The sequence below is a fragment of the Malus domestica genome, chromosome 07 (assembly GCF_042453785.1).
Source record: "Malus domestica chromosome 07, GDT2T_hap1".
NCBI classification, from domain to species: Eukaryota; Viridiplantae; Streptophyta; class Magnoliopsida; order Rosales; family Rosaceae; genus Malus; species Malus domestica.
This window is the reverse complement of record NC_091667.1, coordinates 33,569,524-33,641,612: the sequence shown is the minus strand read 5'-3', so window position 1 is coordinate 33,641,612 and position 72,089 is coordinate 33,569,524. Positions and strand designations below refer to the sequence as shown.

Genomic DNA, 72,089 nt, shown 5'->3' with positions numbered 1-72,089 from the left:
CCTACTTGGATCCAAGGCGAGCATGCGGTGTTGATGTGAACGACACGTGAAAGACTAGCCTGGCCTAGGCCGAGCATTAACACCTGGGTGTAGCAATGATGAGCCACTATATGAATATGAGCATGCCATAATGATGCAATAATTCCAATCAACATAATAAACTTACCTGAACTTACCTGCGCATCCCGTAGGATCATCTTGGTATTTCACAGCAATGCAACATTTCTTATAACATAATTTAATCATGGCATGAAGTTCATAAATCAATTCAAAAGCATTTGTGGAAACTATCAATCACACAAACACACACACACACACACACACACTACAAAAAGGAAAAGACCTACACACACACACACACACACACACACACACACATACACTACAAAAAGGAAAAGACCTACTCACCTGAGGTCTGCGCTACAACTCCATAGCACGAATATCGAGACATCACGAACGATCGGCGCCTAGAACAATTATCAAATCACGTCTCAGAATTCTTATCGATAAAACACGTAACTTACATTAAACACATCCCCAAGGACGTTCTAAAATGATTTGAAACCCATTGACCAAAAGTCAACCGTCGGTCAAAAGTCGACGGTAGGGTCCACAACCCTACGTAACTCCCCAAAAGTTTCACTAAGCTCCTAGAACAACATCCTAAAGTTTTGGAACGATCCAACAGTCGGATCTCCACCAATCACAATTTAAGTGGCGATCCACGTTTATTTTATGAACTTACAAATCCAATTCGGGAAGATCCGTAGGTCAGATTCCCGATCCGTAAGTTCCTATGGTCCTTAAATATTACGTACTATAATGTAGTAAAGTTTAGTGACGATCAAACGGTCGGATCATCAATTGCTATAATATTCGAGTGGCGGACCTTAACGAAATTATACTCAAACAATGGAATTCCATCAATCAGGTGTCAAATATTGAATCAAGGCATCCAAACTAACCTAAGATGGGCAAGTCGAGTCTCGACCCATGCGCCACTACACGTGGCGGTTTTCGGCGACCAGAAACTCATTTTTTCGACTAACTCCAAATTCTACCAAAATTTACAGGAAGATAGAGCTTAACAAGAGCAACAAGTTTTATACCTGCCACGAAATCCAAAGTGGACGGAAGATGGCCAATTTCGCCGACAAAGTCAGCGGATGCCTAAAGCTTCCCGGAGTCGATTTGTCGCCTACGATGGTCCAACGGGATCAAGGTTAGTCGGGATTTACTCCTGGGATGATGGGCTACAAAACCCAAGTGGTGGTGTCAGCCATCGCCTTTGCCGATTCACCGGAAAAATGAAATGGGTGGCCGGAGCACCATTGGTTTTGATTGGGTTTTGTGGCCTTGCACCACCATGTATAGAGGTTAATCAATGTGGTTCTTGGTTGGGTTTTGTAGAGGGGAGTGGAGCTTCAAGAGGGTGGTGGTGGCATCGAAAAATTCCACCGGAGTTGGCTAGAATCAACGACGAAAAATGGGAGGTCGCGAGGATAGGTAGACGGGAAGAATAAGGGTACACTTTCTCTTCTCCTGATTGGGTTTCTCTCTCTCCTTCTATTTTCTGATTGGTCCTCTCTTTCTTTAACTGATTGGTCCCTTATTTTCTTGCTTAAATCTGATTGGTTTTTTTCCCACAAGATGGGAGTTCAATTTATTTATAATTAAACTTTAAATAACCAATTTCAAACATCTGTAACTATACCGTTATAATCCGGACTCGCAAATGGCTTTTGCCTATGCGTTAATATCATCTAGTACTACACAAATACACTAAAAGAATCATTTGTACGTCTCACTACACACTAGTCAATGAAAGTCAACGTCCTCCCTCTAAAGGCATTTTTGTCCATTCACTCTTTTTAAAAGTATTAAAATCGTAAAATTGATGACAGGTTGTTACATTTAATGTCTCCCATTAAATATTTAAATTTATTAATATACACATTTTAATTTATTTTTTGACCAAAAAATGTTTAATTTTTTAATTTTTTAATATTATTTAAACATTCTTCATACTTGAAAGACTCAATTAATGTATCTAAATGTTAGTACCAAAATGTATTATATTGAACTAATGTATTTAAAAGTTAGAATCGAAATATATGTAATGAAATATATGCACCGAAATGTATTATATTAAATTAATGTACCTAAATGTGTGTACTGAAATGTATGCACCGAAATGTGTGTACCTAAATGTATGCATTGAAACGTATTATAATGAATTTAATGTACCTAAATGAAGAAGACAAAGTACATTGAAATATATTGTATAACAAAAATTAGTTTATCTAAATGTTTACAACAAAATATATTACAACAAATGAAATGAAATTTATAATTATAATGAAATAAAATTAATACATTAAAATTAGGAAGAAAAAGAGAAATAATTAAAAAATCAAAATGTAATTAATAAATAAGGTTATTAATGTATCAAGAGACTAAAATTATATTTTGATCTTACTCATGGTTTTTGACACACCCCAACCCAGAATGTCCATCATGACTCTGAATTGAGCTGTGCTGGCCGACACCTAGAAGGTGACGAAACCATAAAGTGTAGTGATGTGGAAAATGTGAATAAATTTAAACCTAAAAGTGCCTAAATATGAGAATGCGCCATGAGCGGGAATGAACCCATTTCACACGTGATGTCAGAGCATAAGTAAAGTACAGTAGAGGGGATTGAAAAAAAAGCTCCGCTAATAAAACATGGGGGGTGAAAACAAAACAAAGGTGAGTGGCCCTGAAAATAAAATTTTAATAAAAACCTTCTAAACGTTATAACTCCTCGCTGTAACACCTGTTTAGCTTCCAGAAAATCATACTACGTATAAGTACGAAATCAATTGTATACTAACAGTAAATCCAGAAGTATACCACGACACAGTGTCTCATCAGCAATATAAATAATCAGGTGCTTAATAATCTATACTAGCACGCAAGTCGGAGTCACCTAATGTGACCTGTATTACTACACCCATATCTCATCAATCAATGCTAGCACATAAGTCGGAGTCACCTATAGTGACTTGTACGACTCACCCACATCTCATCAATCGATGCTAGCACATAAGTCGGAGTCATCTATAGTGACTTGTACGACTCATCCATAACTCATCACATATCCCTGCACATAAGTCGGAACCACCTCTAGTGGTCTGTACGATAGGCTGAGTGTAAATGATTATGCTCAAGTGCTACGATCACGTGAAGGCTGTGTGAAGTACCGTAAGTCACCTACAAGTCGGAACCACCTAATGTGGTCTGTACGACAGGCTGGCACCTACCTTGAATCCAAGGTGAGCTTGTGGTGTGAGAGGTGAACGATCACGTGAAGTCTAGGCCCTATCCTCGGGCGAAAGCACTAACACCGGGGTGCAGGTTTATGAGCTCTAAATGCATCTAATATAGCATGTACGACTTATAGGCCACATGTACGACAATGTCGGAGTTGCATCTATTGCAACCTATATGACAGTGTCAGAGTTGCTTAAAACATAAATATAGTCATGCCATCACTCAATCGTTCCAAATAAAATGTAATCATAACCATGCATCCCACATTTCACAACATATACTCACTTGAACTTATCTGTGCATCCTGCATTCACCTTCGTACTTTAAATCATTCACAATAATTATGCGTAATAATATACTTATGGACATGCCCTGATGCAATCCAAAACTTAACCATATCGTAGTGCTTCCAAATATATATATATATATATATATATATATAGATAATGTGGCGTAAAATGCATAAACTATAACGCCCTACTCGTGAACTATTTATTTTCGGGAAATAATTATCGGTAATAAGCTCAACTAAACACTAGTTTAACTAACTATCAATACTTACGATTCTTTGCTTCAATTTCTCGATCTTTCACACAATGATTTATGATCAACATCCAATCACTAAATCATAAGGTTAAATCTCATATTTTCACCAATTTCCTTCACATTACTCAATTTCCCAAACAAAGCTTTTGTCTCAAATATTGTATGGCTGCATCTAACGTCTTGTTAGACTGCCTACATACCCTAAACAGGGATCAAGCCATTCGTAGTTCACATTTCCAAAGTTCAAACCAAATTCAAATCGATTCATTTAATCCAACATATACTACAATCGTACTAATACTCAAACCACAACAATTAGGTCTCAAAAGCATAATTAGAATAACGAATTTCATAAAATAAAACCATGTCAGCTCACTGGCCGTGCGCTGCCGCACCAATCGCTGCGGGTGGCGGTCGGCCGTCCCGACTCGCCGGAAAACTCAACTATTTCTAAAAATTCTCAAAAATTACAGAAATGAAGATCTCAAAGAGTAGAATAAACTTTATACCTGCGGCCAAGACCAATTTAGCCGGAAAACACCTCAAACTGGCCACGAACCGGCGGAAACCCTAGAAAATGGTGCTTCAATTCGACCTTCATACTCACTCCGACGCCTCGACCATTGCTTGGGGATTTGCTCCTGAGGTTGAAGGGAGCCTATGGGTGGTGGTAATTGGTTACGTTAGCTTCAATATTTATGGATTTTCGCCATACACCCACATGGACCACCGTTGGTTTTTCCTCCAAAATACCACCAAATTCTTCTAATTTTGGATGGAAATGGAAGAGAGAGGGTTAGGGTGGTATTTCTAGGTAGTGGTTCAATACAATTCACTGGAAATTGGCCGGAAAATGCACGGATTTGGCCTTGATACTCGACCGGGTCACACGGGTCAAGGAGGAGACCCGATTTTCCCCTCCTTTTCACCTTCCCTCATTTCCCTCCTTTCTCTTATCTCTGGTTGGTCAGTTTCCTCTCTTCCTCTCCTTCGATCGGGTAGCAGCCCCCTTCTCTATTTTTTCCTTGTTTCCTTTCCTTTTTTTTTTCTTCTTGTTTTTCCTTTCCCCCCGCCACACACACACACACACACACCCATGGCATATAAATCATTTAATAATAATAAAAAAAACATAGTGTAAAATAATCAAAATAGTATTTCATTCCAAATACCTTCGGGTTCGTAACTCAATAAAACTTTAATCGTAACTCCAAAATCACTTTTACATGCGGCTACGCATTCGTAAGATCGAGCTCTATCCGAATATGTCAAGAAACATGACGAAATATACGAGAATCACATACGTCCTCGAAAATCACGCTTTGCCCACATGGCATTTCCGTAAATTCATGTATTAAAAATGATAAAAACCATAATTTTTAGGGATGGGCTGTCACAGTTTTAGTCTAAAAATCATATTTGTCAAGGATTAGTGCCACATCCCAAACCGACTCCGCCGTAGCACGATATTGTCCACTTTGGGCCCTGGCCGCACCCTCACGGTTTTGTTTCTGGGAACTCATATGAGAACTTCTCAATAGGTCACCCATCCTGGGAATGCTCTCGCCGGAACTCCCTTAACTTCGGAGTTCCAATGGAACCCGAAGCCAGTGAATTTCCAAAAGGCCTCGTGCTATAGGGAGTGAAGCATGTATATATAAGGCATATCATCCCCTCTCCGTTGGTCGATGTGGGATGTTACATTTAGAATGAAGTTTTCTATTTAAATAATCAGGTAAAATAGATTTGTCTTTGTTAACATATTAAAAAAATAAAAATAAAAAAACCTGCCCTGCCCTTGGTTTGCACTTCATGATTATTATATAGGTTTATCTCTGAGATAAAGTCTTCCGTGAGTAATGGTAGCGAGGCCACACTACTACATTGATGTAACATTGTTCAATGTGCATGCCCGCTCTCTTAGGAGAGACATCATAGATTCATAGGGATTATAGAGAAAATGGCTTAGGTAACATTAATCATTCTTCAATAAAAGAGAATCATAGTCTTTTAATTTTCTGATATATATTCATTTTAAATATGGAACCAATAAATAGGGATTTACATAGAGTGATATACAAAGAATTCAAATTACAATATATGGGAACTAAACCCTAATTACAATAGGACTACAAAAGCTTATAGTAAAAATAATTTCCTAAAACCATTCAACCAGATGTGAAACACTAAGACCTTGCAATGAGGCTGACCGATGTAGACTCGAGCAATTATTTTTTAGGGGAAGAAATTTTGTTAAAAATAAAAAATTGTATACGATAAACATAAATGTGCCTCTTAAAACAACTAAAGAGACTAAACATGTCAAGAGAATATCACAAACCTACATGAATTACAATCACATCAAAACTCAATACTATTGTTCAATCATGGATGACCCTTAGTCCTAAATACTAAATCCTAGTAACAATGACTTAAACATTGCAACCCCGAGAACTATCGTAGAGGCTCCACATGGAAAAGACTACACCAACTTATGATTTTGCAAATGTTAGTAAAGAAGATAGCCCTGTTATGAGCCCCCTCCAACAAACGTCGAGTTCTCTTCTCATAGTCCTTTGCAAGTGCACAAACCACAAACACCGCCACCTTAATTTTGAACAACAATTGCCACCCTAGAATCCGAGATTGAACAAACCACGACCATGACCACAACCACAAAATTTCTTCTCGACAAAGTAAAAGAAGTGTGCCAGGAACATAGCTTGGTACACCAGTGTTTAATACAATTGGTTAATTTTTTTTACAAATTTCTATCTAATTGTATTATTATACATAACGTACTGGACCGTGTTTTTGATACATTATAAACCTTCCACAAAAACGCACTAAAGGCTTTCCTCAACAGAGAGAGACAACGACTGCGACTAGAAACAAAGAGGGAACCAAAGAAGAATTGCCGTCAATCTCAACGCCAAAGATAGAGGTCGGAGGCTAGGGTTTTTTCTTACTTTTTTCTGGCCGCCACTCGAACAATCTTGAAACGAGTACAAATGTCACAATATCAATGAACGGAAGATTCTATCGTATAAAAATATCAAGTATCGTTACTCAAGTAGGTGTTTAGGTACAATATATAATCCTAGCCTCTGTGTTTATCTTCTCTATAGAAAGTTACATAATAACAATAATAATGTAGAATAAAGAAATTAAAACAAGGTCAACCATCTTGGTGTCTTATGCATTTGGTTGCATCTTCCAAGCACAATTATCTGCATGGAGATCTCTATTATTCTATGACCAACCTGCAGGCACTAAAATATTTGGCGGACTCAATTAACCTCAAGAATTAGTTCAACACTTCAGTCAACTACGTATTTCCAGCAGTTTTGTCCTTGTTACTTTAATTTAATTTCCGGAAGTAAAGGGTACTCCAGTAATTCAAATTTCTAAGTGAAAAATTGTTTAAGCGCTGAATTACTATATGTCTCTAGTAAGGTAAGTAGCTTGTCAGGTACATGCCGGCATGGTACCTAACTACGTACCTATCTCGAAGCGAAATTGCATTCCATCTGCAACTAGGGCAAGAAATATTCATCATCTAATTTGATGCATGCATCCTAATTCCTACATTATATATGTGTGTGTGTGTGTGTGTGTTACATTATATTTAATATAGTATGATGCTTGAAAATATTTTAAAAAATCAAAATCACAATAATACGTGTTCTCAACTAATTATATATTATATTTAATATCATATGATGCCATTGTAGTTTTTTTTTTGTGGTTTCTGTCAATGGATTGGTCATCACAACTCTTTTTTTGTAGAATTATTTGCAATTATTATTGGTGTAAAGTTTGCATGTCAGTCGGGTTGACATTATCTTTGGTTGGAAAGTGACATTTCTAGTGTTATTTTTGCTTTTCAATTATCTGATTTTGATCATCTTTGGCCTTTTTGTACACAATGGTCTATTTGTTGGGACCACATTCAGAAAATGACTTTCTATGCATCTCACAAATATTGCGAAGGAAATTTTGTTGTAGACAATTTTGCTAACATGGGTTTGACTTCTCCAACTTTAACTTGGCTTGATTCTCCTCCGCCGACAGCTCGTGCTGCTTTGTTTTTAAACTATGTTGGCTTGCCCGACTACTGCTTCTCAAATTAATGTGTATCTCGACATCCAGAACCTCCATCTAGATTTGAGGTTGGAACGCCAGCAATTGGTGAAGCAACTGGGTTAGGAGCAGCTATTGATTATTTGTCAGGACTTGGTATGCAAAGGATACATGATTATATGTTTCTTGCTAAATATATATACGAGAGCCTTCAATCTGTCCCCAATGTTCGTATTTATGGTCCATCCCCCTCAGAGCAAGTCTTTCGGGCGGCTCCTTTATTCTATATTCAAGTTATTTCTTATGTGATATGCCATTTTGTAAACCAATGTAAAGTCAAACTTAGTTGTCGTTATTTGCTCTTCTCCATATAGAATAAGTTCTTCTGTTGTGGGCTTACGTATAGAATAACTTGAATATGTACCTAAATAAATTTATTAAAAAAAAAAAGAAGGCAAGAATAAAAAGTCCTATGATAATTTTTTGTGAGGTGTGTGGGGGATTGGAGGTAATTAATTTAAAAAACATTAACCTTTGCTTGTTACTCATTCCTTAGCATGTGACAAAGTAATCGCGGATATATTAAGCTAATTAATGTATAAGGAATAATGGCATATGATTCCCTGCAGTTCCTAAATTCAGTTCCTCCAATATTCTGAAAAGTGATTATTTGTGATAAAAAAGGGAGAGATTTTTTTTTTTTAATTTATCAAGAACACGAAGCAGTACGTCATATGTTATTATACAAGTGGAAGAATTTTTTTTTCAAGTGTTCATTCATTTGTATTATGACGTATGATTATGTGTTCGTATTATGGTCACACTGAAAATTTTCGCCAAAAAAAGGCACCAACGTGCAGTTGGAAAAGAAATTATTAGGTCACGTTAGACTCTGTGTCTTGAAATTGATTCTGAAATGAGTGGTGGTCAAATAAATTAATGATTGTGATTTAGGAGAAGGTCTTGGGTGTGACACCCGTAGATGGTGGGCAATGGGAGTGGTCTAATGGGAGTGGCGTCATTACATGAGGTAGTGGTGGGTCTCATGCAGGAGGTGGTGTGCCATGAGGAGGAGAACAAATCATCTCCCGATCTTTGCCTCCGGACCCATTAATCCTGTCCTGACCATTAAATTTAATCGTGCGACCATGAAGCTAGAGGGGAAAGGGTGCAGACCTATGATGCACGGATACTTCTCTTTGGTCCCGTATCCCGTATCCGATACTTGATCGGATACGATACTTGTCCGATACTCTCGGATACTTGTTCGACATGTATCTTGGTTGATGGACACGAATTTGACATGATGGATACGTGTATCCTATCCGGCTTTTAGGATACATTTACACTTTCAAAAAAGGTAATGAGGAGGAGAAAATTAATAGGAGACATATATAATTAAAAGTTGTTGAATACAAAGAGTTCCCTCTAATTAAAACCATGAATATGACTCTCACACTTCTTCTACTGTATAAAGAGGATTAGATTTCAAAATTTTCTTCTCTAATAACTCCTATGTACTTGAATTTGAATATGAATTATGTTTTAAAATGTATATTTTGTTGCTATATATATTTTTATTTGCCGTATCCATAGCGTATCGTATCTTAATTTTTAGAGATTTTCCGTATCGCCGTGTCGTGTCGTATCGTACCGCCGTATCCGTATCCTTATCCTTATCCATGCTTCATAGGTGCAGACTATGGGAGAGGAAGGAGGAGGGGATGAGGGTGGGATGACAGCATTCATGGCAGTGGGTGACTGGTGAGTGGTAAGTTTGCTATAATATAGAGTTTTTTTGGTGAGTAAAAGGTTGAGGAAGAGCCCAGCTTGGCCTTCAAACTCCTTATCCTTGTGTACTTGGTCAGTGGTGGCAATTTGCTAGAAACCACCTCAGGCGAGAATGGGAGAGAATTCGGGGATGTGTGAAAGAATGGTTAGCGTCTTTGTCTTACGTGAAAAGTAGAGAAATTTCATGTTTGTAAGATCTATTCTCAAACAACTACAGTTTGATGATCCCTAGGATCCAGATGGAATTGGTCTGGAGAGGATCCTCTTCCGTATTGGGGAGGACCGGGGGGGGGTTTATTTGTGTCTAGGGTCCGTACCAAGACGTGATCCAGATGCAGGACCCCAGAAGTTCTCTTGATTTAGGGATCAGTTTTGCAAGTTGAGATGCCAGTTGTAGTTTTTTTGTGGTTGAGCATATGCCTATATATAAAGTCATTTTTTTCTTCGTAATTATCACTAACTCAACAGGATTAGTAAGATGCTCAAAACTGCCAGTTATAATTGCATGTGATTAACTCACAAATCAAATTATTAACACATCATCAAATTACGTGTGCGTGGGATTAGAAGGACCAGGTCTTGCATTTGCAGTCGGCTAACTAGTAATTTTGAGTCCAGCCAAATCAATTCACTCATTGAAATTTCTACTCCCATATACATTTGGTAAGATCATGACAAAATTGCAGCACTTTCAGTATTGATTGAGAATCTGAGACTGATAATCTGAATCAGATTCACTCGCCCCTTTTGTTAATTACTACTTTTTAATATAATCAAATGTCTCTTTAAATTTTTCTGGTTCTCAGAAATGTAGACTGCCGTGACGAGCTCATTAGCTGGTCCTTTAAAAAAAATTCTTTTTAAATATAATTGTTATTATTTGGTTTGGTATCCTTAAAGGTTAATACGTAACATGGATCTTTGAAACAATATTTAAATAGCCAACATTACCACAGATTAGTAGAATAAGGTTATTAGCGATTCTCTAGCAATTTAAACTAGAGAATATTTTTTGTTGTTAATTGTCAACATATACTTTATTGGGAGTAGTAGCTTACACTTTCGAAAAATTATTATGCACTTTTTTAACGTAAAAGATAAAGAAAGGGATGATTGTAGATGACTTTTTGTACTAATAATAATTTTTTATACTTTTAATGGTGCAATATGTAAATGTATAAAACCCCCCCTTCTCCCAACTAAGGCGTTCATGCAATCTAAAAATACATCTCAAGCTGAGACACTCCCCTTAATTCGTCGAGTAAAGTAAATAGGGAGGATATAGGTTTGCTATAAATGACTCTGTATCGAGTACAAGTAATAATATCAGCAAAAAATTGTTCTCCCGTGCTTTCAATATAAAAAGGTATAAGAAATTGTATTATGCAGTGTTTCAGCTCAGAATGTATAAGTAGGTCGTCATAGTAACACTTCTGTTTTGAATCAAACAATGAAAAATATGGATCTCTGGTAGAATAAATCTTCTTTCAATTACTTTGTATCCGATTACAAAATACAGAAATGGTCGGAAAATATTTAAAAGGGTGGGATGTTTGTTCCTGACCCTGCATTTTGCTACTTCCTATGAAATTCATCATCAGTTGTACATGTAAAATAGTACAGTTGAATTTCAGTGGGAGTGCAAAAAAAACACTCCTGGAGATCGTCCTCCTGCTAATAGAAATATTCTCAAAAAAGAAAAAAAAAAATTTAAACGCCATGAAATCTTGTGAACCCACTACTATACAGCTAAATTAGGTGACAAAAAATAATAAAAATGTAAAAAAAAAAACGAAAAGAAAAAAAAAGAGGGATTAAACTAAACTAACCTAAACATGTGAGCTATTATTATCATTATTATTTTCGTAATTTAACTCGCCTAATAAATTTAGACAATCTTCCTTGATTTCAGCTTTGCTTGGCTTGTCCTCCTCAACACCTTCGCTGTCACCAACTGCCACCTTAGCAGCAGCAGCACCGGTCAGCTCTTTGGCTTTCCGAGCTTCAAGCTCCCAATCAGTACGACCCAAAACCGCCAACATGGTCAAAGCGCAGCTGCCCTCCGCCGCCAAGAGGCCGAACCACAGCCCCTGAAAATCAAACCCAAGAAAGAATCCCAACCCCACGGCCACCGGCATTCCGACAAGATAAAAGCACCCCAAGTTTATATTTGCTCCAACTTTCGGCCTCGCAGTGCCTCTCAGAACTCCGCACCCCGTCGTCTGCGGGCAGTTTCCGAGCTCGCAGAGCCCGATTATCGGCAATACCATCGATGTCAACGCTATAATCTCTTTATCTTGTGTGAACATGCTTGCCCAAATATTCCTCACCATCGTTGCAAACACCAGAGCTGAAAGGCCTAGCACAAAGCTGCAGCAGAGCCCTACAATGGCTGCTAGTTTCGCCTTTTTCGGGTTGTTGGCGCCGATTTCATTGCCGACTCTCGTGGACACACTGAAGCTTAAGGAAGAAGGAAATATGTAGATTAAGGCGGTCGTTTGAATTAAAACTCCCATTGAAGCAACGGTGGCTCTCGGATTTATTAACAATCCACAGAGCAAGATCATGATCTCATACCACCACCATTCTAAACAAACAGAAATGCAGCTGGGCACTGCTAAATTTAGAAGAGTCCTCCATTCTTTGAAACACTCCATTGATATCCCTCCCCAGGTTTTTTTGTAGACCCCATAGACGATGATGTATGCGATCAGGGAAGCTACGAGGTTGAAGTTAGTCCAAACCCCACTAAGAGCAACACCTTTGATTCCCAAATCGAGGTGCGAAACGAGAAAATAGTTTATGGGAATGTGGAGGATGATCGCCAGAGTTGCACACAATGAGAGAGGCAGAGTGATGGACTGACTTCTGAGGTAAATTCTCAGAGGGTGGAGAAAAGATTGAGCGAGAAGATCAGGGAGAGAACAGAGGAGGTACAACTGAGCTTCGGCAGCGATCGCTTCGTCCTGGCCGCAGATGAGGAGGATTTTTTTCATGTTCAGCCAGAGAAGAGAAATGGGTAAGGATGTAAATAGTAAGAGGAGGACCGTCCTCTGCAAAGAGAGGCCGAGCAGAGCGTGTTTTCTGGCGCCAAAAGCTTGGCCACAGATGGGTTCCATTCCCATGGCGAGGCCGGAGAGTATGGAGTAACCGGTGATGTTGGCGAAGCCCACGGCAAGGGACCCGCCCGCTAAGGCAAGCTCGCCAAGGCGGCCGAGGAAGAGCATGGAGATGATTGACCTTGAATAAAGCAACAGGCCGGTAAGTATCATTGGGAAAGCTATGACAGCTATGGAATTGGCTTCTTTTAAAGCCAAAGAAAAATGGGATTCTTTGTGGGGATTGAACTGTAACTTCGGTACTTGTTCTGGTTGGGATGTTATGGTTTTGGAGATCAATGGGGAAGTTAGGATTTTGGGGTCCTCCGAGTCTTTGATGGAGACAAGGTAATGGTGGTCTGAGTTGCCATTGCAGCAGAGAGTAGACGTCACTTTGCACATTGTTACTATATGTTCCTACAGGATCAACTTTGTAAGTTATTTTCTAGAGAGAGAGAGAGAGAGATGGAGGGAGAGAGGAGAGAGAGGGAGAGAGCGAGAGAGTTGAGAGAGATTGTTGGGGATTTTGAGAGGGGGAGGTGCAGGGGTTTTTATAGGGGTTTAGAAGCTTAGAATTTAGTGGGGCACTCTGTTTTTTTTTTGGGAGGGACTAGAATGTCTTTGTGATGACCGGCCAGAAAAAACATAGTGAGCGATGGGTGTAAATCCACTTTCAAATTCTCAAGAACTAAGATTTGACATACATATTTTATTATATGTTTAAAATTTTGGTTACAAGGGGCTCAAAGCCGGAGCAAAACGCTAAACAAAGAAGTTGTCGGTATACTGTTGGTTAACTATCACAGGGTGACCAGTGATTCAGATGAATTCTATATTTGTATTTCACATAGCATGTTCTGGTTTCAATTCTTAGCACTGACACAATAATGGTCAAAAAGTGACATAGCAAAACCACCAGCTTGTCCTTTATTTAAATGAAAGAAAAGGAAAAAAAAAATTGTTGGTTTGTTTCTTTTTCTATATTTATCTTCAAACCTTGAATTAAAACTTTTTTGAAGGTTACGAAAGGGGTCAAAAAACAGAGACGGAGTTTTGCATATATAATTAGATTAGAACCATTTAGATAAAGATTAACAGTTGGATTAATATAATAAGAGTCAAAGTTCCTAAAGTTTTTTTTTCTTTCGGTTAAGAGGCCATTAGAGACACAGAGGTAGGACAACATTTGCTGTTGGATAGTCTTGGCCAGTTATACAGTGGATTTAATTTTTACTATAATTCCAAAAAGCCCATCAGTACGGGCCACCTTCCTATCCTGTCTTCTTTGATACAAGGAAATTGCAGAAGATTAATGGGATTAATCCAAATACTAATACCATTTGCCAGCCTAAAAATGGTTTGCTTCATAGATATTACAGAAACGGCTCAAACCTTGCACTTCTGGGTTTTAACTCTTTTGTTGTTAATCTTATGGATAGGTCCAAAGAAGCCTTTGCAACAACAAATGGAGAAACAAACTTGCCTATGTTTGGAATGTTGTGCAGAAACCGTTCAAATTAATCATGGACTGTCATGTACTTTTATTGTTTTTATATGACAATGCGTGATTAATTAGAAATACCGTCTTTGTGGCATTCCGATTGCATGGAAGTCATTCCGCAACATGAATTGTGAGCAATGAGCATGCATTAGTTTATTCAAGGATGTTTCAACTGCAGGCATGCACATTAGAATACCAGAGTGGTCTCCATACGGAGCCTTTTGATTCAACAGTTCCATATTTAGGGCATTTTTTTCGAAGGCATGAGACAATTGTTGTGTTTTCAACTTCAAGCAAGCACTGCACCCCATTTGGTTCAACTCTATCATAGGTCGCAACCCAGTGGGAAAAGTCAGCTATCGTTGAGATTTTATTCTTTGAATGTCGTTTTTTTTAACTGTGCTTCTCTTCTGGTAAGCCGTTGAAAGTACTTTTGCTAGAAGTCACTCCATGAAACTGAAGCTGCCAAGTGGATTGAGTCATGGTTCCACACGCTTGGCTTAGTGGGTTGGTCTATCCTCTCTCTCTTACTGTTTTACAAAATATTCAAGAGGTTCGAATCGAGTCTTTAGGAAAAGGGCAGAATCATGAAGCCCATTGTAAGCAGAAATTTTATAAATATCTAAAAATAAGTCAATTAATATACTATTTTATGTATTATAATAAAAATCAAAAAATTACGTGTAAAGTCTAAGTACCCTTTCTGTTTCGTCGGTCAAATTATATATAGACAATTTGTTTCATGGGTCCAATTATATAGACAACGACAGACAAAAGGGTTTTAGTCAAAAAAACGTGTAGAAAATTCCACACACAAACAAAAAGAAGTCTGCATGCTTTGATATTGGTTCGCTTCACAAATTATGTACTTTGACTCGATAAACCGAGTTCTTCTTTCTGTCTTTTGGACAATTCGTCTTTTTAACCTAACCAAATTGCTCATGTCCGACCTCCTTTGTGGTTATTAGGGTTTAGAATGGTTTTTTTTCTGTCATTTTCAGAGTCCAAATTTGGAGAAGGAAAATAAAGAAGACATACATGCCGACTAGATAATATATACATATGCCAAAAAAGAGTCACAATCATAGTAACCGCGTGAATACATATATGCCAAAAGAAGGAAAACACCATGTGTCCCTTTGCACTCTTAACATCTGTAAGAAAAACAATACTTTGAATAAAGGGGTTTAAGGGGTATATATCATTAATAAATAAATAAAAGTATGATATTCTACATTATGTTCGAAGATTTTCAACGACGACGTTTTCTTTTAACATCTAAATTATTAGATAAAAAATTACACTATAATCGTCAAAGTTTACAATTCAATATTAGATAATATGTAAAGCTTGTAGCTAGTAACACAATGACGTTATTATGTAATAAGGTAGGTGTATACATAGTGAATGTTTAATGACTGTCAAGTTAGGCTGTAAAGCGGGAAGATAATCCACATTACTATTAAGCGTGAACTAGATCACATTATAAAATCATCGATTAAACCCTTTTAAGCAAAACTAAAACCCTTTTAAGCAAAACTAACATACTTATTGACATACACACTAATAAAGATTATTTCCCGGAGTCCAACTAGAATTATTCAAAGTGTTTGTCTACTTTTTATTTATTTTTAGTTTTGTTGTCATACCATTCAGAAAAACATTTGAAAGACTGCTTTGTTCTTGACTGCAAATTAACCTACACGTGTTTTCTGTTTGAGCTTACTCTACACGAATGATCCGGATCCTCTTTTCGACGATTCTGAAGATTTTCTAATCACGTCAGTTCATCGTATACCGTATAATTAATTTTTGTCAAACATTGTTTATATTGAATTTTAAATTAAAAAATTATAATATTTCTAACTACACGATATACAATGAACAAACGTGATTGAAAGATCTTCAAAATCTTTACAAAAAGGATCTGAATCCTCATTCACTCTACGCGGATACATGCCTCCACGGTGGAACTCAATGAATCCAATTCATCAAAGCAAACCGTACGCCGTAATGATGACAGTGCATGACTGGCTAACTAAGTCCACAACCGACTAAATATCTTTGAGCTGAAAAATTGGATGCAAAGTTCTAGAACACAATGAACAAAAGTCATGAATGCCAAAATTTATTCGGCTTTGCAAAAGGAACTTGGACTATATGGTTAACATCAACATTTCTCATGAATAACAACAAAATGGAGAGTTCGATGAATGAGAATGTTTTGTAGGTTCTTTTTAAATTGAGGCTCTTTATAAAAATTTTGTCATCTCGTATTTTTAACATAATATTTTATAATATTGATAAGTGAATTGACATTAAATTGTGAGATGAGGGATCTATAAAAAGTCTCACCTCTCACTTTGAGAGTGTCTCTTTAGCATTTCTCTCGATCAATCGTCACAAAATTTCTAATTAGCTCCTCTATAATTTTGTTATGACTATGGAGCGACGATTTTTTGTTTTGTTTTGTTTAGATAGACGAATTAAGCGCATGCGTAAACACACACACACACACATATATATATGCGCATAAATATACATATCGATCTATGTATCTACATATATGGGTAAACTGTCATTTGACCGCTTGAACTATTACTCCAATTAAAATTGACCTCCTGAACTATTTGAAATCAGTCAATTGACCCCTTGACAGTAAATTTCATCCACTATGTGATCAAATTCAAAGAAAAATTAGTACTCTTTCCTTCATCAATTCTTATTTGTTAACTATAACCAACAATGAACTTATGACATTTGAAAATAAAATAATGTGTAATGACGATGTGAGATGGTCTGTTATGTAAATGTTTGGTTTTTTTTATGTTTTCTCATTATGCTATATGTTTTTTAATTATTATGTGTTCATGTATCAAAATTTTATTGGTGGTTATAGCTGATAAGTAACAATTGATGATGAAATAACTAATTTGCCCTTGAATTTGATCGAATTGATTCCGCAATATGACAGCAAGAGGTTAATTGACTGATTTTAAATAGTTCAAGAGGCTAATTTACCAAAAATAATAATTTAGAAGGTCAATTTCAACTAGAATGATAATCATAATTTACAATATATATCAACTGAGTCGTATTTCTTTTATTTTTTTACCATTAATTGTACCTCCAAATAGCTGCTAAGGTATCAATCAGAATCAAACAATTCGAAGACAATAACACGGATCCGTTATTGCGGAAAATAAAATTTGACAGCAACATGAAACCACCAACTTACAGAAGGCTGTAGCTCAGACCTTGATACTAATGAGTCAATGACCGACTTTGACACTAAAGAAAGCTGTAATAGTGAAGAACTCATTCCTATGCAATCTACCGTCAATCTTCTTGAGGAATGAAAGCATCTTATTTCGGCCTTCTCGACTCTTCTAATTTTTTTTTACGTTGCATAATAATTTAAACTGTTTATTTTCTAGATTAACTTTTAATAACCATTTATGCAGATTAATTTATAAAATTATTAAGTCATCTAACGGTTATTCAATAAATAAACGAATCATGTTTATAACTTTAACACTAAATTGAGACAAAATTAATTGAACAATTTTAACGATTTTCCGGTTTTGTTGGTTTTGCTTTTTTTTGTTTAGATTGAACTTAAATGGTAGTGTAGAGAGTAGACGGTTATGATTATCAAGCAACATTACATGATAAAAAGAAAAATCAAGAAGGTTGTTGCATCCCAGTCTTGTTTCTTGTAATTTCTTTTCAAAAAGGAAAAACAACTACAAAACATATTCAAACAAAAAAAGGAAAAACAACTACAAAACAAAGGAGAAGAAAGTTAAAGAAATTAATCTAGTTAATTTGGCTATTTTGGACCAATAGTGTGATGACAAATAAGCTCTCGTGTAAACCGCTGGCTTAACCAAAATGTCTTAGTCGAAAGGGATAAATATATGTCTTAGTCGATCCAAAATAGATGATAAGCTTAATGAGGGGCCATGAGTCGTATCATCACAATCCAAACATACGTTCATATTCTAGCAAAGTAATTAAGGATCCAAATCCTATGAGTTTTGTACACATCGAGATTTGTTAGGATCTAATTTTATGTGTTAGCATTGATTGGTCAATGAATTAGGGATGTTGTCTAGATATAAGTTTCTTAAAGTTTCAGTCTCAAATGTTCCCTATTCCCATCAGTTCAAACTAATCAACCTCTATAATATTTGGTTTGAACTAAGAAAAAGCACTTTGAAGAGAAGCATCTTAAAATTCCTTTTTTGACTTTGGCTTCTCCCTAAAATCCATTTTTGATGCCACTTTGTTGCATATTGTCTGTTTCACCGAAAGCAATTTTCCCATTTGGTTGGTAATGTGGGAAGAGACAGAGAATAGGGTGTGAAATATTGAGTCAGCGAGGGATTAATTTGCTTGATTGGTGTTCACACATAATATGCAAAGTGTTTAGAGTGGAAATTAATTTATACGTGTCAGCACTCCATGTATAAAATATTTTAACTTATCCGAATGTTTTCCGCGTCAGAAAATGGGAGAGTCATTTGCTTCGACGTGTTTGACTGATTGATTCGATGATTTGGACAAATCTTTATCTACAAGGATGAGAACAAATTTAACAAGATATGTAAGAATAAAACTAGAAAGTTAACTAATGAGATTCCAATTCCATTTCTTATTGCGATACAAGAATTGATTTTATGTTTTTTTAAGAACTTCGGAAATCAAATGAAGTTTGTGACTCGTGATGATGCGGATCCCACTTGAGCAACAATCGTTGTTCTAAAAATTTTCGCTAGCGTTGCCTAGATGTTAAGTGGATGACCATCGTTCCGATTATCTTTAGATGTTTGAAGCTTAGACCTGCTTAAATGCCCACTTAGCCAATCTAGGTGCTCTCCTATACTTGCCTTAGTTGCCTAGACACCCATTTAAGTCGCGACTCTCACTTAGACATAAAAAAATAAATAACTTTCATTTTGCATTTTTTTATAACTTGTAAGAGACTTGTTGAATGCTTGGATGAACACTCATTATATTTTGGTTCCCCATGCTTTCTATATGTTATAATATTTTCTAATCTATATGTCATTCTATTTTTCAATTTTTGTATCCTGATGCAATTATGTATTTTTAAGTATAAATACACTTATTTGTACGTTATATAATAAGTTTACTTAAATATGCCTAGTCCGCCGTTCGACTAGTGCCTAGCGTTTTTTAAAACCTTGGCAGCAATGGCACAAGTATGTTAAGATTATGAATCCTATATTTGGTTAAATGGGGAATCTTGCATGTGCTTATAAGTACTTGAGTTACTTCTCGTATTGCCAATTATTTTATAGAACCCCAATCTTCTTCATGGTATCAGATCATGTTGCCTCTCGTGTAAAGCTCAACGACCACACGTGCTCCACATCACCCAATTTGTGTTGTCCATATGCTAGGCTTGAATTTTTTTTGCACGTAGGGGGTGCTAGTCTTGTGCATGTGGTACCCATCTAGGGGGTTTACTTCTTGTTTGTTCATACAAATTCACTCCAGATCAATTTCTTGGTCATTGGAGCTATGAACCGGATTTGCACCTATGTATTTGTTTGTGATGATAAAGAAAATACCACTCAATTGTTTCTGGTAAAAAAAAAAAATAAATCTTTTGCGACAAAAAACATTACAAGACATTTTCAAGCAATCTTACCATTTATTGCGTCCTGTAGTTATTTTTTAATTGAATTTTTAAGCTGAAAAGTAGGAAAGTACAAGAAAAAAATACTAATGGAGTTAAAAACATAGTTATGCCCTCTCCGGTTAGATTTTTTGTATTGACAACAAAACTTAGTTAGAAATTAGAATAGAGTTCTACCGGCCGGAACATTTTTGGATCATCCTGCATTGCTTTTAAGAAGCCTATGGTGCTATAATAGGAAAAATTTAGGCCCGAAGCATTTTAGAGACGGAGTTTTATTGACACTAAAAAAAATCATCATGCACATCTCATCTTATGGTTCAAAGAAATATAAGGAGTGAATGATGACGTTCTTTTAAGTGTTAATTACTATCCCTTGTGTTGAAAAAAAAGAAGATTAAAGACATCCACGTCCAGTCTCCCAATAACTAACAAGTCTGATACGGCGTTTATGCCCGGAGGCCTAATTTAGGTTTTTTTTTTTTTTGTTTTAAAACAACCGATAGCGCGTGGATGAAATTGTTAAATGTTAACGGAAAGGAGATAGGTGAAAACAAATCCCCACCAAAGTGAGTAAACATTAATGCTTTATGTCACTGTAGTAAAGTGTCATCGGTACCTAATTTTGATTTGGAAAAATATACACACTTGTATAATTGGTTAATATATAATATTAAATCACTTAGACTTATCCATGAATGAAATTAATTTTCATATCTTCTTATATATAAAGCCAACACAAAAGGTGAATAGTGCTTTTGGTGTTACCAAACTTCAACAAAAATATTTGGATAAAAATGCCCCAAGACCAAAAACTTCAAAGGCATCTCAAAATAATGCATCAAATAAGGCAGGGGCATTTTCGTCATTTTAACAGTGCATTTTTTAATAATTATTTTTTTTGTGCTTTTTGTTTTTGTTTTAAATTAGTACCTCACAATAGGCTACCAATAATGTGATTCAATTTTTCTATTTTTAAACACATTCAAAACATCTTACGAAGCGTGTAATGCCGGTTATAAAAAATATCTTTCGCACGCGGATAATAATGTGATTAAATTAGTTGTCAAATGATTGTTTTTTTTAACAAACAATATTATCTACACTAAGAGAGAGGGGGTGGGCTTAGCCTCACAATGAGCTAACAATAATATGATTCAATCAGTTGTTTATTAAATATTATTTTCTCTATTTTTAAACACGTTAAAAACATCTTAAGTGACGTGTAATGCCGGTTATAAAAAAAAAGTCTTTCGCACACGGATAATAATGTGATTAAATTAGTTGTCGAACGATTTTTTTTTTTTGACAAACAATATTATCTACACTAAGGAAGAGAGGATGAGCTTAGCTTCACAATGAGCTAACAATAATGTGATTTAATCAATTGCTTATTAAATATTATTTTCTCTATTCTTGAAGTAAATTTTATAGAGACCGATTTTATTATGTGAATTCAACTGCTTTAATTATTTTATGAGAGGTTTCTTCTAGCATGATCTAAGATTATTCATTTACTTCAAATATTTGATTTTCCTTTTGTCAATTTACGCATATAAATACATTTAAAACGTGCATGAAGACTAGTTATATATAAGGAAAACTAATGAAAATGACTTGAAAACTTTGAGTTTTAACGATAAGGACAAAATAAAGGGTAAAGTGAATAGTACCATAATTGACTTTTTAGTGTAAAAATGTAGTTTTTCATTAAAGTGAACAGTACTAAAAGTTTTTCGTTAAAATTCCCTTATATATAAAGCCAATGGCCCAATGAATAGTGTTTTTTGGTGTCACAAGCTTCACCAAAAATGCCCCTCAAACAAAAAACTTCAAAAACAACTCAAAATAATGCATCAAATGTGCCAAGGGAATTTTCATCATTTTAACAGTATTTTTTAATAATTAAATTTTTTTGTACAACTTTTTTTTTTTTTAATAACTAGTACCTCACAATGGGATAGCAATAATGTGATTCAATCAGTTGTTTATTAAATATTATTTTCTCTATTCTTAATATAACTTCAATAGATACCGATTTTATTACGTGGATTCAGCTACTTTAATTGACTTATGAGAGGTTTCTTATGGCATAATCTAATATTACTCATTTATTTCAAATATTTAACTTTTCTTTTATCAATTTACGTATATAAATACATTTAAAACGTGTAAATCACACATAACACGTCGTGATTCAAAAAATGTTTGCTGCGAGCACGTGCATGAAGGCTAGTATGTGTGTATATGTGTGTGTGTATATATTAATAGAGAAGATATATGAAAGAGATGAAGGACATAGAAGAGTGACTAAGATATCTAGAGATATCAACAAAGAAAGTTATACAAAACGAAAGCTAAAAATCAAAACCTATCTCAAGTTGCTTTTACTTTCTTAATTTTGATTTGATTAATTCTTCTTCCTCCTTTCCCTTATACCTCATATCCCCACCATATCTAAAACACAAACAGTACAAACCCTAAAAACCAGGTTCCCACAAGGCTGGCCGAGAAGTAGACATAAATCAACCGTACCCAGTGCACAAGGCTCCCGCTTTACGCAGGGTCTGAGAGAGGTGAATGTCGGCTATCCTTACCCCCATTTATGGAGAGGCTGCTCCCAAGTCTCGAAATCAACCAAATCGACAAAAATATATACACAATAACCTGCTTCAAATACGGATCAATCAAGAAATTGAAAATAACACGAAATATCAAACGGCTAAATCTGTGTTACAACTCTCCTTCAATAACAAAATAATAAGTTCCATCATTACGTTTTGAGCAGAAAGAATCTAAAAGCTACAAATAAGAACAAGTCTACAAGAAACTACAAAGTTGCATTACGATTTGATTACGCGGTGGTTTTCAGGGGAACAACAAACTGAATAGCATCTCACGAGCAGACACCGATACAACCTACTGATCAAGTTTCAATATCATTCCTCCTCAGCTTGCGGTGAACGGCTGCAGTTAACAAAAGACCGTGTGTTAAACAACAGAAGTTAAGAGTAGATGGTTAACAAGGTTAATAATCCAGATTAGTGGGGTTGAAATTCAAACCTGCTATATCTCTCATTCATGGGGCTTTCAGGCCCGCCATAGTTGGGGCTATCCCTAGCTTCAGGCGCAGAATTTAGGCTTGCAACACGACCATTTTCCGGGCTGGCCCTCTCTGTTTCATAAGGACTACCGCTGGGGCCACCACCATTTTCAGGACTGACCCTCTCTCTCTTATATGGACTACTGCTTGGGAGACGGCCATTTTCAGGACTATCCCTTGGACTATCCCGTTCTCTCTTATATGGACTACGTCTGGGACCATTTTCAGGACTACCCCTATCTCTCTTATATGAGCTACGACTGGGACCATGGCCATTGTCATCCCCAGGCCTCTCTCTTCCATAAGGACTACGGGTACGATCATGAACACGGTCAGCACTCACCCTCTCTTTTCTAGGACTACGACTGGAGACGCGGCCATGATCAGACCTGTCCCTCCTATATGGACTTGGGCTGCGCCCACGGCCATAGTCAGAACTAACTCTCTCCCTTCTATAAGGACTTGCTGCACGTCCATAATCAGGACTACCCCTTTCTCTCCTGTAGGGACCAGGGCTAGGGCCTCGGCCATAATCAGGGCTACCTCTCTCTCTTTTGTAGGGGCTTGGGGACCTTCTTCTATCACGGCCTCTGTCTGGAGACCTATCACGACTTCTCCGGTCAGGGCTAAATCCATCTCCTCTTTCATCGTCATCACGAACTGCATATTCCACCGATATAACTCGATCCATCAGCTTGCTGCAAAAACACATATCATCAGCCAATAGATGGACAAATATACAGAAGAATGAACAACGATATAGTAGAGAGAGAGAGAGAGAGAGAGAGAGAGAGAACGACATATCCACCTCATGTTTGTAGCTTCCAATGCCCTGGTAGCATCCTCTTGTGACTCATACTGAACAAATGCAAAATTTCTTCTGATCCTTACGCTGACGATTTTCCCATATGAATCAAAATGCCTCTCCAAATCTTTGGTCCTTGTGTGATAAGGATCAAAATTTATAACAAACAAGGTCTTTGAAGGTCTTGTATTAGTCGAAGATCTTCTTGATGCACCAGGTCTTCTAGCACCACGTTCTTGCTACAATACAAAACATAAAAGTGCTAAAACCAGGACAAACTTGAAAAAACAACTGACAAACAGTGACAAAATTAAATAGTGATAAAAATGGCCTACATTTGCTACCTTCGTCCATTCAACACGAAGCCTGCGTCCTTTTCGACCAAATTCTTTTCGGTCAAGTCCCCTAATGGCATATTCAGCATCTCTCTCATCCTCCATATAGATGAAAGCAAACCCTGTAAAGAAGTAAGTACAACATTCTGAACTGACAACAAATGCCATGTATTTTTGCCAAACAAAGGTAAGAATTCCCCCGTACAAGGATTCTTCAATAAGAGACGGCATTGCTCCTTTCGACAATATACAAACCACCTAAATACTATCCTAATTAAACAGTGAGGCAACCTACGGGAAATCTATAAACTAAGGGACCAATAAAAATAGTAACAGACCTTGCAATATGAACTAAGTGATGTCAAGGGACAAGAATCCAAAAATGGATGTCTCATGGTGGGTCAATGTAAAGAGAGTGCCTTCTCCATCTAATCGGCTGCCCCTGCCATGGGATGGCAGTGTTTCAATTGTGATTGAGGGCTGGGCGAAGGTCATGAGGAATGAAAGGCAATTGTGACTGTGGAAAATGTGGGATGGCGGTAGTGCAATTGCCGATCAGAGTGACTCTTCTTGAAAACAAGAAGAGGAAGCTCATCACAAGTAAGAAACAGAATTCTGAAGAGCCCATCCACTAGCCTGGAGGATTATGGTTATCCCAAGATAATCCTGCGTCAAAGAAAATGTTGAGTATGGGGGTTTATGTGCCAAAAAATACATGCTCTTTCTTAAACGTATCCGGAACCCCCACAGTAACTCAACAAGGAAGACTGCTGCCACTGAGAAATGTAGCCAGATGATTATTCGGTCAAACTGCTGATGAAACAGCACATCCGAGGTGCCACAGTTACAGATGCAGACATGCCGTGGTTGAATTTCCTTTCCGCTGTAAGACCCAGTTTTGATTCTCGCAGGGGGATATATGATTGTTACTATAAGTTTATTTCACTGCAGATTACATGCATGCACAATTTTAATCCAGTGTTTTCTTGTCTTCAACAGACCCCTCACAGAGACAATAATTTGAACAAAGTAACAAATTATAGTGATGTCCATCCCTCAAACCTCCAAAATCAAATTAGTAAACCAAGAACCTCAATGCATGATAAATCTAGACAAAGTTGCCTTTAAATAACCAACTCAAAGCTGGATGAAATAGGAATGCAAGATTGCGGAATCTAGAACATGTAAATTGAAAATTTTGAAGATGCCATATTAGATTTTTTTTTTTTTTGGTCAATAATGCTGACTATAATTCATCCTTTAATTTTGATCCCAAAAGAATTAGAAATAATTTATTTACCAAAATCACTAAAATCACTTTCACACCTCAAATCTTACCACAAATCTAATCAGTAAGTGTGGTAAAATTTTGAAACAGATATATATTGTTCGCCCATGTGAGCTTAGAAATCAGTCCTAATTTTGGGTTTCAATTCATTAGTTCAAATGAAATAAAATGACTTATTACTCTTTCAGGATCAAAACTAGAGGATGAAATCTCATACAAGATCTGAGCTGACTATCCAGCTTCATAGTGATTTGCCATGTGAAGTAGAGGATGTTTTGAATATGTTTGAGGAGAACAGATGCATCACGTGAGGGAGAGGATTAAATGTCGGTGCCACAAGTGAAATAAGCACAATACAGAGACAGAGAACTAAAAGGTGAACTCACCAGACTTCATATCGACCCTATCAACTTTCCCATATCTACCAAACAGCCGCTCCAATTCATTCTGTCGAGCATCATATTCAAAATTCCCACAAAAAATCGGCTTCATTTCCTGGCATAAATGAAAATAAATTGTTATCAATCATGAAAACAATCTTTCACACCTTACGTGATGCAGTGGAGCAAAAGACCAGTCTATCAAAGAATATGCATATTCTGTTAAAAAAAAGAAAAGAAAAGAATATGCATATGATAATAATGAACAAGAAAACCCAACATTACTAAATTTCACATCACATAAACAAAGGGCACATAATTTCAAAGAACACCACTCAACACCAAACATTCTTTCAATTGTGAAAAAGAACGTGGTGCGTAAATGTAAGATATAAAAATGTTACGTTCATACGAAAAGATTACAAAGCACTGGTCATATCTTATACAAAAACCGCTAAATTCACAATTACATTCACCAAGTTCCAAATCACAAGAAATATCACAAATAATAAAAAAAAAAATTACAAAGCACTGGTCATATCTTATACAAGAACCGCTAAATTCACAATTACATTCACCAAGTTCCAAATCACAAGAAATATCACAAATAATTTTTAAAAAAAATTACAAAGCACTGGTCATATCTTATACAAAAACCGCTAAATTCACAATTACATTCACCAAGTTCCAAATCACAAGAAATATCACAAATAATAAATAAAATAAAAAAATTACAAAGCACTGGTCATATCTTATACAAGAACCGCTAAATTCACAATTACATTCACCAAGTTCCAAATCACAAGAAATATCACAAATAATTTTTAAAAAAAATTACAAAGCACTGGTTATATCTTATACAGGAACCGCTAAATACACAATTACATTCACCAAGTTCCAAATCACAAGAAATATCACAAATAATTTTTTTTTTTTAATTACAAAGCACTAGTCATATCTTATACAAGAACCGCTATACCAAATCACAAGAAATATCACAAATAATAATAAATAAATAAATAATCAATGCCTACAAACAAATTCACTGATATTCCCTGTGTACTTTAGCTATGCGTAACCTAATTTAGCTAAAGAAAAAAAAAATTCAGCTAAGAATTGCACTAAACAAGATCTCGGTCTCAAAATTAACCAAAGAAAATTATGTAAGAACACACAAATCCAAATTAATAACCAAAAAAAGATAACCAATTGGATAATTAACCCTAAAAAATCCACAAATTTCAATAAATTAAGCAAAGAAACAAAAAATACAAACACCTAAGTCGCAGAGCAATCAGATCTACAACTACAGAATCCCTATAAGTCAGATCTCCATTTATTTTCCAGAAACGGCACGAAAGATAACAAATTGAACTGCAGAAAAAAGATTTTGGTTTCTTTACGAATTTTCTCGGGAACCAAACGGAAAATTGAGACACGTACAATTATGATTCAGGTTTCAGAGAGCTTCGTACCTTCTCTTCGGAAGCAATGGAGCTTCAGACTCGAACCGTAGCAAGCGAGCGACGTGAAGGAAGTAGGTGATACTTTCTTCGATTTGACCGAACGGAGAGCCCTCGTGAGTGGAATAAATAAATAAAGAGTAGAGAAAAAGAAAACAACGTTTTTGATATTTGTGAAAAGGGCCCTGTACTTTATATTATTTGTAAACGTGGCCCTTTCACACTTACATGCACAACTATTTAATATCAGGGGCAAAAATGATATTTTACAATCCACTTGAGTTATATCGGGATTCCAAATTATCTCTGCAGATTCAAATTATCGCAAAAATGATATTATTTCACTTTTGGGCCTTTGGGCTTCGATTGATTAAGTTGGGAGGTTTCGATTTCGAAACTCCGAACTGATAAGTCTGTTTGAAATTTTTCCTAACTTTTTCGGACCCAAAATGAGTAAATAACCATACCAGTTATCCTTTTTTAAAAAAAAAAAAAAATTTGGTTGTGATTTGACTCATTGTAATTTAATTGTCGGGAGTAATATACATGAGGCTAAATTGGAGTATCTTAACAGCAGGCATATGCATATCGCGTGCTAATTAAATTGCGACAATTAATAAACTAATGTCGAATTGTAACAATTGATAACACTTTAACCAAAATGGAACTTCGGTCCGTTGGTATCAGCCAATTTTGACATCATATACTTTATGTTACTCTGTAATATATGCAAATGTAAGTTATATCAGTTCACTACAGCAATGTGTTCATCCTCTTTTAATCAACTTCGAATCCCTCTCCATCTAAATTAGAGTAATTCAAAGTATCCTCTTGTAATAAAAGTACGTTTCGAGGTAGTGAATTTGGTTATTCATGCATCCGAACTAATCTTACAACGTCCACTACACAAAATGGAAAACGATACAATGCAATTTGTAGCTAATTTGCATTGGACTTAATCGACATGAAGATCAATATTTTGGTAACCTTTTTATTCTTTTGCAAACAATAAGGAATCAAATAAACCAAGGACTGAACTTCTTGCATTTGATGCACTTGATTTACTTGTCCTCCTCCACCTTCTCCGCCAGAGTTGATGAAGGCGGCCTCAGCTCGTGTTTTAGTTAATAGGCAGTTTGCGTTGTGAATTTCTTGATGCAATTGGAAATTAATCTTAACACAAGCGTGCACGTAATCTTATATACTACGTTCAGCTTCATACCACAAAGTCTCTGTTGCGTCAGCTCTCATATGGTTTGCTGACGAATCATAAGAGGAAAAACCAAAGTTAAAACATCAGAGTTTTTACCATTTCGGATATGGTAAGTAAGTTTCTCCGTTTGGTGTTGCATACGCGGATGAACAATGACGTTTTCTTTGGAGCTATCCATTACATTAACTACTATCCAACATCAAATTTTGTCCTCTCCGCTGCAATGGCAGTTCAGACCATCATCGCCTTATCTCCATCAAAGACTCGGAGGACCCCAAAACCCTAACTTCCCCATTGATCTCCAAAACCATAACATCCCAACCAGAACAAGTACCGAAGTTACAGTTCAATCCCCACAAAGAATCCCATTTTTCATTGGCTTTGAAAGAAGCCAATTCCATAGCTGTCGTAGCTTTCCCAATGATACTTACCGGGCCTGTTGCTTTACTCAAGGTCAGTCATCTTCATGCTCTTCCTCGGCCGCCATGGCGAGCTCGCCTTAGCGGGCAGGTCCCTTGCCATTGGCTACGCCAACATAACCGGTTACTCCATACTCTCCGGCCTCGCCATGGGAATGCAACTCATCTGCGGCCAAGCTTTTGGCGCCAGAAAACACACTCTGCTCGGCCTCTCTTTGCAGAGGACAGTCCTCCTCTTACTATTTACATCCTTACCCATTTCTCTTCTCTGGCTGAACATGAAGAAAATCATCCTCATCTGCGGCCAGTATGAAACGATCGCTGCCGAAGCTCAGTTGTATTCTCTCCCTGATCTTCTCACTCAATCTTTTCTCCACCCTTTGAGAATTTACCTCAGAAGTCAATCCATCACTCTGCCTATCCCCTACATTCCCATAAACAATTTTCTCGTTTCGCACCTTGATTTGGCAATCAAAGGTGTTGTTTTTAGTGGGGTTTGATCTAACTTCAAACTCGTAGCTTTCCTGATCTTATACATCATCTTCTCTGGGGTCTACAGAAAAACCTGGGGAGGGATGTCAATGGAGTGTTTCAGAGAAAGGAGGACGCTTCTAAATTTAGTAGTGCCCAGCTACATTTCTGTGTGTTTAGAATGGTGGTGGTATGAGATCATGATCTTGCCTTGTGGATTGTTAATAAATCTGAGAGCCACCGTTGCTTCAATGGGAGTTTTAAATCAAACCGCCGCTTTAATCTGCATATTTCCTTCTTCCTTAAGCTTCAGTGTTTCCACGGGAGTCGGCAATGACATCGGCGCCAGCAACCCGAAAAGGGAGTGGTGTCTCAAGTAACAGGTTTTAGTCCTCTGATTCAAAGACGTTGCCTCTGAATTCGGGGTCGAGGAGGACAAGCCAAGCAAAGCTGAAATCAAGGAAGATTGTTTATGTTTATCCAGTTCAAGTGCCGGACGCAACTCCGAATCAAATAAACCCCACTGCTGCGGACCAAGGCCTGGACACTGCTGTAAACAAAGTTTCCGACCCTTCTGCGGACCAGGTTCCAAATTCTAACTCTTCTGGCCCATACCATGTTGAAGAAAACGCACCTCTTGAACAATCTTGGAGCCAGGCATGCATACTCATTTCATATTTTAAGCACACACATGCGTGCGCATGAACACACAAAGGATTCGATCATGATACTAATTATATTGTAGCTTTGTGCAGCAGCAGGGAGGTGATCAACAAGCCCTCAACCCCGAATTCAGTGGCAACATCTTTGAATCATAGGATTAAAACCTGTTATTTGAGACACCACTCCCTTTTCGGGTTGTTCCCGCCGATTTCATTGCAGACTCTCGTGGACACACTGAAGCTTAAGGAAGAATGAAATATGTAGATTAAAGCGGTGGTTTGAATTAAAACTCCCATTGAATCAACGGTAGCTCTCAGATTTATTAACAATCCACAAAGCAAGATCATGATCTCATGCTACCACAATTCTCAGAAACACTTCACTGAAATCCCTCCCCAGGTTTTTTTGTGGACCCCAGAGACGATGATGTTATGATCAGGGAAGCCACGAGGTTGTAATTAGACCACACCTCACTAAGAGCAACACCTTTGATTCCCATATCGAAGTACGAAACGAGAAAATAGTTGATGGGAATGTAGAGGATATGATCGCAAGAGCTGCACACAAGGTGAGAGGCAGAGTGATGGATTGACTTCTGAGGTAAATTCTCAGAGGGTGGAGAAAAGATTGAGCGAGAAGATCAGGGAGAGAACAGAGGGAGCTTAGCCATCGCTTCGTCCTGGCCACAGATGAGAAGGATTTTCTTCATGTTCAGCCAGAGAAGAGAAATTGGTGAGGATGTAAATAGTCGGAGGAGGACCGTCCTCTGCAAAGAGAGGCCGAGCATAGTGTGTTTTTTGGCGCCAAAATCTTGGCCGCAGATGGGTACCATTCCCATGGCGAGGCCAAGGAGGATGGAGTAACCGATGATGTTGGCGAAGCCTATGGCGGGGGACTTGCCCGCTAAGGCGAGCTCGCCAAGGCGGCCAATGAAGAGCATGGAGATGATTGACCTTGAGTAGAGCAACAAACCGGTAAGTATCGTTAGGCAATAGGCTTCTTTTAAAGCCAAAGAAGAACGAGATTTTTTATGGGGATTGAACTGTAATTGAACTGTAATTTCCGTTCTTGGTTGGGATGTTATGGTCTTAGAGATCAATGGGGAAGTTAGGGTTTTGGGATCCTCCGAATCTTTGATGGAGACGAGGCAATGGTGGTCGAATTGCCATTGCAGCGGAGAGGCAATGTATTTGGTTATTCATGAATCTGAACTAATCTTACAACATCCAGTACGATACAATGCAGATTGTAGCTAATTTGCATTGGAATGTATATTTTGTTAACCCTTTTATTCTTTTGCAAACAGTAAAGAATCAACTAAACCAAGGAGCTTTGGAGGAAGAACCAAATTGGGTTGCCTCAACATGGGTTTGGTCCGGAAAGAAATATAAGTTGGACTGAACTTCTTGCATTTGATTCACTTGATTTTTTTGTCCTCCTCCTCCGCGAGAATTGGTGAGGGCGATCTCAGCTCGTGTTTTAGCTAACTGGCATTCTGCGTTGTAAATTTCTTGATGCAGTTGAAAAATAGTCTTGACACAACCGCAAACTGAATCTTGTATTCTACATTCAGCTTCATAGCACAAAGCATCTGCTGCTTCAGCTCTCAGATGGTTTGGTAGTTGCTGATGAATCGTAAGAGGAAAATATTCGTACTCTCTAAAAAACAAATCCAAGTGCGACAATTTATGTTGCCACGCACTTGAATCCATTATAACACAATAAAGAAGAAATCTTACGAGTTTGAGAAATATTCTCATTTATTATGTTTCTAGAGTAGGATTATGTACCTGGAGCATTTTGGAAACATTGCTGGCACCATAGATCCTATGAACAGAAGCAAATCTTTGAGGATTATTTGGAGGAAAATACGAAGAGAAGATGCAATCGGAAGGACATCTTCTTCTCAGATACTTGCAAGCTGCACAACGATCAGAAATCATGATTCAAAATTTAGAGACGGATCAAAATCTCACCCTAATAGATTTTTTTTCAATCTTTTCGGAGGAAGAAAATCTTAAAAAGGATTGTTGTGAGTTAGCTTTTGAAAAGGTAAAGATACGCACGCTATTTGTATTGAGGGAAATTGGCGTAGCTTCAGAAAGATTTTTCCAACGGCTACTTTTTTTTTTTTGGCAAATTGAGGATTATTGAGGAAATTTGATTAGGATGATAATCCTAGACTTTTAATTAGCCTTTGGTTTCTCCTTTAAGATATTTTTGTTGATCACAACATTTTCTTCCAATACTTGAAAAGTTAGATTGGCTCTAAACCCCATTTGTCATATTAGGTAGCCAACCATGGAAGAGTTGACCAAATTTTGTCCAACTTTTAGACCATAATTTTTACCATAAGTTTGATGAGACTAGGCTAATATGGGCCTTACTCAATTTAATTTGTTTGCTCCATAAGCCTTGCCACCATATAGCCCAATTCTTCTCAATCTCGTAAGTGGAATTGTTTGTGAAAGAGGCGGGCTAATGTATAATCAAAATTGATAGAATTAAAAGTACACCATAAAGAAGCACACAAATATCCTATTGATTTTCCTTATTAACACTAAGATTTGTCAATTGTAGTAGCATATGAAAATAAGGGTCTTTCCCGCAGAAGATTGTTTTATCTAACTACTTAAAATGTCACATAAACTGGGCTGTTGTCCCTACTGGCCAGCCACCGAAAAATAATTATTAGACCAACTTACACTTATCTAAATTCTACGAACTTTTATATGAAGACACTAGACACACAAAGCTACGCTCACACAAAGTTTTGAGATTTTTAGAGTTGATTTGCTATTTAAATTAAATCGAACAAAAACAGGACAAGAACAAATTTTAAATAGTTCACAAATTAAGAAAAATGAGTTAGGGGAATTGCTATCCACCACCAAATAATCATGCAAGCATGTTATGTTTCATTCAAATTCCTTTTATTTCAGGATGAAGATGCTCAAGTTGGCTCAATGTTAGAACTCAACCTATTACTCTTTCTTATGTAGTATGTTAAGAGAATGACGTTTCAACTTAACTTAGTCCCTAGCATGCAATCTAGAATGGCGTGTTCATAGATTTAACAAGTAGAAATCATTAAGAACGAAAAGAGTTTGAGTCATCACAAGGCATTGTAAATACTGGCGTTGTCTTACTTATCCTATAAATTGGTTCACATGTTAATCGCAATTAACAAGTACTACTCTAAAACATATGTAGGTCCTCATTCGACAAGGCAGGAACACACATATTCATAGCGTTAGAATCCTAGATATGCTTACTAAGTACGCATCCATAGAAAACAAATAAAGAATTCATCAATGAGACAAGTAGTAAACCAATTTTCATCCATTCATAAAAGTAATTCAAATGAAATGTCATAACAAACTTGCAATCATATTCAGGGCTTCAAAATAGCCCCTAACTACTAAAAATTTAGTTACACACAATCCTTAAGTTAAAACAAAAGATAGACGTGAATTTGAGAAGATAGAACCGAAAGAAATCGACCGAGGCCTCATCCTCCCTTTCCTTCCTTCCCCAACGCTGCTTTTAAACCAATTCTTGCTGCATCATTTTCTTCTCCTTAACTCACCCACTAATAGCCATTTAGTGATGACAATAAGTGAGAGAAAATGGTAAAACAATTGTAACTCTTTAGGTAGCCTTTATGCCAATTACTCCCACTTAATTCTCATCTTTTTTTTCCATTTCCTCTTATATTTGAATAAGTATCAGCTGACTTATTCTTGGCTGCATCAGTTTTGGCTGTTAGATTTATTGGGTTTATTGCTTTCATTGCAGTCTTGTCAGTTACAAACTGTTTAGCCTCCTGGGAACCTTTCAGTGTTAAAACGGCCATAACTTCTTCTAGACAAATGATATTATAACAATCCGCAAAATGCTCCAGAAAATAGACATCCGTAGCTTTCCAAGCATATAAGGCTCATTCTCTAATTCATTATGAGTTGTTTGCAACTTGCTTCCAAAGTCAGCTGATCTGCACAGGCAGTTTTGATGAATTTGTTACTTAAAATCTCACTTGTGCTATTTTTCTTTTATTTGCTTGACAAATCCCTCAAAACACAAAAACAAAGTAAATAGCTAAAAAATATAAGGAACTAACTAAGAAAAGACAAGTGAATTTGATGTAAAATATATATAAATATGAGGTTATCAAAAGAGATCATATATTTTTATTTCACTTGTTACGAGACTGATAGAAAAATAAGGAAACATTCCGGTCACCTTGAAGTTTTTCTTTGAATGAGAGTAAACATGTCAAATGTCTTAAAAAGTAAAGCATACTAGGTCTTTATTTTATTTTCAAAATACAACTTAGCTACATAGCCAAAGTTCAACTTTGCAAGATAGCCAAAGTTCACTTGTCTAGCAAACTACATAATTATTACATAGCCAAAGTTCAACTTATTTAGCAAACACTATAACTATTACATTGAAGCAAGCAATCCAATCAAAATAAGTAAATAAATTTCTCCGGGACTGGATTTGGATCAATTTTGCTCGCTTTTAACTCCCTTTAATACAGCTTACAGACCATCACCCAGTAGGGCATTCAGGAAATCATGGTCACAATCCTGCAAAGAACACAAGTGAAATAACCAAAATGTTCATTAGCAAAACTTATCAGAGATACTATGTCAAATCGTATAAGTGGTAGCTATAAATTGAATTCTTGACTTGCCGGAAAAGGGAGTGGTGTCTCAAATAACATGTTATAGTCCTCTGGGTCAAAGACGTTGCCTCTGAATTCGGGGTTGAGGACTTGTTGATCACCTCCCTGCCGCTGCACACAGACACAATATGTATTTAGTATCATGATCAAATCCATTGTGTTTTCATGCGCACGCGTTTGTGTATGTGCTTAAAGTATGAAATGAGTATGCATGCCTGGCTCCAAGATTGTTCATTAGGTGTGTTTTCTTGAACATGGTATGGGCCAGAAGAGTTAGGGTTTGGAACCTGGTCCACAGAAGGGTTGAAATGAGTAAGCAATATAATTAGTACCATGATCAAGTAAATGTGAGCGTGCACACGTGAGTATGTGATAAAATATGAAATGAAGTAGGCCCATACCTGGCTCCAAGATTGTTCATTAGGTGCATTTTCTTTGACACTGTACGTGCCAGAAGAGTTAGAGTTTGGAACCTGGTCTGCAGAAGGGTCGGAAACTTTGTTTACAGCAGTGTCCAGACCTTGGTCTGCAGCAGTAGGGTTCATTTGATTCGGAGTAGCGTCTGGCACTTCATCTGGATACAAGAAACTAGAGAAGTCGGGAGGAAGTTGATCTTGATCTCCACCTTGTTGCTGCACACATTGAAGCAGACAATTTGGTGAGAAAAACAGTAGAAAAGAAAAGAAAGATCTTTAGGGTTTAGGGTTTTATATGTGCCTGAGAAGAAGAAGGCTGATAGTTGTTCTGCTGGTCCATGAAAAGATTACTAATCATCAAATCATCAAGAGTTTTGTCCAGTTCTTGTTCAGGAGACATACTATTCTTGTTGACCAATATAGGAGCAGTAGTACTATTATTATCGTTATTCTCAGCTGGGGGTGGCAACACAGAAACATTTTGCTGCTGATCTTCTTTGTTCTTATTGAAAACTTTTGAAAACTGATTTGCACTAGAAGTAGTAGTGCTAGTCTCAAACCCAGCAGAAGACGACGATGACAAAGAACCTCCTAAGGTAGCCATTGGTGCAGTAGTACCACTCAGACTCACGTTTCGAACCCCATTGGTCAAGGCATTGATAGTGTCATTGTTGAAGTTAAACCCATTTGATGAAAGTCCACCAGTCCCATTGAGATTATTGAGTTTTCCCAATATCTCAGATCTGCAATTAGGGTGGGTTCCAGAAAAGTTACCAATCAGCTGCTGATTAATAAAATTGTTCTGAATTCCAGATGTGCCAAAGTTGTAGCTGAATGGGTTGTTATTGGTGAAAATTCCCTGCTGCCTTGCTTGTGGGAACATTTGGATCAAATTACTCGCAAGAATATTATTGGTGGTAAGTCCAGTAATATTGGCAGCATTAGAAGACATGCCTCCACTTGATCCAAGATTGTTCATCAGTTGTTGCATTCCAAAATCCCCTCGGCGGCGACTTACTTGAGAAAGCAGCTGATGATTCACATTTCCAAGCCATGGTTGGTGGCGGAGAAGATTAGCTTGAGTAATATGGTTCAGCAGACGAGACTGCCCCGAACTGATAAGTTGAGTCATGGATCTCATGGTGTTGCTGCTTCTTGAAGATCGCTGATAATTAGGGCATTGGATCAAGCCAAGGAGATTAATGGTATTTTCATCAATCCCAGCTGAGGATGGTTGAAATGCAGAGGCATTGATTGGAGATGCTCCCGTTTGCTGTTGTAATTTCAGGTACTGCGAGTATTGGTCTCCTGCTTCCGTACTGTTGAAGACCGGTCCTGGATGGCCAACTGCAAAGCTTGACCTGAACACCCTCTCAGACAAGCACTTGGAAAGTCTAGCTTTCTCTGCAACTCGTTTCAGAAAGATGCGATACTTCTGCAAATTCACAGATGCACATACCATCATTAACAATGTGGCCATCAAGGTATAATCTTTCTAGCTTATATACGCACAATGTTTTGTGATAAATATTAAAATACTTGTTACCATGCAACAAGTGTAAAACCTTGTTTTATTTATTTCGCAAGAATTGAAGGTTTTATTTATTTCGCAAGAATTGAACATCTTCACGCACACACAAGTTTTCTTTCTTTCATTAGTTTTTCTACAACTGATAGAAACGGAAACCACACATAAGTGAGTTAATTATTAGGCCAAGTGGTCATGGTAGTGCACGCCCCTTTATACTCAAATTCGAATACCTCTCTCTCTCTCTCTCTCTCTCTCTCTCTCTCTATATATATATATATATCTTCTTGTAAAATAAATAAAAAAGGAAACCACATAAAAATAGATTTAAAAAAAAATCAAATATATATTCCAATAACATTCAAACAAATAAATAACCTGCAAATGACTGGCTACATTTGCCCTGGTTAAGCCTGGCACATTCATGAACTCGAGAATATTCTTTGGCACTGCCCCTGCATGAACCCAATTACAATAGTCAGTAAACGCAAAGGTATGTATATTAACACACACTCAGAAATTAGGAAAGAAAATATGAGATGATTGAAAATGTCACGTACTGTCAAAGCCGATGTGTCTAATGGCCAACAGAAACTGATAGTGAAGTGAGTTTATCCAAACCACTTTTGGCTTCTTTGGTGCAACCATGCGTTCTTCATTATCGTCTTCCCTACCTCTCTTTTTTGCCTTCTTCGTCTTTGCCTCGGCCTTTTTTTTATGTTGTTCCTCATTAGTATCCGAAGATATCTCAGAGTTACTTCCATCGTCGACCTCACCAGGTGCTTCTTTTGGAGCACATTCTATTTCCCCTATGACAACAGATTTACCTTTCTTAGCTGCCACAGCATACTGCCACACATTTTTAATGTCATCTTTGCTCACAGGCTTTACTATATAGTAAGCAACTCCACCCTCTAAACTCTTTAGTATCACACTCTCGTTGTCATCTGCGGACATCACTGCATTAAGAAATGAATTAAACAAAATGAGTTGGACATGTATTGAGTAAAAACGAAACTACATTTATGAGATTAATTTGTTTACTTAAGAATGACACTCACTAATAACTGGTAGCTTAAACTCGTCACGAACATGCTTTTGCAATTCAAATCCATCCATCTCAGGCATATGGAGGTCGGTGACAACAAGATCAAATGCGCCTTTCTGCTCTCGAAGGGTAGCCAAAGCATCTATAGGATTCTTAACAGGGACAACTAAATAAAGTGTAGCAAGAAATAAAAAAAAAAATTAGTGTTGACTGTATACAGCAACATGAATCAATGAAATCTTGCAAAATTATTCAACGTAGCAGTGAAGCGATCTAAGGATCGTTTTTTGAACCCTCATAAGCAAGCATGCATGCGATTTACCTTAAGGGACCTGGATCCTCTCCGAGGCAAACCCTCGGTTCCTACTGAGCGACAAACACAGACCGTTGGATTTCGATCTAACCGCTATAAACATGGAGTCCCTCTTAAAATTATAATAATTGTAGCTGTTGGATCGAAATTCAACAGCCCTTGTTTGTCGCTCAACAGGATCCCGAGGGTTTGCCTCGGAGAGGATCCAGTTCCTACCTTAAGGAATGGATCTCTTAAGGGTTTTTTTTTTTTTTTTGCTTATTATAAAAAACAAAATAATTCTTTATTATACTCTTATTGCAATTTGCAAGGAAGCCAACAATTGAGTACCATTTCTTTAAAAAAAAAAAAAAAAAACAATCGAGTACCCTTTTTACTAACTTAAAAAGTTACACACATAAGAACCCTAATTGAAAAACAAATATATATAGTTTTCCTATCAACCATTCTTACAAAAATATTAAGACGGCGAAAAGTCGGAAGAAAAAAAAAATCTCCTGGATCATTGAATGAAAATTATACAAAATCTTTTTCTTTTTTTTTTTAAAGAGCACATGCAGCAAAAAATCTGATCAATTTTACATTGTTTAAGATGAGATCTAGCTAGATCTAGTGTCTATAGAAAAAAGGTTCGGTCAAAAAATATTTTCAACATAATTTTTCTCAGAAAACATAACACATAAGAAAAGGCATGCAAAGTCTTAGAAAAAAGAGTTGACCACTTGAAGATCTAGGTAACTTATGAAACTAAACAAATTACAAATGATAGGACAAAACAAAAAAAAAATCAATTATTCTAAGAAATATTTAAATCATTTTTTTATTCTTTTTAAAAAGAATAATCTTAGACGAACTTTTCAAACATAAATTATGTACAGTACAAAGGGCGCCAATTCATGACAAAATAATAGTGGCCACCTAAACATAAACACAAGTTCTAAAAGGACGGCGCATGAAATCGTATTCAAAACTTTGTTTTTTGGTTTTTGGGTTACATATTTGATTTTAAAATTAGTATATGTAGTTGTAATCTTCAATCTATATACCTTTATAGTTCCATGTTTTGAGCATTGCTGAAACAATAGTTAGAGTGGTGGCATCGTCGTCTACAACCAAGATGTTGATCGTATCTGCGAAAGAGACTTTGGAATTGGAAGAAGATTGCCTAAACTCAGCACTATCTGTAGCATCCATTGCTTGAATGAAGCCTATCTTGCACCACATTATTGAGCAGTGAGGGGTTTATATAAGGGTCAGTTTATATAATACAAGGGCTGGTTAAGTCAGCCGTGACAACAAATGAAGGTGCAACAAGTGTAAAAAAACTGCTTAATTTAAAGAGAGATGTTTATCTTTATCTGAATTACCTCTATGTATTTTCCAGACAAACGCACGCAGTTCACATTGTAAGTTACAAAAGATGTACATGTATTGCCCACTTTAACATTTCACACTAATTAATGGTAAAATCTAGTATGAAATAAAATATTTATTTTACTTTACCAAACATAGGAGGTTCTTACATATACTTCTTTGTGAAGAAGATTTCACAATCTTTCATTTAATTGCCTGCCATGGAAATGTATTTTTTTTTCCAATTTTGGAGTATAATTCCAATTTTTCAACCTGAATGCTTATCATTTTATTTGCAGTCCAAAATTCAAATTTTGGTTTGTTTTTGAGAGAGTGTTGTTTAGTTAATGAATTTACGATAACTCGTACACTTCAACAAAAAAAGATAATTTCAACACAGTTAATTAGCATTTTTGTTAGTTCAATTTATATAAGTATGAATTATCCGTTTTATAGTCAGCCAAGTTACTTCTCACATATTGAATCAAGGTGTTACTAGTGTTATTAAGTTAAACAATCTTCATTCGAAAATTTAAGAATGAATACATTAACGTGCAAAAGAATGGTAAAATATTAGGAGTTTGTATTGAACGTCTACTAGTTGTAGCTTAACTAAGTGATCTATTATCCATTGTATGTATAAAGAAAAAATAAAATATCTTGAAATTAACGGTTTAACAGTCTCTAACGACCTAACGGTTAACGACTTAAACGTTCCCGCTTAGCCGCCTATAACGACTCACGGACAATCATTTGCATAACAAAATAATAGAATATATTGAAATTAACGGTTTTAACGGTCTAACGACCCAACGGTTAATGACGTAATGGTTTAAGACCTCTCACTTACAAAAGAAGAGGAATACAACTAGACTGTAGTACTAAGTGACATTTTTATCACATTTTTCTAACTGAACAAATTAACTACTATATATGGTATAATATTTACTTCTTTAAATTAACCGAAAAACTAAAATAAGAAAATCAAATTCAAAATTATGGTTTTTCTGGTTGTTAAAATTCAGAATATTATAGAGCAAAAGTGAAAAATTGCGAGGTCCGTTATAGCAAAAGCATTCGTAGCAAGAAAAGCGGTCAAATTTCACTTCTTTGAGGGTTTCGGGCTTTTAAATGTAAAAGCTGGTAAAACTTGTTTGATATTATCTTGTTACACTTTACAGCCTCAACGTCTCAAAAATTTTGATTTCAAATTGGAGGGAACCTGAGTACCTCTGCCAATTGGTAGTCTATTAGGGCTGGCTTTGGTTCACAATAACTTACCATAAACTAAAGCTAAAATGTATATTAATACGAAATCTCAGACATGAAACCAGGATAAGGCAAATGGCTCGTGGTATTTGAAAACCATTGTCTTAGTATCAGTCCATTTTTTATTAAACAAGTAATATGACAATATTGACTCTTTTTTTTTTTTGTCAAACGATAAATTTTATTAAATTAAATTTTAGATTAGCTACTAATAGGATTTGAACTCAAGCCGTTATGCAAGAGCTCAACATCTTTACACCACTGTCGTAAAGGCCCGCTTGCGCCTCTTTATTTTACTTCAAATTAATATATTAGCATCGGTTATTCATGTACACATAGACAGCTATGTCATACAAGGATGTTCATGCATATCAAACGCAGGTGAAGCGTTTTTCTTTGTTTGAAATCCAACGGAAAGAAGAAATGAAATCCAGGGTCATTGATTGCATTCTTAAACTTTCACCACCTTTAGATTATGATTGGCTAAATTGGCATGAACTCATAATATCGTTTAATGACTTCCTTATCGCGTAATCAATCATATCCATGCAATACAACCATTTTTTGGACAATACCAATGGCCAATCCCATGGTTTGCTTACAATATTGACGTCATTGTTGACACATGTTATAATAAAAGTGATTCTTCCTATTAATTGTATGTGGGATCCACTTTTATTAGAGAGTGCATCAGCAATAACGTCAATTCTAGAAGTCATCATAGGAGGGAAGCCATGCATATATGCCAAGTCGAATCACTCTTTCACCCCAGAGTAGGAAGGCCTTAAGCATGGAGGTTTAATAGAAATGCAACAAGTTTCCTATAATAAATTACTTGGTTTTCTAATTCAGTTTTTGTTTATATCCTTGTTGTATTAAGGTCCCCTGCCACCTCCAAAATGCAACATAATATTTACCTTCATCTTCAAGCAGTAAATAAATCAATCCTACTATTTCTAATTTGTTTGAGGTGATTATGAATTGCAATATACAAAAATAAAAATGCTTTTACAACAACAATCTTCAGTTCTCTTTTCTTATCAGTTCTTAAAAGGTTATAAGAAAATGGAAAATACTTGATTCCTAATATGTAAGGATTCATTCCTCCGTTGTTTTTACAAACCAATCAAATTTTGACACGTTTGCACACTGGGATTTCAAATCAAAATGGACTCTTTAACCACCCCACCCCCCCCCCCCCCCCCCCCCCCTCTTCTTCTTTTATGAACTGCTCATATAATGCGCACAAGAGGGTAGCAATAATAGTGACTAATCAAGTCTTGGACCAACTTCACAATCCAACCATTACAAGAAGCATCAGTAGCACTTGTAGGCCTCTGCCCTACAAGGTCCCTAAACCTTAATTAGGTCTCCCAGGTCAGCTAGTAATGCATATATCACACCATTCATGCGTCCCTTTCCAATAACCCCAACCACTCTCTTACACTTATTAACAGCTTTGCTCCTCTTTAAGACCATGCATACAACAATAACAACAAAGTCTTTTCCTACTAAGTGATATCGGCAATATGAATCCTAGAATGTCATTGCGCTCGGTTCTGTGTCATGTCATCCGTTAGATCCAAGTACTAGTCTTTTCTTAGAGTCTCTTCCAAAATTTTCCTAGGTCTTCCTCTACTCCTTCGGCCTTAAACCTCTGTCCCGTAGTCGCAACAACACGAAAACAAGTCACTTGGTAATTTTCATTCTGCATTGTATTATAGACTGTTCATAACTTGGTTGAATTAAGATACCTACGGTGTCTCGCTCGTATATAAGAGGTTGTAAGAGCGAAGGATATGAAAAGCTTAGCTGCTCATAAAGCTGAGATGTCAGATGTGCTATCATTTGTACTTGATTCCTACAATGTAATCAAATATATGTTTTGTTTGATCAAGTTAACTATGATCTAATAAGTATTGAAAAGTTGTATAGTTAACTTTTATGTTGTAATATTAATCCTGTTAATCAAACTTTACTTTACCATCTCTAATTCATCATTAAGACTCTTTTCTGACATATCAGAGTGTGATGTTATCCCTCGAACAACTGAGCTCAGTAAGCTCAGTTTCTCATCCCAATTCAGAGAATTCCAAGCCCCTTCAAGCTGCAAACACAGTACATAAATTACCAAAATTTTATATCAGGAATCTTTCTACGGTGTGATTAATCACTTGCAGTCAAATTTAGCGACCACATATCGAAAATCATATTAATCACATATCAGTAATTTTGACTCTGTAAGTACGCATGCAGTGTAAAGAATATTGATAATAACGATAACATGTCCGTACTTAAAAAAATGCAGTTAACAACGTAGTAGAAATACTTTTATATATAGTCCTGTATTGCAGTAGGGTTTAGATTTGTTCATACAGTAATTTCAATTGGCCGATCCCCCACCAACTTCTTCAGAGGCTTTTCGAGCAGCTCGGAACTGCAAACCATTAAAGGTCACATGGACATGGTCACACACCTGATTTCATTTCAAGCAGTACATTTTACCATCAATTAAATTTAATTGTAATCAACTACCTCATCACCGAAAGGACGATTGGTGTCGGATGAAATCTTTGATGAGAAAATCACCAAAAGTAGACGTAACGCTAGAGCAGTTTGACCCCCTAAGACATAAAATTATATCAGTAGTTTCATCTGCACATAAAACCATAAATTGATGAACAAGAAATTGGTTTTTACCCAAGTTTGTGCTCGTCCAATGGCCCCGAAAAATCCAGTTCCACTCAGAGAGAACACATTTGACCTTAATTGTTCGCCTCCTGTCTCACTATCCCTGGAGGCATCAGCATACATAATCCCAGCCCTGAAATTAGTTCTGCAAAAATTTAAGTTAAGAGGTGGAGTATGGATATATGGATAATTGAATGTAGATGAAAAAATAGTAGGTTTTTTTAAATTTTTTTTTATTTATTTTTTACAAGAAACGATAGTGTGTATTTCATTGAACTACAAAAACAATTACAAAGGTTGACAATTGGGTACATAAGCTCCAGTGACCAAGAAATTGATCTAGAGTAAATATGCGTAGTAAAACAAACAATAGTAAACCCCTATACGGCTACCACAAACACTTCGTCATCAATACAAATCTGTTACAAAAACACGATAGCCGCAACAGACTTATACTAGCGATTGCATAGGTCATCGCATAAATGTGAGGCCACATAAAATCATTGCAATAGAGCGACACCAAATAAAGTCATCGTTGAAAGACGAGACCACGAACTCAACGCATAAAGTGAAGACAACATCCAACCATCACAAACACGCCACCACAACATTCATAGGGCGAGGCAACAGAATCAAACATTACAAAATCAAACACTACTTCGAGAAAGGACCATCGGTCAGCTCATCTCAACGAGCAGGTCACGAACCAAAACCACACCTTAGACAGCGACGCCATCAGATTTGAACGCCTAGGCAGCAGGTTCGCCAGATCTGAACGTGCAAGGATACGCAGCCACCAAATAAGTCGAGATGAGCTTCACTGCCATGAAAAACAAGCTAATGGAAGTGAAACCAACCACCAGCAACCATGAAACCTTACCAAACCACAAACCAACCCCAAATCGAGGAACCTTGAAACAAAGATGGCTCGGATCTAGGTAGAAGCACACAGCCAAGGACGAGTTACTCACAAAATGGTGGGAAAAAGCTACGGAGGAGAGGCACTATAGAAGCTAAGAGAGGGTAAGGGAGGTGGGGGAGAGAAAAGGGAAACGCGAGAAAAGGGGGTGGCGTTGGGAATGGGGAGGGATTGAAGGGAATAAAAGAGGTGAATGGGTTGGCAGATGGTCGCGGGGGGGGGGGGGGGGAGGCCGAAAGGAAGGTGGGGAGTGGTTGCCACTGACCCTAAGCCGGAGCAAGGGGCTGATGCCTAAGATTGCAGAAACCTAGGGTTTTGTTTTGGGAAGGGTGGGTTGGGAATAGCTGAGAAGGAAAAAATAATAGTTAATTGTACCAATAATTTATGAACTATATTGCACATAATCTCATATTGAAACTAAGGGACGCAAATGTAACTCGAGGAATAACTCAAGAACATCACTGCAATTAGTCTACAAAATAACAATTGATATTACACTAAAGTATAATAGTTGATAAAAAAAAAGGGTTTTAACTGTAGCAATAATCCCTAAACTACATAACTCAAGCACATAATCTCATATTGAAGCATGTTGGATAATTATCAACAATCAATGACAAATTTATATATGCTAATTGTTTATACCATATTTAGGGCCTCGTATTTAGACCTCGTATAAATACTCGGGGGACTTAAATGTAATTATGTAATAAAGGAAGGGGCAAATATGTAATTAGGGGAGGAGCCCTTATTCTATAAAAGGACCTCCTCACCCTCACAAACGGGGAGGTCTCTCCTCATCCCTCTCAAAGCCTCCTCACATCCCCTAAGCTCTAAGCTCTCTCTCCCTCTTCAACAGAGAAATATAATACAATCACTGTGGACGTAGCCCAAACCTTGGGGTGAACCACGATAACTCTTGTGTCATTTACATTACTTGCAGATTCACGGTCAGATTTACATTGTTCCAAGACCTCCGGTTTTGTGCATCAACACTAATAAATAATAAATGCGAACAGATAACTTAACAGAATTTGAACTCAATGAATTAATATTTAAGCAGACAAAACTGAAGATCGAGGCTTGCGTACCGCAATGTCCTTGAAACAAAAATTTCGCTTTTACTCAGTGTTTGTAGTTTTATGGACGTCTGCCTTACCAGGATTCAACGATCTAAGTTCAGATTCCAGCACTGAAAATTTAATTTCTGGCGAATTTCTTTGTGGTTCTCTCAGTAAGAAGGTTTGGGATTATAGAAGAAGTATTTGATATTTCTGTGTTCTAAATGTCATACAGATAGATGTATATATATAAGTTTTATACCTGTTCGCAACAAGTACGAGAATGGGGCGCGACTGTTGGGAGACATTTTTCTCAAATGGGTGCTTTGCTCTGCGTTCTTTCATCACTTCAGACTTCATCTGAAAAGATGAGTCTGTTGATAAAAAATAATTAATTAATTAAAGAATTTAATTTTTAGAGCCCTAAAGGCTCAAGGTCCATCTTTTGATAATTAATTATATATTAATTATCAATTAATTCGTAAACCCCAAAGCCCAACCCCAAGGTTGAGCCCAATTTCATTCTCCATGGTACATCACTCCAATCACTATCTATAAAGGACAAAGCCATCTAAAGTGAGGGAACCTTTTGGTAGTGACCAATGTGGGACAATGAAATTTGTGCTTAAAATTTCAAACAATACCCCACATTTGAGTTGAAATTTCATTCAAACTCCAACAATACCCCACATTTGAATGCAAATGTAAATGAAAATGTATGATTAGGCTGCCTAAAATTACGGGAGAATAGACATGATATGCATCGGGTACAATGTCTTTTGGACTTGAACTTATCATAGTGAAAACATATCGGGTTTACTTGGTGACGCAGTGGATATGGAAGATCTTGAACTGTTCACCGTAGTAGTAAACCGAGACAATATGCTACACACATATCATGTCTGCCACACGTCAATTCATACGGTTTTGTTCATTTTGGCCCTAAACAGATCCCGTATTTCTTATGAGCTTTAGAGAATTTAGCCATTTTAATTCTCATAAATGCGGCCTCGTTTACTCCTATATTTGATAACAAGATATTAATGTCATTAAACGTATAAAACATAACCCCTCGAACTACAACAGACAACACACATTTTATCATAAGAATGGGTAAGTTGTGTGTTCAACTTTTGAATAAAACTCAACCAGTTTGCCTATTGAACCTAGACCATGGGATCTCCAATCAGCTAGGTTAGGTTTCCACCCAGTCCAATTCATTGAATTGGCTTGAGACTCATTCCCCTCGATGTAAATAATATTTGCTTTCTTGGTAGGCCTTTTGTCAAAGGATCAGCTATATTTTCCTTTGACTTTACATAATCAATGGATATTATTCCATTAGAGAGCAAATTCTTAAGAGTATTATGCCGACGCCTAATATGTCACGACTATCCATTGTATACATGATTTTTGACCCTTGATTGTGCAGCCATATTGTCTCAATGTATACATATAACAGTTACAGGCTTTGGCCACACTGGAATATCCTCCAAAAAATGTTTGAGCCACTCGACTTCTTCTCCAGCCAAGTTTAAAGCTATAAACTCTGACTCCATGGTGGAACGAGCTATACATTTTTGTTTAAAGGATTTCCAAGATGTTGTTGCACCTCCCAAAGTAAAAACATATCCACTTGTCGACTTGGATTCTATAGTATCAGAAATCCAATTAGCATCACTGAAGCCTTTTACAACAGGTGGAAACATTGTGTAGTGTAATCCGTAGTAAAATTTTCAAATACCTTAACACTCTTACTATAGCCTCAGAATCAAATCCTCCATAATCATCTCACGACGCTTATGCTTAAGATAAATTTTGAAGTCATTCTAGGAAGTTGGCAATTTCTCGATTATCGTCCCAACTTGGAAATGCTCATTGATCTCACATCCCTCGGAGTGCAGTTCATAGATCAATTTCTGGATTTCTTCGAACTGAGGGACAACAGATTTCAAATTCACCATAGTATATTTGAGAAACTTACCGATAACAAATTTCTTTTAATCGACATCATCAATCTTATACTTTTTCTTCAAGGATTCCCACAACTAATTTGTAGTCTTGCACAGAGAATAAATGTCGTAGAGATTGTCATCCAAGCTGTTCAAAATATAATTCCTGCAACAAAACTCAAAATGATTCCAAGCTTCAATTGCCATGACAATCTTTTTCGTTATTGGATTCTTATTAGACTTCAGAGCTTCTTCCTTGACAACATATGCAAGATTCATGGTTGTCAGGAAAAACATCTTCTTTTGCCATCGCTTGAAATCCACCCCTTTGAATTTCTCAGGCTTCTAAGAATATTTTGGCACAATGTCATTTACAGTCACATATTGTTGATCCATTTCTGTTTCAAGATTGTTAGATAATTATCAACAATCAATGACAAATTTATATATGGTAATAAATAATAAATGTGAATAGATAACTTAACAGAATATGAACTCAACGAATTAATATATAAACAAACAAAACTGAAGATCGAGGCTTGCGTACCATAATGTCATTGAAACAGAAATTTCGCCCTTACTCGGTGCTTATAGTTTTATGGACATCTGCATCACCAGGATTCAACGATCTAAGTTAGGATTCCAGCACCGAAAAACTAACTTCTGGTGAATTTCTTTGTGGTTCTCTCAGTAAGAAGGTTTGGGATTGTAGAAGAAGTATTTGATATTTCTGTGTTCTAAATGCCATGCAGATAGATGTATATATAGAAGGTTTATACCTGTTCGCAACAGGTATGAGAATATGGTACGTCTGTTGGGAAACATCTTTCTCAGAGGGGTGCTTTGCTCTACGATCGTTCATCACTTCAGACTTCATCCGAAAAGATGAGTCTGTTGATAAAAAATAATTAATTAATTAAATTTGAAATTAATTAAAAATAATTAATTAAAGAATTTAATTTTTAGAACCCCAAGAGCCCTAACGGCCTAAGGGCAATTGTCGATGCAAATTTTCGCCGTTTTCATTCTTGACGAAAATGCACCTGCACCTTTGATCAAGGACCTAAGCCCCACACGCCCACTAGGTGGGGGGGTTAGGCCAATGGATCTCCGATGCTTAAGTCAGTTTCTCTTAGGAGAATGGGTATTTATAGGGATAGGGCTAGCCATAGTGTTAGAGTTTTACCCAATGTTCTAAAAATCGGCCTAGGTGGCCGCCTAGGCGCTGGGTGATGGAGTGTCGCCGCGATTTCTGCCAAATCGGCCATTAAATCGGGTTGGATTTAGATGCCCGCTTAGGCGCTCTCTAGGCGACAATCCAGTCGATCTAGGCGGCGATCCAGACGGCCTTGCAGGCGGCGGTATTTTTTTGTAGACTCTGTTATCATCGCGCGCCGTCATCTCTCATCTTCGTTCACTGCCAATCGAAGAGGAGGGAAGGTGGCAAAAAGAGAGAATGGTGATGTGATGAAGAGATGAGAATGGTGGATGCAATTTTGTCGACGTGCAGCGGTGTGGAAAAAGACCTGGTTACCTGGTTTTCTGAGAAAAGAAAGTGAAGCGGTAGAGACGATAGAGTGATAGAGTGGTAGAGTGAGAGACTAATAAATGTGGGAGTATTAATGAGAAAGGAAAAGATGGCCCAGAGAAAGAGTAAATATGAATAAAATATTAAATGAGTGATAAAATCAAGACCAGGGCACAGAGACAGAGTGAAAAAATAAATAAAATACTAAAAAAATTGATAGAATCCAGACTAATTTGACAGTGTATATTTTTAATGGTAAAACTAGAACTTACCGCCCACTACAAAGCGCCCACTATCTATATTTATAGATTTTATTTATATTGTGTAATGATAAATCAAGACCTCACTTTTTATATTTATAGAATTTTAATTTTGAACAATGTTTTATTTTCTTTTTTAAGTCCAACTGATTTATATAATAAAAATTGGGAAGTGTTACTGGTACTCCAAAAATCTCATTGTACACTCCTCACAAGTGTATTTTTCTTTCCTAATATAGAAAATTTGGAGTGTAGAATGAGATTTTTGGATTGCTAATAACAATTCCCTAAAAATATACAATAAATTATTTAAATTGGCCAAGTGTTTTATGGAGAAATATTCTCAAGATATTAAATAAGAAATAATATCTTGAGATAATGCAGTAATTATCCCTAATTTATTTAAATTGGGATTACTTGATTGGAGTCAATCTTCAATTAGGAATGTATTAAAGATAGGATTTGGGTAATTAATCATTATCTTTAATGCTTTGACTTTTCTTTGCCAAGGGCAGATGAGCTGTGGGCAGTCGTATTCAACTGCTGGGACCTTCAAGGGTGTGAGTTGCGCATGGGAGCATCTAAGAGGCCTGGCCATTTATTGAGGGCAATCTTGTCTTTCTTGAGCAAAAGTCCACGTGTTACCTCTAGAATTTTTGGGATTATTTTACGCTCTACAAATGCTCCCACACCTACTAAGCTGCATGCAGGAAAAAGATATTAGGTGTAGGAATCCCAAGCTGCTTAGGCTTGTGAAATTGTTTCCCAATTTGAATTTGATCTATTTTCTTGATTTGCAGATAGACTTCTTCTAGGAAAAGGAAACCAATTGCTCCAAATACCTATTTAATTCTGCCTTAAGCAGGGGATTAAATAAATTTGGAGAACAATCATCATTCCAACAAGGAAGAGAAGCTAGAGGAAATTTTTCTTCCCCCTCCCTTAGCTTTCTTTTTCTTTTGCCTTTGCAAATGGTCATCTCTTATTGTTGTTCTTCTTCTTTAGGTTGCACTAAGGTAAGAAAAATTTGAATTTTCTTCTTCTTGAATTTTTTGGTAGTCTTGGGACTTGAAAAATTGGTTCGACGGGGTTCGAGGACGTGGGTGACACACGACAAATAAGCCATGGGGTTGCTGTGCACTGTGGGCAGCAAGATGGTGCAGCACGAAGATCGGCTGGTGTGGGCTACGTGGACTGCTCAGCTTGGGTCGAGGTGGCTGGGCGCTGGGGGGCAGAAAGGCTGGCTTGGGCCAGGCCTTGAGATTGCTGGGCACAGGCTCGTGCAGGCGCGAGGTGAATGAGAGAAAGATACATGCTTTGGTCAGGTCTTTCTTGTGGATATAACGGGCCGAGAAGCCTTGGGCCTTGCTGGGGTTGAGGAGAATGAGAGAGGTGCAGGGCACTCGCCCTCTCTCTGTTGAATTGGGCTGTAAGGCCACTAGGCTTGCCTGGGCTACTTGACGCGAGAGGAAGAGGGGAGGGAGGCACGTGCCTCCTCCCGTGTTGGGCTCAACGGTGAGGGCCGCGAGTAAGAGAGAAAGTGAGGGTTGCGAGCTGGGCTCTATAATCCTCAGTTTTTTTTTCTTTTTTTTTAGCTGCCTTCTACATATTTTCCTTCGTACTTTTTAGAGATTTTGAGATGTCTTCTTCCGATCGCAAAAGTGATGAATATCCTCCACTTTTATACCATCAAAGTGTTTTTTCTGGTAAGGTGTGTCACTGCTAGGAAAATGTGTTCGGCGTATTCTTCGGGTTTCCATCCTAATTCATTTGCCAGGGCATTATCGACCTTGACACCATCTTCTTGACCTGCTTACTGTGATTTTTATTTGGTGGAGGTTGAATCGTCTTTCTGCACTTCAATTGCTACTGCTGGAGTAAAAGACTTTTTCTTCGACTCCTTCAGAACTTGTGCAGTACATTTTCGAGACATGGTTTGGTCACCTTTGATCTTTCTGACTGCTTCTCCCGGGTTGCGAAATTAGATTTTTTGGTACTCGATCGAGGTCACAGCTCCAATATTCACTAGCTAGGGTTAGCACAATATCCCATTATAGAAAGATGGGTCGCTGACGATCATGAAGGTCTGCGTTAAGACAATCGATAGGCTGGTTACGTCGAGTGTGATAGTGCCAATGACAGTTGAGATGAGTCTGTTGAATCCAGTTAAGACCTCTGCTGTGCGTTGGATCGTGCTTTCCAGGCTCATCTTCTAGATGATTGACAGTTGCAGGATATTGATTGAGCTGCCGTTGTCCATCATAATTCTGTCAACAATAGCGTAGGCTAGTTGAACAAAAATCACCAAGGCGTCGTCGTGGGGAAAGTTTACTCCATCTATATCCTGCTTGGTGAAACTGACGATTGGTCCAAGTACAACATCTATGGCTTGAACCTGAAAGACCGATATCGCATACTGGATCTTTATCTTCTTGGAACTATTGGTAGCCCCCAGATGCTCGGATTCAGCACAGATTTCGTTGATTCAGATTGTCTTGGCTGAGGGTTGGACATCGGTGTCTGTTTCTCGCCTAGGCTGGGCAGCTGGCCTGTCAACATATTGGTCGCACTTGCCTTCCTTCACATGCTTTTCAAGGTACCTTTTCCACGTGGTGTAGTCGTTGGTTGGGGAATGCGCAGTACTTTGACTGGTCCATCCTAGATGTGTCCCTCCTCATAGGTGGTGGCAGCTTGAATGGCTTGTCCTTGAGGTCGCGAAAGATTTGGTTGATTGGGATAGAGTAGGGGTGGGCGCAGTTCTGTTTGATGCGGTTTTGAGTGAAACCAAACCAAAACCGCAAGTTTTTGTGGTTTGGTTCGGTGCGATTTTGAGGCTAAAACCGAAATGAAACCAAACCATTTGGTTTGGTTTGGTTTGGTTTTAAACGATTTTGGTTTGGTTTCATTGTTTGAAAAAGCTATTATGGTTACCTAACCTAATTGTATCCCATTTCATCTAATTTAATAAAAACGTTTTGGTGTTTAAACTTTTGACATTAAAAACAAGTCATTCGATAGCCCAAATGCAGCATTATTTATTGTAGTCAGCAACCAAGCATGCAATACACATTCAATCTTAAGTTCAAGAAAGTTCACATCATGATGCAGGGATTGAAATCAACATACAGCCCTAAGTAATGCGAACATCTCCTTAATCAAGGTGGCAGATTCAATTTGTGTAGGTGTGTGTAATTGTGTATACTGGTTGAAACCTATCTAGTATCTACCCATTATTCACATGTTATATAAAAATTGGAGGCAAATTAAATTTCAAGGCATGGACATTCTAGTAAGCAACAAGCTTAATTAATACTTAATCTGCTAAATTTAATACTTAAATCTAATAAGAAGTGGATTATATCAATAGATATGAAATTTTGTCTTTTTTTTGCAGAACCTGTGAACTTGAATCATATTCAATTTTACTCTGATTTATCAGGTTTATACTTATGAATAATTTATTTACCAATTAACAACATTCTGATGTTCATGAACGAAGAAAATTCGAAGACTAACCAACGAAAAACTTAACCCTCTTTTGATTCAAAACCCAACCCTGAACTCTAGAGGCTATGAGCTGGAATGAAGGGGAGGCTGAACGAGAAAGTTAGAAGCTTAGATGAATAAAGTTGAGCGGTACATACTAGAAGAAAGAAAAGATAGAGATTATGTGGACATATTATGATGAGGTTAAGTCCATGGTCAATGTATGAACTCGATGAAATAACCAATTAGAATTTAACATTTAATAAAGTTATGCGGTTTCGGTTTCGGTGAGGTTTTCAAAAGGCAAAATCAAAACCAAACCATTTCCTACTTTGCGGTTCAGTTTCAAAACCGCAGAACCAAACCGTTCGGTGCGGTTCAATTTGGTTTGTATTTCGATTTCGGTTTTCGATTCCAAGTGCCCACCCCTAGGACCAAGAACTTGGTGTAGGTCTTGGGCATCATGCCTCCCTTCATCGGGGATCGATCCCTGTGTATGCTCCCTTGCTTGTTTTTGTCATTGAGCGGTTTATCGCTTGCCTTCTTCTAAGTCGGCTTTGCATCATCTTCGCCTTCTCCACCTTGAACCTTTTGACGTATGTGCGGAATGACTCATTCGGGTCTTTCTTCATATTGAAGAGGTGGTCAGATTTCTTCTTGATCAAGCGGTAGGACAAATATTCCTTAGTGAAAACCAAGGAAAGTTCGCTTAAGTTCCGGATTGATCGTGGCGGCAAGGTGTGGAACCAGTCTTGCGCCTTGCCTTGGAGCATCGTGGTGAAGATTTTGCACATGAGAGCGTCATTGTTGGCATAGAGTGTCATGGCGCTTTGGTAGTGCATTAAGTACCTGTCCGGATCTTCATCTCTTTTAAACAAAGTGAAATGTGGCGGGCTGAACTTATTCTTGTTTGTAAAAGGTGACCTACTCAAGTTGGTCAAGGCATCGTCAGTAGTGTTAATGCATTAGAATCTGCGCAGCTGTTCCATTACGAGTCTTTGTACTTTATCTTGGATTTACGCCTAGTGAGGCAGCGGAGCCTCCACCTACCCTTAGTGTTGACCTGATGGTCTAAGTTGCTCTTCAGCATGTCATGTTCTTTTGTATCGCGTTGTGCACATGGTTTGTTTTGTGTTGCTCGCCATCACGCTTGGCGATGGCTGCCAGTGGAACTCAAGTTAGACTGTTCTCGTGCTCTCTTTTGTCTGTCATGCGACTGCCTACTCTAGTGTTTCGCATGAGGATCTCCTTGTGGGCCTAGCCTCGTGTGAAGGTTTCTTCTAGAATGTCCTGAGTGCTCGTCGGAGTGTGGATCCAACCTCGAATACCCATTGACTTGTGAGTCGAGTTAGGAATGAACGCTTATTTGCGCATCTAGGTGGGAAAAGACGTTTCCCTGAGGGCCCAAACGAGAGTGCACATTACCCTAACGCACAGTTCGTGGTGGGCTGAGCGACTCTTTGTCAAGACGTTGCTAGAATGGGTCACATTATTCTATCCTTATCTTGCTTCATAACACTTCATCTGGGACACGTTACATCTCGATGTGCTTGAGGAGTTGGTTCACCAAAGTGGTTTGCTACGCGAGGGCGCTCGTCCAATTGACGACCTGCTGGGGCAGGTAGTGCTCGCCCTTTGGATTGGAAAAGTTTGGATAATGGGCGTCTCCATGTGTGGTGGAAGTATAGTGGATTGCAAGTACAAAACTCGAGCCCAAAGCAGACATTCTTGCAGAAAAGTAGGGTGAAAGTAACCCTGAATCGATCGCGGGACGCATGGTCGGAATATGAATTGTCGGAGGTGGCATTGGATTGGATTGGGCCTCAAGCCAGATCATCGAAATGGGTCGCAGAGCGGGCCAACCCAGCTGGGTAGTCGGGTTAGCGCCTGCACGGGATTGGGCCTTCTTGGCCATTAGGCTGCCACGCTGTGGCCTGCTGGTTGGATAGCTTGGGCTTGGACTTGTTGGGCTGCTTGGCTGGCAGCAGCTGCCATGGTCTGGGCTTAGGTCTAGGTCTGCTGTGTAGCAAGGTCTACTGCTATGGTGGCCTGGGCCTCCTGCCCTGGGCTTGCCATGGCAAGTGGCGTGGGCTAGGCTTCCTGCCCGTGGCCTGCTTGTGCCCTAACAACGTGGTGGGCACCTGCAGCATGCATCTGGGCCTCGACTTGGGTTGCTGCTGTTACGGTGGTCTTTACCATGGGTTGCAAGGTGGTGGCGTGGCTCCGCGGTAGTGGGGCTTCTCCTGTCATCGTGATGAGCCTCAAGGATCTTCATCGTGGGGCTATGTTCTCGTCTCCACTCTCCGGTCCAAATCATTGGAAGTACAGGGTTCCGTTAGTCGTGGTTTCCAAATTTCTTACCATTGTATCTTTTCCTCAGGGATTGATCAATAAATTTTTCTAAGAAAAATTAATTGATATGACATGTGGGAAATTCAACGTAACAGAAAATTCAAGAAATCAATGCATGAGGTTTCTTTAAGTATTTGAATCAAATTTTAATGAAAGCACTAATTTGTCGATGTGGGACCCATGGTTGGAATCTGGATCGCCGGATGTGGCCTTGGATTGGATTGGGTCGCGAGCGGGGTCATCGGAACGAGTCGAAGGGTGGGCCAACCTAGCTGGGTGGTCGGGCTGGCGCCTGCACGGGATTGGGCCTTCTTGACCATTAGGCTACCATGCCGTGGCCTGTTGGCTGGGTGGCTTGGGCTTGGACCTATTGGGCTGCCTGGCTAGCAGCAGTTGCCAAGTTCTGGGCTTAGGTCTGGGCCTGCTGTGTAGCAAGGTCTACTGCTGCGATGGGCTGGGCCTCCTGCCCTGGTCTTGCTATGGCAATTGGCGTAGGCTGGGCTTCCTGCCCGTAGCCTGCTTATGCCCTTGTAGCATGCATCTGGGCCTCGGCTTGGGCTGTTGCTGTTGTGATGGTCCTTGTCATGGGTTGCAAGGTGGTGGCGTGGCTCTGAGGCAGTAGGGCTCATCCTGTCATCGTGATGAGCCTCGAGGATCTTCAGCGTGGGCTATGTCCTCGTCTCCACTCTTCCGTCTAAATCCTTGCACGTACAGGGTTCCGTTAGTCGTGATTTCCAAATTTCTTACCATTGTATCCTTTCCTCAGGGATTCATCAATAAATTTTTCTAAGAAAAATTAATTGATATGACATGTGGGAAATTCAACGTAACAAAAAATTCAAGAAATCAATGTAAGAGGTTTCCTTAAGTATTTGAATCAGCTCTTAATGAAAGCACCAATTAGTCGATGCAAATTTTCGCCATCTTTAATCTTGACGAAAATGAACATGCAAAACAATTAACACATTTGATCAATGACCTAAGCCTCACGCGCCCATGAGGTGGAAAGGGTTAGGCCAAGGGATCTCCAATGCCTAAGTCAGTTTCTCTGAAGAGAATAAAGTGTTTAGTGTTTTTTTAGGGTAACAAAAGCTTCTAAAATTTGGTAGAATATGAAGTATTTATAGTGATAGGGCCGGCCATAGTGTTAGGGTTTTACTCTACACGTAGGGGGCATCCTATTGGCCAAGTGTTTTATGGAGAAATATTCTCTAAATATTCTCAAGATATTAAATAAGAAATAATATTTTGAGATAATGGAGTAATTATCCCTAATTTATTTAAATTGAGATTACTTACTTGATTGGAGTCAATCTTCAATTGGGAAAATATTAAAGATAAGATTTGGGTAATTAATCATTATATTTAATGCTTTGACTTTTATTTGCCAATGGCAGGTGAGCTGTGGACAGTCATATTCAGCTGCTGGGACCTTCAGGGGTGTGAGCTGACTGTGGGAGCATCTGAGAGGCTAGCCCATTTATTGAGGGCAATATTGTCTTTCTTGAGCAAAAGTCTACGTGTCACCTCTAGAATTTTTGGGATTATTTTAGGCTTCTTTTGATAATTAATTATTCGTACATCCCAAAACCCAACCCCAAGGTTGAGCCAAATTTCATTCTCTATGGTCCATCACTCCAATCATTATCTATAAAGAATAAAGCCTTATAAAGTAAGGGAACATTTTGGTAGTATCAATGTGAGATAATAAAATTTCTACTCAAAATTTTTAAAAAGCAAAATGACGAAAATGTAACTCAGAGCATAGTTCATAAAAATTGCTACAATTAACCTAGAAAACTAACAATTGATAATGTAACAATGTACGTATTTAGAATAAGTTCCAAGTCATACGTATAGAGAATAAATTCCAAGTCACACTTCCCTGCTTCTACATAGCTCCACCGCCACATTATCCCGCTTCACTGCCCGGACCACTCGTTCGACCTCCACCGCAAAGTCTTGAGAAATACGAGTGGTCCCAACCAACCAAGTGACCTCGACGAACTCGGACCTCCATTCAGGAACGGGACCGAACCAGCTCTTTTCGATCAAGAACAAGCTCCCATTTTCAGCCAAATCAAGCGGTTCGGGGTGAGTTTTGGCTATTTGGCTCTTGAGTCCACTGATATTTCTGACCTGAAATCGAAGTCCGGCGGAGGCGGTTTGATGGAAATCTTGGAGGGTTTGTGAGGCTTGGGGTGAGGAAAACTGGGTTGGTGCGAAAAATTGGGAAGCTTCATGATTGAATGGTCTCCATGGCTGCCTTAGATGGGGAAACTAACCTCAAGACAAGGAAACTTACTTTTAACGGTCGGGCAGGGAAAGAGGGTAAAGGTATGAAGGTTTTTTATTTTGTTATTTGTTGATGGTGTAAATGTGGGTCTTTTGTGGCCATACAAAATGGGATTTGGTGTTTTGTGGATTTAGAGAGAGATCTTAGGAAATTGAGTTTGACAAATTAATAGGGTTTTCTTTTAAAAAGGTGATGAGACAGAGAGAATGTTGGAGCTAATATATTAACATGAGCTAGTTTAGCACTGTGGATTGTAACTTGGCTACTAGATTAGTAGTGAAGGAGAATCATAGACATTTAGACATGTCACGGTTTTCTTTATTTCGTCTGAATTTACGATTTATTTAAGATTGAGTCTATTCTACTAATTAACCAACTTACAACCATACACTACAAGCTCGACACTTCAATTTTTTTTCTTCTAGTTTTTGGTATGGAAAAATACTAGTTTAATTTTTATTCTTAATGACAATATAGACTAGTCAGAATAAAATGTCAAACTTATTACAAATGTAAATTGACTTTACATTCATGTGACTACAATTTCTTGCAAATTAAAGAATCCCTAATAAGGATTAATCAGAATCTCCAACACCAAAAGAAAATCGATTAAAGTAAATTCACTTTTATTATTTTAAAAAATCTTACTTTGTTATGTCAAAAGAAAAGGATTCTCGCCGGATCATTTTCCTAGGGATTACGTGATATCATTCGTTTATCGTATATCTTACGGTCATTTTTCGTTATGTACTATTCATATCTAGTTTTAAATTTTAAATTTTAAAATAATTTCTAATTGTACAATGTACGTACGATAAATAGGTAAGATCACAGAATCTCTAGAATCTCTAAGAAAATGATCCGGCAAGGATCCTTTTCCAAAAGAAAATTCACCTTGATACTCTACTTTTATTTTTTATATTAAAAAGAAAAAGAAAAATTGTTAATGGTGTAGATGACATCCTTACGGTCAACCAAAGCAAAGAGGCTGATGCAGATGCTGCAAAAGTGGTCAGCATGATGCAATTAAATTATGAATATCATCCCCAAAGCCCACAGCACAAACACTAACCAAAACATGAACCAAATAATAGGGAAGAAGAAAGATAATTAAAAGAACACTTGTTAGCTTCTGATGCGTAAGAATCACGTTTTATATGAAGATGTGATAATATGTTAATATACAAATATTACAAATGAGCTTTATCATTATTTCTACAAATTTTATTCAATTTAAAAACAGTTTAGTTATTCATACGAATAAAATAAACTTAGCGTTTAATAATGAGAAAAAAAACAATTCTTTTGTTTTATATGAATAAAAATGACGTATTTGTGACATCATTTTTTTATACAATTTTTTACATAAGTTTTTGTGGAGCGCATTATTTATAGGGGTGTATTCAATTGAGATTTTGAGGGATTTGAATTCTTTTAATGAATCTAAGGGTATTCAATCAGGATTTTAAGTGATTCTCTGAAATTCAAGGTGTATTCAATTAGAATTTTAAGATAGTTTATTAAAATCCTTAGAAATCCAGGTGTATTCAATTATGATTTTAAAGAAGTTTATAACATTCCAGGTGTATTCAATTAGGATTTTAAAGAAGTTTATAACATTCCAGGTGTATTCAATTAGGATTTTAAAGAAGTTTATAACATTCCAGGTGTATTCAATTAGAAATTAATTTTAAAGAATTTGAGAAAGTTGAGGAATTAGAGGGAATTGGTGAGATTTCGTAGTGTATTTTAAGCATCCACAAATCTCACCTCTCCCCATGAGATTTCGAGAGAATTGAATCAAAATTTTATATGGAATCTCTACAAATCAATTAAACTCCATAAAAATCCATGGATTTATAAATCCATTAAAATCTCTCAAATTCTCAATTGAATACACCCCCTTAATATATTTCAACTATCCAAATTGTATATCTTTTAGGTATTTCCTTAAAGATCATGTTAACTAAAAATCACCCAAACCTAAAACCATTAGAGTTTCTTTGTAGAACTGTATTCGTTTATTTTCTTCACTACAAATGAATGTCTTAAAGGTTTTGGATTTGTCTAATTTTTTGCAATGATGATCTGTAAATGATATTCTAAAATATAGATAGTTCGGATTGTTAAAATTCATTACGAAGTGAGTCTCGCAAAAACTTACGTCAAAATTTGTATAAAAAAAGTAATGTTACAGATCTGTTTCATGAATAAAACAGTCTCTAAATAAAATAAAAAATATCTTTAGATGAAAACAATGAACAATTTGAATTAATGTTGGTACGATAAAAATGTGTCACGTGTTGATGTAACGAACAATCTCAAGGACTCAGTCTGAGTATTGTACTAAATAAAATTCAAAGGGAAGATCTTTATGAGCAGACCCAGTCGAAAACAGCTAATCTCTAGCTGCTTTAATGCGTGTGCTCTTTGTGGTCTCATTTCACATCAACACCGTCTCACTCACAAAGTATTAATTCTTAATTATTATTAATCTTATTTAGTCACACTCACACACAGTATATACAGAAAGCAGAAAAAATATATATAAATAAAATAAAGAAAGCCAGCAAAGGCTCCGCGACTTTCCCACGCTTCTTACAAAAACAAAACAAAACAAAACGCCGTTTTTGCATATATCATAGCATTTGGTCACGAATCCACATATATATAAATTACATACATGCACACAAAAATTGTATGTGGATATATTTATGGCCGATCCGTATAGCAACGTGCCCAAAATCCCAATTGACCAACCAACTACAACCTCCAATCCCAACGCCTTTATACAAATTCCTCCTACTCTTCCTAACCCTCCCACATCAACCCTACCTGACGATTTCTCCTCCTCCTCATCCCCGCGAGGCTCGACATCAGGATCGTCGAGGAGGCATCCGGTCTACCGGGGAATCCGGTGTCGGAGCGGGAAATGGGTGTCCGAGATTCGGGAGCCACGTAAGACTACAAGGATATGGCTTGGCACTTACCCTAAGCCGGAGATGGCTGCGGCTGCGTACGACGTGGCGGCGATCGCGCTGAAAGGGCCGGATACTCCCTTGAACTTCCCTAACTCGATTCTTACGTACCCAATACCGGCTTCCTCCGCCGCGAGTGATATAAGGTCTGCGGCGGCTAGGGCAGCACAGTCGAGGGCAGATATGTTGATTCCTCAGGAGAGGGAGAGCGGAGGGAGATCGGAGCCGGGTGGGGTTGATAATGAGGGTGGTGGTGGTGGGGTGGTGAGCCAGCAGCAGGAGGAGTATATGGATGAGGAGGAGCTTTTGAATATGCCGAATCTGCTGGTGGACATGGCGGAGGGAATGCTGGTGAGTCCGCCAAGGATTTCTTCCGACAATTCCCCTGGGAATTCCGACGGAGAAAATCTTTGGAGCTATTAATTAACTATTTAATCAGATTTCCAGTATCGTAGCTAGGGTCACGATTTGGATCTTCATTCGGGAAAGAAGAAGCGAAATCAATGCTTCCATTGTAACGGATATCATCAGTGCTGATTAAGGGTATGACTCACGAATCGCAACATATTAATTAATTAGTTATTTTTGTGTGTTTTTGTTGGAATGATTTTAGGTTAGCTGCTTCAGCACACGTACTGCTTTCTTTCGTTTTTGAAGCTGATTTGTATTTGTGTTAAAGCGTGTATAATACTAGCTCTGGGAAATTAATGGTTATTAGGTGATGGATTTTTCTACTACTATCGTATGATTATAACTATAACTAGATGTATATTACTAGTTTGCTGTTTTCTTTGAGTAGTGTGTACATGTGTTGACCGATGGTATGAAACTGCTCCTGAATTTGCTTATTTCCTTTTTGGATTTGTGATTAGCACCTACAAATTTAGGTCATGGTTATAATTCAAAGTTGCAAGACTAGAAGCAAAGGTTGTGCCCAAGATTTAGGGCATATCTTGATCATATAAATACACTTTGCATTATCAAAATTACCGAAACAATCTCTTCTAAGTTACAATTTTTGGTGATTGGACTTGTTAATGATAGGGTTTAGGAGATACAAAAAAATGACGTTGAGAATGAGTTTCATATATTGATGGGAGAAGAGACCTTACATGAGCTAGCTTATATGTAAGTTGAGTTACTCTCTATGTATAGTCAATTGGTTTTATGGTGGAACCCCAACTTTCTTCAAGAGAGAACTTAACAATAAGAGAAGTAAGCAAAAGGAGAGTAGAATCAACTAGCACCCTAGTTCATCTGATTTGTTATTTTTAGGTATGATCAAGGATTTCAATAGGAAACTAATAGTTTTCTGATTCCATGTGTTTTTAACACATGAGAAAGTTTAGAAGTGAGGGCTAGAAATTGGAGAAGCAATTAAGGAATTAGAGAGCTTAGAAATAGATGAAGTAAGGAAAGGAGCTTAGAAATAGATGAAGTAAGGAAAGGAAATTGAATCAATTAGCTAGCCCCTAGTAGGCTAGTTGATACGATTCATGATTTTTAGATATTTGATTACGATTTTAAGGAGATACTTGCACTTTTTAATTCCATGTGCTAGTAAACACGTGGAGAAGTTAAAGAGTGAAACGATTATTATACGCAAACATTCAATGATTTCAATTTCTATTCTTAGCAAGTAAAAATGCATGTACCATATTTGTAAACACATAAAAATTATAGAGACGACGACTTAGTATCTGTTTATATATACTTGAAATCTAATTCCTACCCAGATTTGCGATTGAGAATTGGGTTTGGTTTTCAGATCAGAAGCAGCAATATAAAGGAGAAGAAGTTATTAATCCCTTGCATATAGACAATAATGATATAGTACTAGTCTTACGTACGTAGCTAGGTAGGTGTATTTGGTAAGCAGACTTTAATATGAAACTTATTATTTAGAGTGGCGGAGGTATAAGAAGAGATATTATATGCTGCTGCAACTTGTGGCAGTAGAAGGCAAAACGTTCTATTTCTATATATGCCCCCCCCCCCCCCCCCTCTGTGTGAACTGACAATGGCCATGTCCTTCTCTCACCCTGTCCTTCCAAAAATGGAAAAGATTCTTACAGATCTATTTCTATAATTCTTGGAATCAAAACATCATATCTGTCTAAAATGTATATATACACCAGCGCAAAAACAAACACAAAAACAGGAATAATATCTGTATTTTCATGTCAATGAGTATTGCAAATTTACAACTACTTAACCGAAAATCGGTGTTACCTGGGAATTGGAAACAACAAATAAGCAATTGAATCAGTAGCATACATAGAAAAGCTGCAACAAATGTATTTTTTCTCATCCACTGATTTGTGTCTGAAGAGATTGCCACTCGTCTGCTAATTGGTTGTTCAAATAATTACTTATAGAACACAATGGTGAATGAAATTTTAGAGGTTAGAGTGTTTTGGTTTCAGTGATCTTCTAGTTCCAGGTTAGAATGCATAGATTAAGGTTGTACACTACCACCAGAACAAAACCAGCGACTCTAGCCGTATCGATCGGTTGTGTTGCCACTACTAGAAAATCGCCATTTTATTAGAGACGGCTATAAAAGCGGTTTCTATAGAATGCTATAGGGGACTAATCAATAGACTTCCATGCCTAACAATATAAAGTGACCAACATCTGTGGCATGCTTGGCTAGAACTGGCTACTCCAGAGCTTACAACAATAAAGGTCTGTTTCTGAATTTAATTTTTAGTTTTCATTTTCAAGAGAAAAATATATGGGACAGTAAGAGGAGCCAAGATGAAGAAATGAAAGAGAATGTACGAAAAAAATTGAAACTAATTAAAAAAGTTTCATACTTTTATGCTTGATTATCTCTATTAAGTAATGAAACTCTATTTGTCAATCAAAAGAGGGTGAAAATACTACTTAGTCTTCTATCACAAAAAAAAAAATGGGCAATATAATTTCACAAGTCCAAATTTTACTTTTTTTTATTAAAGCTTCACCTACATGTGATGTTCAAATACCTCTAATATCAAAAAAAAAAAAAACCAAAAACAAAAACCTCTCACTCCTCCACGTTCTCTTTCTCTCTCCCTCTCTTCTCATTTTCTAAAAAAAAATTGTTTATACACACAAAGTGTGTGGGCATATGCTAGTTTCAAAAGAAAGAGACGTATAAAAGAAACTCATTTGAAAAAAAAACAGGAACAAACTAAAAGGAGGTTAATATGAACTTTTCTATTTATTTGGAATGAAAGAAGTTATCAACAAGAAAGGCAAAAAGGGCAAAAAGGGAACGAAATGGATTTTAGTAAATATAGGATAAATCAGGAATTTGAATAATTTCAATATCCATGTCTAAGTTTTTATGACATCTTTACTTGGAAAGCGAGTCTGCACCCAAAACCCTCTATTGCCTCTATATGCTCAATCTACTTGAGTGACATATGTTGTTTTTTACTTAACTTCAACTAACACTGTCGGCGAGCATGTCCGACAGGTTTCACATCGAAATTTCAAGTATACATCAATGATTCCAATACCCAATAATCTCAAAGCCACCCGCAAAATCAATACCCTACACTCTCTCCATCTCGCTCTGTAATCTATATGTCGTATGGTTCAAAATCTAAGAGCAAGATCAATTATTTTGTTTGGTTTGGTGATGACGGAATCGATATATAGATCTAGATATAAATCTGGTGCAGCGATTTTTTTTTTTTAAAAAGGGAAAAGGCTTGTTCGGCGACAATGAGGAGATGAAGTAGAACGTTTGTTGAGATTGAGTGGGTGATTGTCGTCAGGGTTGGGGTTGATGGGGATGTTAAGTTGCTGCTGTGAATTTATCTTAGTTTTTAGAATAATGCTAATAAGACTAAATTTGTAGACAAAGTTTTGAAAACTAAAGGACATGGAAATTGATGATTGGTTTATTACTTGCACGTTGATAAACGTGCTTATTCTTATTGGTGACACATCATTTAATTTGCAAATTTAGTCTCCCTAGCACTATCATAGTTTATATATTTTTTTAATTGAGGTGAGAAGTTGAAGAGTTACACTATTAAGTAGAATTTAAATGAATGGTTAGGTGTCAATAAATGAGATATGTCACAGAAAGGCCACGTAGAGTTAACACTATGTAAGAGTAATGCTATTTAAACTCCATTTACTAACTTCTTTGGTGAACCCCACTTATCTATATATGTGAGACTCACATATATTAGAGAAGTGGTTAACAAGATGGTTAGTAAATGGAGTCCAAAATCACCACCCTTTCAATAGGGTTCTTTAGAGATAGGTCATTGCAATTTTTATTTTCTATACAAAAACCACCTATATTTAAAAAATAAAAAAAATGATATTATCGACACTAAGGAGAGTGGGGAAGTGGGATAAACCTTAGAATAAGTTACCAATAATGTGGTTCAAGTTTCATTTCGGCGAGAATTAAACCTAAGACCTTTCACTTATAAATGAAGAAGAATATCACTAGACTGTAGTACTAAGTGGCAAAAACCACCTATATTTAAACATCCAATTAAAACTCAAAAATTTAAAGTCATTGTCATGTAGACAAAGAAATAACCTGTTATTACAAACTAGGATTTGGATCCTCTCTGGATCCCCTCACTAGGAATCCCAGGGATCAATGCACAAGGACCGTTCATCAAAGATCGTGCGGCCACAATTAAATGCTTTTTACGCAAAACGAGGCTGCTTTACTTTTAAAAATATAAAAAACATTTAATTGTGGCCACACGATTTTTAATGAACGGTCCTTGTGCATTGATTCCCGGGATCCCAAGTGAAGGGATCCGGAGAGGATCCAAATCCTACAAACTATTTACAACTTATGACACAACACCCTAATTATGTCACCAAACTTTATTAGTACCTATAATGATGATGAAATCCTAACAATAATGATGAAATCCTAAATTTCATCTAGTTTCATCCATGTTTTTTTGGCAAGCATTTAAAGTTCATCACGTGGGTGCATTATACTTTAAAATTGTTTTAGTCAACACTTGTTCAAAATTTTATAAGCTAAAATTGAAATATGTATAATTGAAACAATATACATATATATAGGGTATTGTTATTGCCACTCTAAAATTCTCATTTTTCACTTCAAACTTTTTATATTTAGAAAAAAAAAAATACACTTGTGAGGAGTGTCAAATGAAAATTTTGAAGTGCCAAAAACAGTTCCCTATATATATTCTTTTTTTATTATATAAATATAATTCCTTATAATCTTCGTCAAAATAATTTAATTATATTTTTAAACCAAATAAGCTATCACAATTTACATCCTTTATCTTGAACCAAATGGCATTCTTTATCTTGAAGCAAATGACATCATTTATCTTCAATCATTGTGTTATTAATATGCAATGAAATAATGACATTAAATTTTGTTTTTAATCTGACATAAGCTATTAGGGGTATTTTAGGCATCCAAAGATACAAAATTGTCAGACTTAATTAAGGAAGTTGTTGAGTCGGAGCCTAGTCTTTCAGTTTTTGCTACGAAAATATACTATGGTGGGTTTTAGTATATTTTACATCGATATATTTACACTAACGAAGTGGGATAATAAATTGGTATCGAACTCACAATTTATTACAAGCCAAGATCTTCAAATTAATGAATGACATTAATCTCTTAAAGTTTTTTTTTTACAAAAATATATAAGGTGGGTTTTAGTTAAAAATAAAAAATAAATTTCAAGGGATAAAAGTCATATTTTCAATATATTTTACATCGATATATTTACACTAAGGACGTGGAATAATAAATTGGTGTTTAACTCGTAGTGAGAGCATCAGTAGTAAATAACGAGTTATTAACAGAGAAAAAAAAAGTTTGTAAAATGGGTATATACACTATTGTAGTATAATATCGTTCACAAATTAGCTTGAAAGATAACAAAGTAACACTAGCCTCTGCTATAGAAGAAAGATACGTCATTAACCAAATGATAAGAATGCATGTGATAACCCAAGAAATATATAGCAATAATATTGCTCCCGGAGCAGAGTCCAGCTCTCTCCGATGGTCTCTTTTAATTGTCAGACAGAAGATACGATCAGTTTCATGTATTACTCATAGACCATCGATATACATGTGTGTGTGTGTGTAGATCACAGAATCCTAGTTACAGAAAACTTATTGCGTTACCTCTAAATGCATCCACGCAGAATATTGATGATGATTTCCTTTCCTTCAAATAATGAAACTCTTCTGCCATGTCTGACTTGATCTGTCACCGAGCATGGAGCTGCATCCTTTCCGCTTGATATATAATTAAACCAAACCAATAAACATCTAGGGTTGAGCGCTAGGTTTTAACCTCTTGCCCAACTTGTCTAATATATATTTATATATATAGAAAATGAATATTTATCTAATATAATTTGTATATGGGTACCCTTCGTATATATCTTAATTAAACGAAGATGAGAGTTAGCCAAACCAATTATGTTGTCCAGACAACTCTTATTTTTTTAGGGACACAAGTTTCGGTGATTAGTGATCACACATGTGATGAGCAATATATATGCTTGTACATGACCAAAATGCACAATTAAATATTAATTAAGGGCCAATTTGCACCCTAATCCAGCATTTTATTTAGCATGAGTTTACTCAAAAAGGTGAAAATTGATGACATGAACTTTTTCAAGCAGGCAGAAGATTGTCTTTTCTATTTCTCGAAATAAAAATGTCGATCAAACTAAGGTGTTAAAAACTTAAAAATTAGGGTATGAAAAAGTGGTGGTCCAAAAGACACTTTACGTTAAAACTTAACGACACCCAACTAAGATCCGCTTTAAAAAAGCGGTGAATGCTGTCGGAGCGTATAATGAAATAGCAAGTGGATAGATTCAATTGATCAGGAGGACGATTACTGTTGCTAAAGTGGCTACAAAAATTGTATGAAAAAAAAAAGAATGGGATAATGACTGATGTAGAACAGAAATTTTGTTATTTTATATGTAATAGAATTAAAAGAAGAAAATAAATATGAAACAAAAGTGATTTGCCTGACTATTATGTTTGGTACAAATGGTTATTTAATATTTTAGCCTCGGATATAAACATTTTGATTTGATTATAAATGAATTAATATTTGCTCTTGACAAAAAAAATTCAACAAATTATCTGTTGGTGCCACTTGAATGTGGATGTTTTGAACTTTTTGGGTTGTACGAATTAATGTAGTTTTGGTTTGACCTCCAAAAGACTATTGTCTTATTTTCAATTTTATTCAATAAACGTGAGTTTTCTCTCTATTTTTCTAGTAGATTGTAGGGCATGGTAGTAAATTCTAGTGTGGGAATTCCATTCTATTTTCCTTGTTATATAATCACTGCGTCAATGACTTATATGCACAACTCTATTATCGTGACATTACGTGCGAATGAGTCAATTTTATGTGTAAATTTCTTAGCACATACATTATATGATTGATATGACATATTAATGGTGTATATGTGCCATATATATTTGAAAAGGAAATTTATGCAATAACAGAGTTAGCTCTCTAAAGTTGGGAGCCGACTGTTGCTAAAGTGGCTACAAAAATTACATGAAAACAGAAAAGAGTACAACAAAGCTTGGGGGATAAGACGACTGTTGCTAACGCGGCTACAAAAATTATATGAAGAAAAAAAAACAAAAAAACTGAGGAATCCTACCTTTTTTTGCACTAGAAAATATGGTTAAACGAATCAGAACATAGCTAGGTTTGTTTTTTTTTGGAGACAAAGACACTCGGCCTTTGCATTTCAAATTTTAATTAGTCAAGAATCAAAGGAGCACTCAATGTCTCTCCATGTCGGCTGACTGGCTCGGAGGAAAAGAGCACTAGCTCTATCTAGTTGATATCTGCATTTCAATGGTCGACGTACTCATGATCTTTGAATGGATGGGCGATCACATCACACCACACCACTTGGGGTTGGTTGGTTCCTCAAGACAGTAGTATATGGAAATTGGGGGCTTAGCATACTATTGAACCGTTTTTTATAACTTGTGGATTAACTTCAACACTGCATATAAGTATTAGCCGACCATTATCGTCATTTCATTGAACATGAGGTCCAAATTTGATGACATTTAGAAAAGAGTAGTGCTATTCACATACACATTTTTATTTCTCACACATTTCTCTCAATTTTTTACCGTCAGACCGAAAATGAATTAAAGAAGATCAATGACAAAAAATTAATAAGGCATGTAGGTAAAATGAGTGTGTAGTGACACTATCCTTAGATAAAATGGAGGACGAATGCTGGTTTTTTTAGGGAGAATAAACCAATAAGCATATGTTGATAGGATAAGTGGTTTCAAGTACGTACCCTAGTCGTGATAAATGACGAGAATGTCAAAAAGGCCTCAAGAAGTTTGGATGCCAAATTGTAACACAAAGTTAGTTTGGGTGGTTAGTTGTATAATATTTAGATGATGGTAAAGAAAATGAACGATTCAATCTATGACATGTGAACAATCAAATAATGACAAATCGTCATATAAAAGGAAATGACTTCTTATACGTCAAAAACTAAATATTATCTTGATTGATTTAAAATTGTATGATCTTGCATATAAAGGAGAGTACGTAAGAAGCACCACTTCTCCTAGATGTGTTACAGGGCAAACCGGCCTGTCTCCACAACCTAACTTGACTGATCCCAACAATCAAAAATCAAACTTGAATTAAGTCAAGAAAAACTTCCAAGTTCAAACCCTTGACTAACTCCTCTTAATCCACCTAGAAATTCCTACCTTTACCCAAAAAAAAAAAAACCTAGAAATTCCTACTTGACGGCCCAAAGAAGAAAAATGGACGGAGACAGGTTATTTGCCCTCCTGTTTGGATGTTTTTCTCATTCCCTTTTATTTGTACAGTCACAGTTAAGCCACGTCAATATTTTATATTAATTTTTTTTATAGAGATAATAAAACAAAAAACAATAAGAATATAAAATGTTGACGTGGCTTAACCGTGACCGCACAAATAAGAAGGGATAGGAAGAACATCCAAACAGGAGGGCAGACAATCTGCCTCCAAAATGGACCCTTGACTTTTAAGTTATAAATACGTCACGATGACTCACGTCCTTTAATGTTGCCTTTTCTTCTGTACAAAGGGACCAACTCTCTATATATTGTACTAGTTTTAATGAGTCCATGTGGATATTGGAAACCCTAAACCCTAATTGGGCTCATGGCGTTTTCCACCCACTCAATGGTTGGCTAATTTATAACATGCACGGTATATAGTTGTTAAAAACTAATGGTTAACTTGATAAAATGACAAAAAAGAAATTGATTAGGAAGCACGCACGAAAGTTATACTATTAGCCATTAGATACTTAGCTATCCTTAGTTGCACACAACCTAGGCAGTCCATTTTTAGTATGCCTTATATATAATGGCTAGAAACTGACTGATTAGCTCAAGAAAAGTATGAAAAGAGATTGATTAGGAAGGTTGGACCTGTCTTGGTACACAGAGGATCTTTGACTATTATGCGTTCGATGCTTCTATAACAAATGTTTCGTTATTCTAATAGAGGTAGAGCTCACTTAACACATGTAGGTTCTATCTCTATTAGAAAAGTTCTATAAATGGGGTATGAAAAATATGGTAAGAGTAGCATAACTCTTCTTTTGGCTATCTTCAATTGCACACAACCTAGACGGTCCAAAATTTGATGTGAAAATTAAGTTGACACACAAATTAAACCCTATTGATGACAATTGTAGTAATGATGCAAGTAGGGATCGTTCTAGACCGGTGATTAACTAGGGATGCTAATCAACACAAATAAGACTCAAAAACACTAAACTAGACTCTATAGACTCAAAACTAACTCAAAACACTCAAAATAGCAAATAACAATAAAAAAGACTCAATTCTAGACCTAGCAAGTGATTTGGATGAAAATAGAACTTCAAAGACTCAAAAGACTTAAAGGAAACAAGTTTTGACTCTAAAAACAAGACTTAAAAGTAAGGGGATTGGTTTTGACGAAATTGGACTTTAAAACATAAACTTTAAAAACAAACTTAACAAAAACAATTTTGGATGAAAAAAGAATGGTGAAAGGCTAGTTAGAAGGTTCCTTCTCCACACATGAAGCATATGCATACAACTCCATTTCCAGTTACTCTTTCAACAAACCATGAATGACAATGCCCCAAATTAACTAGATTGCACCAATTAATTCTCATATTTCCCTAGATTCATTGAATTGAATGGAATACGCATTACAACCAAATTATTCTTATCAAGGACCCTAACTATGGAATACGCATGATAGAGACACATATTAAAGATCATTAAGTTCAATGGAAATCATAAGCATTGACGAGGCATTCATAACTATGGAATACGCATGTTACTCTTGCCAAGGATTTACTTAACACAATCGTGACTAGCGACTTTTACTACTTATGAATATAAGTTAATAACGATTAGGTGAAATTCCCTTATACTCTAGCATCAAATTCATGCATGCGAACTAAGTATGCATCCTTAATTAACACACACGAACAAGTTATCAATCAAATAGATAAGTAAACCACATTCACGATTTATGAAATCATAACTGGAGGAAATCAAGTCATATAAAACATATGATTATGGCTTTGAATTCCCCTCTAACTATAAAGGAATTAGTTCCTCATGTTCGCAAATAAACAAAGATAAATAAATTTAAACATTGACATAAAGATAGAAAACACCTAGAAACGCTCCAACAATCCAAGCTCCTTGAATGGCATGCACGGCTCCAAGAGTCTCCTTCATTCTCCTTTGCAAACTCATGACACAAGAGGGATGTTTGGGTGAATGGTGTAGAGAAAATATGGTAGAGGGTGGTGAGAATGAAAGGGTGCGGCACTACATATATATAGGCTGAAAATCACAGCCCCTAGGTAGCAAAGGAAAAGGATTTAAAGGCCAAATTTGCATAGGAATATAAAACACAATCCTTGAAGGAAAACAAATCAGAAATCCAAAGGGAATGGGAGGATAAGGTGCGGCACTAAACTAGGAAGAGATAAGGGCTTCTAGAAACCAAAATCCCAAGGGAATTGGGTAAAAACTCACGGCACAATTTGGAGGGAAAATGGCTGAATTGCAATGCAAGGCAAAGGTCTTCTAGAAAGGTTCTAGGGGCCACCTTTGTAGGACAGTGCTTAATTGAAGATGAAATCCTAGTCAACAAAGGATTCCTAGTTGAAGTTGGATTTCTAGAAGATTGAAGTTTCCTATTCAAACAAGGTTTCCTACTTGAAGATGGAAGTTAAAGCCAAAGAATCAGCTCAAGTGAAGAATTAACATGCATTGGTATATAATATCTAAAAGCTGTTAGTATAGGGTGCAAGATTGAGACACTTGTCATAATCCTATTGAAGTAGTTAGTTGGATATTTCTTTAGTTACTATATAAGTCTAACCTCATGTAATTACTTAGTTAAGAAGAAATATGAAAGATCTTTTCTCTCTCTTTTTATCTCTTTCTCTCTCTAAAACTCTCCTCGATTCTTCCTTCGATATTCAAGATTATAATGTATGAATGATCATCTGATATAGCTTAGTATCAATCGCCATTGTAGCTTACGCTTAAGCTTCAATCGTTGTTGCTTCCGCATCTTCTCTCTTCGATTTCTACGACTTCGTCTTCTCCGAACTCTGTTCTTTACAATTTCTAGGGTTTCTGTATTGATCTTCAGTTCTTGATTGATCTTTCTATCAAATCTTGCATCAAAGGAGTTTGTGGAATTACCTTACTTGAAATTTATTCTTGAATTCACAATGGT

At 36.9% G+C, this 72,089-nt stretch overlaps 4 protein-coding genes, 1 long non-coding RNA gene and 2 pseudogenes across 10 annotated transcripts; 2 read left to right on the top strand and 5 right to left on the bottom strand.

Annotated features, from left to right (window-relative positions):
* Positions 1 to 11,201: 11,201 nt before the first annotated feature.
* Positions 11,202 to 13,352, bottom strand: LOC103439718 (protein DETOXIFICATION 49-like). The gene has a single exon (XM_008378306.4). It carries the CDS (start codon positions 13,233 to 13,235, stop codon positions 11,565 to 11,567), a length of 1,671 nt encoding a protein of 556 aa, XP_008376528.1. The 5' UTR covers positions 13,236 to 13,352; the 3' UTR covers positions 11,202 to 11,564.
* Positions 13,353 to 22,694: 9,342 nt separating this feature from the next.
* On the bottom strand, positions 22,695 to 27,545 carry LOC103439716 (serine/arginine-rich splicing factor RS40). 6 transcript variants are annotated; one of them, XM_008378304.4, is made up of 7 exons: positions 27,389 to 27,498; positions 25,920 to 26,028; positions 24,584 to 25,190; positions 24,246 to 24,367; positions 23,914 to 24,149; positions 23,066 to 23,803; positions 22,695 to 22,969 (listed from the first exon to the last, which is right to left on the bottom strand). In XM_008378304.4, exons 4-7 carry the CDS (start codon positions 24,348 to 24,350, stop codon positions 22,942 to 22,944), a joined length of 1,107 nt encoding a protein of 368 aa, XP_008376526.1. In that variant the 5' UTR covers positions 24,351 to 24,367; positions 24,584 to 25,190; positions 25,920 to 26,028; positions 27,389 to 27,498; the 3' UTR covers positions 22,695 to 22,941. The 6 variants fall into 6 exon arrangements, with proteins under 6 accessions (XP_008376526.1, XP_028961977.1, XP_070681575.1 ...); XM_029106144.2 differs by having other exon boundaries at positions 24,584 to 24,911; XM_070825474.1 differs by having other exon boundaries at positions 24,255 to 24,367; positions 24,584 to 24,911; positions 27,389 to 27,483.
* A 1,230-nt stretch (positions 27,546 to 28,775) lies between these two features.
* LOC103440109 (protein DETOXIFICATION 49-like) lies at positions 28,776 to 30,373 on the top strand (annotated as a pseudogene).
* Positions 30,310 to 31,118, bottom strand: LOC139197838 (protein DETOXIFICATION 49-like; annotated as a pseudogene).
* Positions 31,119 to 31,296: 178 nt separating this feature from the next.
* On the bottom strand, positions 31,297 to 32,331 carry LOC139197892 (uncharacterized). The gene is made up of 2 exons (XR_011583268.1): positions 32,209 to 32,331; positions 31,297 to 32,063 (listed from the first exon to the last, which is right to left on the bottom strand). It is a non-coding gene; the product is annotated as an uncharacterized lncRNA (long non-coding RNA).
* A 2,355-nt stretch (positions 32,332 to 34,686) lies between these two features.
* On the bottom strand, positions 34,687 to 37,733 carry LOC139197837 (two-component response regulator ARR2-like). Its single transcript, XM_070825826.1, has 7 exons — positions 37,337 to 37,733; positions 37,155 to 37,231; positions 35,550 to 36,683; positions 35,234 to 35,464; positions 35,048 to 35,119; positions 34,842 to 34,943; positions 34,687 to 34,734 (listed from the first exon to the last, which is right to left on the bottom strand). The coding sequence occupies exons 1-7, from the start codon at positions 37,731 to 37,733 to the stop codon at positions 34,687 to 34,689; spliced, it is 2,061 nt and encodes a 686-aa protein (XP_070681927.1).
* Positions 37,734 to 59,905: 22,172 nt separating this feature from the next.
* On the top strand, positions 59,906 to 61,010 carry LOC103439715 (ethylene-responsive transcription factor ERF027-like). Its single transcript, NM_001328964.1, is given in 1 exon segment — positions 59,906 to 61,010. A coding segment is annotated over 1 exon segment (687 nt). The 5' UTR covers positions 59,906 to 60,018; the 3' UTR covers positions 60,706 to 61,010.
* The last annotated feature ends 11,079 nt before the right edge of the window (positions 61,011 to 72,089 follow it).

Bases quoted from the DNA above. Each gene is read 5' to 3' on its own strand.
- LOC139197837 (XM_070825826.1), bottom strand. From the start codon at position 37,733: ATGTCCGCAGATGACAACGAGAGTGTGATACTAAAGAGTTTAGAGGGT. The intron at 37,232-37,336 runs GTACGTGACATT...GGGTTCATGCAG, and splicing joins TAGACACATCGGCTTTGACA to GGGCAGTGCCAAAGAATATT. The intron at 35,465-35,549 runs GCACATATAAAA...CAATGTGTGCAG, and splicing joins ATCAGCCTTCTTCTTCTCAG to CAACAAGGTGGAGATCAAGA.
- LOC103439718 (XM_008378306.4), bottom strand. From the start codon at position 13,235: ATGTGCAAAGTGACGTCTACTCTCTGCTGCAATGGCAACTCAGACCAC.
- LOC103439716 (XM_008378302.4), bottom strand. From the start codon at position 26,025: ATGAAGCCGATTTTTTGTGGGAATTTTGAATATGATGCTCGACAGAAT. The intron at 24,368-25,919 runs GTGAGTTCACCT...ACTTCTTTACAG, and splicing joins TAGGGTCGATATGAAGTCTG to GGTTTGCTTTCATCTATATG. The intron at 24,150-24,245 runs GTAGGCCATTTT...TTTGTATTGTAG, and splicing joins AATGGACGAAGGTAGCAAAT to CAAGAACGTGGTGCTAGAAG.